Source organism: Curcuma longa, chromosome 20 (assembly GCF_044706935.1).
Source record: "Curcuma longa cultivar G26 ecotype Majalengka, Jawa Barat chromosome 20, ITB_CL_G26_1.1, whole genome shotgun sequence".
Classification (NCBI taxonomy): domain Eukaryota; kingdom Viridiplantae; phylum Streptophyta; class Magnoliopsida; order Zingiberales; family Zingiberaceae; genus Curcuma; species Curcuma longa.
In genome coordinates, this window is record NC_133880.1 from 220,358 (window position 1) to 282,896 (window position 62,539).

At 35.6% G+C, this 62,539-nt stretch overlaps 1 protein-coding gene and 1 pseudogene across 1 annotated transcript; one reads left to right on the forward strand and one right to left on the reverse strand.

Moving 5' to 3' along the window:
• Positions 1–19,496: 19,496 nt before the first annotated feature.
• LOC141813668 (alpha/beta hydrolase domain-containing protein WAV2-like) lies at positions 19,497–55,523 on the reverse strand. The gene is made up of 8 exons (XM_074701636.1): positions 55,190–55,523; positions 41,423–41,458; positions 41,261–41,339; positions 41,073–41,127; positions 40,869–40,985; positions 39,873–40,037; positions 20,164–20,417; positions 19,497–19,954 (listed from the first exon to the last, which is right to left on the reverse strand). The coding sequence occupies exons 1-7, from the start codon at positions 55,425–55,427 to the stop codon at positions 20,178–20,180; spliced, it is 930 nt and encodes a 309-aa protein (XP_074557737.1). The 5' UTR covers positions 55,428–55,523; the 3' UTR covers positions 19,497–19,954; positions 20,164–20,177.
• LOC141813151 (uncharacterized) lies at positions 30,166–34,131 on the forward strand (annotated as a pseudogene).
• Positions 55,524–62,539: the final 7,016 nt, after the last annotated feature.

Here is a 62,539-nt window from a genome sequence, read left to right on the forward strand (position 1 = left end):
TTTGGCGTCGTCTGTGAAAAAATTGAGCTAAGATGTTGAGATGTGCAAGGAAGCCAAGGAGCACAAGGATCCACCTCGAGGGAAAGAGTTCAAGCCACCCTACCTAAATGAAGAATCCCTACCTTAAGAGTAGAAAACTAAAGTCAGATAGTAACGGCTACGATGCAAGAAATTTTGTGGAAGTAGTCTATGTGAACCCTCCTCCCGTATAAACACTTGAGAGAATATCAATTCCACAAGAAGAACAATCTCGGGAGTCAATAACTTAATAACTTAGAAACCTTTTTAAAAAGACTCTAGGGGCGGTAAGATCATTATCATGAGAGAGAAAAAGTCAACTCAGCAAACTACCCCATTCTCGCAAGAGATCTTGGTCGAGGTGTTACCGAGTTATTTTTGGCCACTACAAGTAGGTGAATATACCGAATTCTCGGATCTAGATGATCATTTGTGTCAATTCGAGAATACATCCCTTTTGCACCAATATACTAACAGAGTAAAATGCAAAGTTTTTTTGACAACTCTAACGGGGCTAGAACAACGATGGTTTAGCCTACTACAGTTGAATTCTATCGATCAACTAAAGAGTTCAGCACCATGTTCCTGTACCATTTTGCTTTGTAAGTGCTACCATAAGACTTCTCTCAGTCTTTTCGCAATAAAACAATAAAATTGAGAAATCCTACGGGAATACTATTGGTGCGGGGAGCACCAAATGATCGAATTTTGATTTTGATGATGACACAAAGTTCAAGTTCAGTGTGTGTTGTGGACTAACAAGTTGATTTAGTGTACAGGGAGCACAAGAAAGTCCTAGTTGATGTTAGGCAAAGCAAAATCCTAGTTGCAGCTAGGCAAAGACAAGTCCTGATTTGGAGGATCAGGCAGAAGACTTGGCAAGGTCAAGAATACCATGTGCAAGTCCAGACAGTATCAGGAGGACCAGGAAGCATGACAAAAATCCAAGTAGGTCAGGAGGACCAAGGCTTGGTGGAAGTCTAGGCGGTCAGGAGGATCAGGAGCCTAGCAGCAAACGCTGAGAGTCGAGGACCATGGCTAAGCGGGAAGTCCAACTAGTCTAGAGGACTTGTTGGTAAGTCAAGTAAATTCTCCCGAGTGGAGTGTGTAAGGACGTGTTCCCGGAGTGAAACTGTAGACGTCAGTCTAACTCAAGATTTTATTAGAAATCTGAAGTTAAGAACAATTAACAGTTTGAAGAATTGTTAATCCAATTTGTTTCTTTGTATTTTGGACTAACTTGTAATGTAGATTAGAGAGGCGAGGATTTTGACTCTGGGCGACTTTATCCGGAATCCAATCGACCGGATAGTCCAGGCACCTGGAAGGTGGAATCCAGGTGACTCAGATTCGGATAATCACATTGGAAGTCAAATTCTTCTAGATCCTCCACGTTAGCACGGAGTCGGCTGGAAGGGGAATCCAATCGATTGGAAGCGCCAAGTTAGCCGTGAAGATGACGGATCGGTGGTTTGCATGGAGTCGCCTGGAATGGGAATCCAGGCGACTGGAAATCCTTATATAAGCACATCGAAGAGAGGCTTCGACACAACAATTCAATTCATTCAAGAGTAAGCTGATGGCACCCTGAGCGAGAAGGAACACTCTAGCAGCCGTCATAACGCCGGAGTTGCACCGCAAAGAGCTTCATCTTCATCTCCCGATTGGTAACGGTTTAAATTCTTGTATGGTTTAACTTACGATAAACGTTTTTATCATGATATTGATTTGTAATCATTACAACTCTTTTCTGTAAGGAAAAGAGCTACATAGTGGATTGCCCATATGTAAACGATCAAAGATCATGGGCATTGGAGTAGCAGCTAGTGGTTGTGAACCAAGTAAAAATAAACGTGTTCATTTTGTGTGCTTGTTTTTTTTATCATCTTAATTACTTCCGTTACAAACAACTTTGATTTACGAATGAGCACAATTGATGAGTTTCAAAAATCGAAGAAAACCACTAAAAGATACTATTCACCCCTCTAGCGGTTCTACGATCTAATAATTGATATCAGAGTAGGGTTCTTGAATCCAGTGCAACCACTGATCGAGAAGGTTTTTCCATATTAGTTTTCAAATTTTTTAAAGTTTTTTAATTTTTTTAAATTTATATTTTTCTCTCACACTACTAATCCAAGACCAAGTCTTGGAACATTATTTTTTCAGTCTTTTTGTGTGCTAGATAAATGGCTTACCAGGAAGGCTTTAGCATTGCAAGGCCACCTCTGTTCTCAGGGGATGACTTCACCTATTGGAAAGGTAGGATGGAGTACCATCTTAAGACACAAGTGGATAGTCATCCAGACGGAATTCATAATCCCGACTGACAATGACGGTCTACCACAAACTTGCGATAAGTGGGATGCAGCCACGAGAAGAAAGATCGAGACAGACGCAAAAGCAACCCAAACCCTACAATGCGGACTGACCAAGGAGGAACTGAACCAAGTCGGGCCCTTCATCAGTGCAAAAGACTTGTGGAACAAGTTAATCGAACTGCACGAAAGTACCTCGGACACAAAGACCAATAAAAGAGATCTTCTGGTGAATAAGCTCCATAATATCCGAATGATGGACGGGGAGTCGGCAAGCGCGCTGCACACCAGAAGTCAAGATATCCTCAACGGTCTACACACAATTGACCAACCGGTGGAGAACTGGGATATATTATAAGGTACGCATTAAAAGCGTTCCCAAGGAACACTTTGTGGGCATCTATAGTGGATGCATACAAGGTCTCCAGGGACTTTTCAAAAATTATGTTAGATGAAATATTTTCTGAATTCGAATTACATGAATAGACTAATACCGAAGTGGAAGAGAAAGGTATTGCTCTTCTTGCAGGTACAACAAAAGAAAAGAAGTCGAAGAAGGTGATCGAAGAACCGGATTCATTAGACTCTGAAAGAATCGACGAAGTCACAACGGAGCTAGTGAATCTGGTCCACAAAATGGTCTGGAGAAAGCGTGGAATCAAGAAGTCAAAAGTGAAGAAGTTGGTACACAAGACGAACAACAACCCATTTTCAACCGATAAAGCAGAACTCAAATGTTACGGGTGCAACAAAAAAGGCCACTTCAAGGCCGAGTGCCCGAATCAAAAGACAAATTGGAAATCCAAGAAGAATGCGCTGCATGCTACTTGGGATGAATCTTCTTCAGAGGACTCGGACGAAGAACCAACAACAAGGTTCCTCACGCTTCCAGCAAGGGACGAACCAACAAAAATCGACAACGAATCGAACACTAACACGAGTACAAGCCACGGATCCATATCCATTTTCGAAGGTTCTCACACCGCTGTAAGTAATGAAAGACTTTATTCTATTATTATTAGTTTATCAAAAAAATTAGCAAAGTCAAATGCCTTAGTTGAATCGCTCCAGGAGGAGATAGTTCTTCCCAAGAAGAAAGTCAACTTTGGGTTGTCAACCAAAATCATGAAAATTGAGGATTCGACTCAAGTCCAACTTGAGAAGAAAAATTCTCAATTAAAGCTTCAAGTTGACGACCTAAGGTGGTCACTTAAAAAATTCACCTCTGGATCTACGTATCTTGACATGATACTTAGAACCCAATAGGGCATTCACGATATTATTGCACAGACCACACAAACCAAAGAAACCTAGAGTCCAAGCATGAGTTTCCAAGTCCAAACTAATAAATCCAATTGGAATGAACCAATTCTGGGTCTCCAAGAATCAAGTACATTTAATCAGACCCAATAAGGGTCATGATCCAAGGGGATCCAAAACCTTTAATTGATTATTTGTATTTCTTTTATTTTTTATTTTTTTCTGCATTAGAATAACCTAGGCTAGATAAGGATGAATGTTTGATTAATTCTTGCTCAATATAGTACCAGAGTGGGGCGAGATGATAGTATGTTAGGGAGACCTAGTTTAAGTAGTCAAGTCGGGTAAGGAGTACTTTACTTGGTCTGCTTAGCTAGCTCGGACTAGTCGAAGCTACCTCGCCACATCATAGACTAGTTAGATCAAAGTTTCTCTCTAGACTAGCTAAGCTTATAATTTCTTAAATCAGCTTTATCTTAGAAAGTGGTCATTGTTCCGATACCCAAGAAGACCCCTGTGCCTTGCCACTGCCGGAAAGTTGATCCTTGAAATGTATGCTTACAAAGTCAAACAGTTAAACTTAAATCTAACTCAAGGTTAATCAAACAATAGATACCTAAAAATCTAATTAATAAGATAAAATTGAAATTATCATCTCACAAAATCTATAGGATTAATTGTGTGATAATCGAGATATGGTTGAGATGAATTAGGTAACATCTTTTGAATTACTTAGAAATCAACTTAATTATTTGTACCCTAAATTAATTTTTACTTAAATTAATTTTAACTTAAATTAATTTTACCTAAATTAATTTTAACTTAATCAATTTTTCCTAAATTAATTTTAACCTAATTAATTTTACCCTAAATTAATTTTTAATTTTAACTTAAATTAATATTACATTAATTAAAATAATTTTATCTTTACCTTAATCTTAACTTAAATTAACTTAGTCAATTTTAATTAAACCAATTTTTCTTAACTAATCTTAACTAAATTATCAAAATTTTCTTAACTCAATTAACCAAATTAAAACTTTACCTTAAATTTACATTAACAAAAATAAATCAAAACCTAAGTTAAAGTTTAATCAATTAAACCCAACCAAATTAACCCGAAACAGACCCAAAAAGTCCGACCCAATCAAATTTAGTCGACTAGATACCAACCTTCAGTTGCCTCGACCGAGAAACCAAAAATCGACCGTGATTTTCGCCCGAGTACACTGATTTCTGACTCCAGTCGACTGGATCGAAGATCCAGTTGCCTCGCACCGCTGCTTTCTAGTTGATCGTGTAGGGATGTATACTATAAAAGTCTTATTTTTTGTATAAACATCCATTTTGCAATAATATTATTTTGAGAATTTATCCCGGTCAGAATGTTTGCATTTCTTATGTAATGTAGTTGTCCACTTAATTTACATTGTAGATGACATGGTGGGTTGTGTCACACAGAAGATCATGTCATCAAGTTTCTTGTAAATTATAAACAGGAGCTCACGACCAAGATGGATTGGACAAACCATTGGAGTGGTTGTAGTGTAATTAGTATTAGTCTATCTTGACTATTCACTAGTCGACTGCGTTGTTTTCTTCGCCTGCACCACCATACTCACCTCAGTCGACTAAGATTATATGACAGTCGACTGAAACTTCACCTCAGTCGAGTGATATTATTCTTAGTCGACTGACAGCGACCAGTAGCAATTCAAACTCGACTGAAGATCGAGTTTAGTCGACTACTAAGATTCAGTCGACTGGGATAATCATTTTCAGTCGACTAAGGGAAAAATCTCATGTTTTTTAAAATCGAATCGCGGGCGAACCTAATCGTAGTCGACTAGGGTTTTGGTTTTCTCTCCGATTTCCTCCTCTTCAGCGATTCCTTTCCCTCCGGCGTTCCTCTCCGCCGTTTTCCCTTTTTTTTCGGCGTTCCTCTCCGGTGATTCCTTTCCCTCTGGCGTTCCTCGGCTGTGCTCGTCGCCCTGTGCCCTAGTCTCAGCTCCTGCTCGCCTTCGTCGCCGCAGCCAGACGAAGAAATCCATCGCTAGACACTGCCCTGTGCTCTTACCCTAAACCCAAACACGCGAGTTAAGGTTTTCCTAAACCCTAGTCCATCATCTGTTGATGCCAATGCTTTCAACTGCTTCCCTAGATTTAGGCAAGTTTTTCTGTTGCTGCAATTAAATCACATTCCTGCGAAGATTAAAGACTTCTGATCAAGGTGTGGTTTTTTCTACTCTTGATTACTTGGAGCTTCGAAGATTAAAGACTTCTGATCAAGATGTGGTTTTTTCTACTCTTGATTACTTGGAGCTTCGAAGATTAAAGACTTCTGATCAAGATGTGGTTTTTTCTACTCTTAAAATTACTTGGAGCTTCGAAGATTAAAGACTTCTGATCAAGATGTGGTTTTTTCTACTCTTGATTACTTGGAGCTTAAAGTTACAAACCAGAAAATTAACATAAGATGTCTGATGCTCCAACAAATTTGCAAGATGGAATAGAAATTTTACAACTCTGCTATCAGAAAAAGGTTTAATCAAGTAAAATTAAGTTGTGGCGAATCTTTCCATAAATGTTTACATATGAAAGACCTAGTCTTTTCAGTATACTTCCTAACAATTAAAATCTTCTAGAGTCCACTTATATTCCTCGTTAAATAATCTAAAATTAATCTTTGCCCTAGTAGTAGTCAATAGATCTTCCTCCATATCAAGTACAATGAAGTCAGTTGGGATGATAAATCCTCCAACTTCTACCGGCACATCCTCAACTATTCTCATACAATATCTACATGAATGATCTGCTAGTTGAATGGTCATTGTGGTAAGCTTTAGATTCGTGTCTCCATATTTTTCACTTGTTGAGTAGGGGATGATATTGACGCTAGCTCATAGATCACAAAATGCTCTACCAATTGAAATCGTACCTATCTTGCATGGGATGGTAAAGCTCCCTAGATCCTTGAGTTTTGGTGGAAGTTTATTGTTTAGAATTATTGCGCTGACGTCCTCTATTAGCGCCACAGTAATCTTGGCCTGAGTTATATTCTTAGTGGACATGAGCCCCTTAATGAACTTAGCAAACTTAAGCATCTCGACAAGAGCATCGAGAAGGGGAATGTCCAATATGATGTCCTTGACTTTGTTGCATAGTTTCTCAAACTCATCATCTTTTTGCTTGTATAGGAGCCTTTGAGGGAAAGGTATATTATGCACTAATGTTTTCTTTGGCGGTTCTTCAATGGGCGTAGCGATCTCAACTTCCTCCAATTCATCTTCAATAATCAATGTAGAGGAAGGAGGTTGCTCAGCGGTTGGCATGCATGTAATACCCTCCAAAGGAGCAGTCACTTGAGGTTCCTTACCCTTCAAGGTCGTTGGACTCTCTCCAAGGTCAATGTGGATAGAGATGAAGTTGAGTGCATGCATATGATGTATGCGTGTTAATGTGTTAACAACTCAATGTTAAACATTCAAGTAGTTGATAGTATAATGTGATAGTTAGGTATACATGATACATAATCGGTATATGATACCTACCACTATAGCTGAGAATGGCTTGTTAGACTCTCTCCAAAGTTGTTCTTATTTATAGTGGATATCAACCCATTTGGAGAGAACCTACAATCTCCCAAATTCAAAGTAAGGGATTAATAAACTAATGTATGTAAATACATTGTAAATCATCTCTTTTATATGCTCGATTGTATTGCTAGATTTAATTGATTACGCATATTATCTTTTATTGCGCATAATTTAGGATACCAATAAGTTGACTGACCCTAACCTTTTAGACTGGTATAAGAATTTGAGAATTGTTCTCAAATATGAAATTGCAAGTTTTATCTTGAGTTTGTTATGAGAGAGTTGTTATGAGAGAGTAGGCATGTGATGGCTCATTCGCTTGATGTATTTTCGTAAATGAATGTCATACTATTTCCTCGTCCACTCGGGTATTGGATACTGAGTGTGGCTCTTATATATGTGATAACATATAGAGCCTAAGGAACAGTAAAAGACTCATCTTAGAGTTGGAAAATATTACTATATTTTTGTTTTGATAAAGAATACTGTTTCTATTTCTTGTTCAAATAGAAAAGGATTTCATTTGATTTTAGTAACAATTACTGTTACCTAATTTTGAATGGAGTTCTTTATGGGACCAGAACAATTACTGTTATGAAATTTTGAATGGATTTCATTTGTTCAACAGACATGATGCATCAGCAAATAGATTTATCCAAGGACATAGAAAATACAAATACTTCAGTTGTTAGAAGAACATGAGCAGATACAAACAGATGTTTCAATTAATGAAACCAAAGAAATAGCAGATGATTATAATTTGAATGAAGGCATTCTTGTGGACGAAGGAAAATAAGGGAAGCCAGTTAGCTCTTCAATAATATCCCCCTCTTTAGTACATATGCCTTGCTAATCTTTTTTCTCAACTCCATGTCAATTAATTTGTCAACTTCAATTACTGTAGCTGCTCTAATTTCTTTTTTGACATCCTGTGGAAGGATCTTGGAAGATGGAGATCCAAGCCTCGATCATTGTGTTACTTGGGAGGTGGGTAACGGCTTGTCGGATCCGCTAGGCCCAGCTCTAATAATCATAGGGAAGGTGGCAGTGACAAAGACGGTGGTGAACGCTATCACTGCATGCATGGTGGTGGTGCTCGTTGTGCGCCACCATATACGGAGTTTGAGCTTGTGATAGCAGGTCATTGCAGTGATCAAGGGGCTAGAGAAGCAGGCTGTTTTGGCAATTTGGAAATTGCGACAAGTAGCAGATGTGATGACAGTGGAGATGACGGTGGATTTTATCGAATTAATGTCAGAGGATCTTCCTCTTGGACGACCACCTTATATTATTCTAAACTCGAAGATGAGTTCTTTCAACCTGGAGCAACTGATGCAGGAGGATCTAAAAATTTTTATTAATAATTTTAATAATTTTTATTTTTAATAATTTTTGAAGTTTTTGGTATTTAGAGTAGTTTTAAAAATTTCTATTAGTTTTAAAATTTTCTATTTTTTTATTTTAGAATTTTTAAATCCATTTAGGATTTTTAGGATTTCGAGTCTGTTAAGAAATTTTTCTTTCTATTAGGATTTTATCTTTCTTTTGCAAGTTAGGGTTTTGGATCTATATAAACATCTTATGAGTTAATATTTAGGGAGAATAAGTTTTTGGTTCAATAATATTTTTCGACAGTGTCATTTATTTTTCTATCTCTTGATATTTTTTTGAATCAACAAGTTTTAGATGATTGATTTTTAGAGTTTGTATTCGAACAACGGAATCAATATTGCCCGTAGGATAATTGTTATCCTGTCCGATGTCAAAATTTTGAAATTGTTACATAGGACTTTTGAAAATTATCTCTAGTTTCACCACTAAGTGCTTTCAAAATCTCAAAAATTTAATGAATTTTTTAAATTCCTTTCCAAAACTTACTTGTAAAATTATGTTTAACTGAAAATATTGGTGTTAAAAGTGCTTTTAACCTTTTTTTTTTAAATTAATTTTTTCATAGTGATTAAGAAATATGTGTTTCAAAATAAAACAATCTTGATAACTTTCTAAGTGATTTAAAAGTCTTTTGAAAACTCTATCTCTCAAATTTCAAATTAAAAAACCTTTTTAAAAATTTACCTTGTTAAAGTTTTGTTAAAAACTCACCTTAAAAATCTAGTTTCTAAAAATTAAAATAGTCTTGGAAATGCTTTTGAAAACTCAGTTTTGAAACTTCAAAAACTTGCAAAACATATCTTTTGAAAAATATTTTTGAGTACTTAGAAAGTTCCCTTTGAAAACTAATTATTGAAAACTTATAAAAATTTAAAAATTGGAATATTTTTTCAATAGAAATCCTATTTTTAATATTTGTCAAATGAGGAGCAAGTAAAGTCAAAGTAAAAGGGGGAAAATGAATTTATTTAGGGGGAGAAATGAATCAAGGCAAAAAATTTTTATGGTTTACTTTCTAAACTTAATATTTTTCTCTCACCTTCATTTTATGTCATTTTTTTCTTAACTTTAATCATATTGTCAATTATCAAAAAGGAGAGATTGTTGGTGCAAGTAGTATCGTACGATCAAACCTAGATTTTGATATTGGCAAAGGGTCAAAGTTAAGGTTACTTGTGATCTAATGTGTTGATCAAGTTTGTAGGAAAGCCCTAGTTGAGCTTAAGTAAAGAAGTCCTGGTTGGAGAAACTAGGCAAGGAAGTCCTAGTCGAAAGGACTAGACAAGGAAGACCTGGTTGAAGGGACTAGGCAGAAGTCTCAACAGATCGAGGGCATCAACAAGGAAGCCTTGAGGGTTGAGAACACCAAGTGAAATTCTAGACAGGTTGAGGACCAAAGGTCTAGCAAAAAGTCCCAAGGGTCAAGATCAAGTTGAGCAAAAGTCCAAACAAGTCGAGTGGACCAAGGTTTGGCACCAGATAAATTATTTCAAGTGGAGTAGTAAGGATGTGCTCTAAGAAAGAGAGCAATGCGTAAGTCCAACTTGAGGTTTCATGAGAGATTGAAAGTTGAGATCAGACAACTAGAAAACTATCAATCATATTCTTTATGTTGTTATACTAACTCTGTTATGTAGGGACTTAATATTGGAAATTAGTCTAGAATAGATCTAGGCACCTAGAAAGGATCCAAGCACCTGGAATGGTTCCAGACGCCTGGAAGGGCAAAACTCAACACAACGAGATGAGGTGGCAGACTCCGGTTGGTCGGTGCACGTCAGCATCTAGGCAGTCTAGAAAAGGATAAGTCGCAGCCAAAGTGAAGTGTAATTCAATAGTCACCACATCAGCATTCTAGATACTCGAAAGGAATTCAAGTGCCTAGAGGTGGATAACTCACCAACGAATCGAATCGAATAGACCATGCTAGAGGTGCTCAGAAAGGATCCAAGAGCCCGAAATGCTCAATAAAAATACCATCGACCAGCAACTTCAAGAAAACTTTTCTATGCCCCAAACTCACGGTCGATGCTAAGATGCTCAAACTTCAATGACACAACAACGACATGATGCCACTACGAGCTCAAACGAGCTTAGCATTTGGTAATGCATAGATTGTTGTGTATTCATTTGTTTGTTTATTTTTGTGTTGTATTATTCTAAGGGACAATAAGATTGCTACCAATCCCTATATTTATAAAAGAAATGAACTTTCTTCTCTTCCGAGAATAAGGCTAATGGTGATTGTCCAATGAAAATGGTCAAACTGACTGCGGGCCTTGGAGTAGTAGTCATGCGGCCAAACCAAGTAAATCCATCATGTCTCTTTTCATTTCTATTGTATAACTTTCTGCTGCATGACTCTAATATTCGAATGATTTTCTAATGCGTATAAAGCGCACTATTCACCCCCCCCCCCCCCCCCTCTAGCGCTTTCTCGATCCAATAGGTACCTCCTAGTGTGTGAAAAATTACACCCTCAAGGTATGACATGCTTGCTTGGACTTTTATCCACAAAGTATCTGGTCACTCTTAATCTACTTAGACTTCTCCAACTGTCAAGTATCCAACCACCCTTGATTTGCTTGAAACTTCTCTAACCACCAAATATTTGGTCATACTTGACCTGCTAGGACTTTTCATCTACCAACATTTATTAGATTTTTCCCCCTTTATCAACACACCAATTGATAACTATTTAATCAACCTTGATCTACTTGACAAACTATATCAACTTAACTTAATCCTTTTGCTTGAATATTAAAACTACTTAGTTGACCTTTGACTACTTGGTATGGTTGCACTAGTAATCTCCATAACATCATTTGGTCAACATCAACTACTTATGGCACAATTGCACTCATACATCAAAAAGAACAAAAGGGTACCAATCATGAAACCAATTAAATCTAGGTGGGATCTACATATAGATACCAAAATTTATCCTTGAATTTTCTCCCCTTCTCTAAGTCATGAAATTCCATTTTCTCCCTATTTTGATCATTTTTAATTCTTCCCTTTTCTAGATCATCTAGGGTAAATTGAGTGTTCTACCTATCACATGTAAGTACCAAATATTGATGAAGAACAAGAATCTAGATTGGAATCATGATACCGAATGTTTTCACCAAACTTGATACCAAATGGTATATAGCAATTGTAAATATACAAAATTCAAAACTTGAATTTTTCTTGATACCAAATATAATTGGATTATCTCTCCCCTTGTTTTATGCTTCTACCTAAACTAACTTTTTGTTGTATTGAACAGAGAGGCTAGAGGAGGGGGGTGAATAGACTCAAGTTGATATCGCAAGATTTAATTCACAACCAAGGTTGGTAATGCAGTGAGAATACGAAAACATTGGTAGGTTAAGTGGTTAGATGGCTAGAGGAGGATGAATAACTTTTGCTCTACAATAAAGACTTATGCACTTGTTAATAGATTAGTAAGGTCAATTAAACAATTAATGTAGTAGAAATAAATAAGACATGAAAATAATTGCTAACAATTTCGATGTAATGTGGTTCAAAAATTTTGTTCCTACTCAACAATCTATGGATCTTCAACGAGTCATTCCCTAAAATCTACTAGCTTTTCTCCTTATCAAACTTCTTTTAGAGGTGGAGAAACTCAACTTTATTTACAAAATGAGTACAAGTGAAAGTTAGAAGATTAAAACTATGAGTACACAAGAGAGCTCAAGAGATTGAAATGATAATCAATAATTCCATTCTTTGAATGCTCCCATTGGTTCTCCTCTTATATAGCCTTTAATCATCTTTAGCTTTACTTACTATTTTGTTGTTTTGTTGTCGATCAATCGACTAGATTCACCATCAGTTAAATGTCTATCTAATCCCTTCAAATTTGAATCTACCAATGACTACCTCTATCAATTGGCTTCCACCATAAGTTGATTGCAATACTATGGCCCCTAGGTGATCTACTATTATAGTCTAGCTTTGTTTTAAAAAAAAATTGTTTGATATCTTCCCCTTGAGACATTAGTCAACTAGATCCTTCTACCAATCGACTAAATTCAATCAAGAGGATTGTTTATTTACCTCATCCATGAACAAAAATATTTATTTGTTGTCTCTTCAGCTTGAGTTGATTGCCTAATTAACTCAACCACCAATCAACTAAAGATTACCTTTAGTCAAGTAGACTATAGACTATGATCATCCAAAATGGTCAAGTCTTTGCTTATGTTGAGAATTTATTCTCTTCCAGATACTATAGAAATCTTTTATGAAAAATAATAAATAAATATAACAGAATAAAATCGATCCCTCCAAAGATCCATGCGAATGTAGTATACATGTTTGATCGAGTTGTCACCTTTGTTGCATGAACGGAACAATTTCGGCAGCAACTTGATTTGGTAAATCTCAGTATGATCAAAATGGTTGTGCCTCTTCGGTATCCACATGAACACGTCCTTCATTTGTCACACGAACTTAGCCTTCGAAGAAGAACTGCCTTCGTTGTGCTAGCAACTTAGATGGTTTTGCTAAGAGTAGAAGAAAAGGAGACTAGATGTGACTATCCATCAAATGCATAAAATTGACCTTTTGTACTCATCCAATGAATACAAAAGGTCATCCAATGAATACAAAGTGTCATCCAATGAATACTAATGAATACAAAGAGTTATCCAATGAATACAAAAGATTTTTTTTCTTTTGCTCTCCTTTTCATCAATACTCCATTAATCTCTATTAATGAACATTAATCCTCTTTATTGGTTGAGTCTAATTCAGATTAGACTCAATCCAATAATCCAATAGTTAGATTCATTTGAGTCTAACTCGGATCAAACTTAATCCTATAATCTTAGGGTCCATCATATTTTAGTCAAACTAAAATATACCTATCTCCAAATTAACATGTTCTTTGTGTGTACCCAATAGATTCTCATAATATTGGCAATGTATCTAAAATAATATTTTAGATACATAAGTAATGAGTGACATCTAGCAATGTATCATTGCTACCCAAGTGATGAGAATGTCGAGATCTGACATAACCTTTCTGTGTCAATTATCTTGTATAACTTGGTCCTTCTATCCTAGATATTTAGATTGATTCATGAGATATAGACCATGTCATCCCCATATCAATCTTTGTGTTTCTTGATCTCTAAGTAGATTCACTTAACCAAATGAGTTCAATATCTCATATTGACTTATTTGAGTATGTTCATGCATTTTAGTACTCCTACTTAATCAAGGAGCCCACATATATCACTTCCATCATATGGAAGGGATAGATTCCATCTACATCATGCACAAACCTTCACATAATTTATTACAAACCCAGTGATCAACTTTATAGTCCACTTTATTACAGATGACGTTTATGGATACTAAAGTACACAACTCCTTATGTAAAAACTATAGTGACTTCAGGTCTAAGGATTATTTATACTAATAGTCACTATAAGAATGTTTATGACACTCATATAATAATCCATGAAACATTCTCATAACTGATCAATTCAGTACATATTCTCTAATATATATTCATGTGTCAACTTGATATCTTATATCCATGACTTGTGAGATTAAGTCATCAGTTGACCTACATGCTAGTTTCAACGCATTAATATTACCCTTGTATATTAAAGCTTGACTATGAATAGTTAAGAGTAGTTTTCTATATATATGTGTATACCCTTCCACTATCAATTCAACTAATTGATACGTTGTAAACTATAACCTACTACCTTAGGATATTATTATACTTATTCATCTAGTACAGATCTGAAGTAAATATAATAACCATAAACTGTATCTTTTATTAATGAAATATGATACAAAAGTTTCCTTGTCAATTATCTCATAATTGGTTCTAGGGCTAACACTAACAGATACAAGTCTCTCAACTCACTTAAAAATTTACCTTGCAGTTCATCTTTGCCTGTGAGGCCATCTCCTGTCAAGTTACTCACTCGTTAAATGCACCAATCTCTCGGCTAATTCCATGTGTCATCCTTCATACTTCACCTACATAGTTCACCTCCCCCACCTCAACTGCACTTAAATGCTCTTCTCCTATAGTCCCTTGAATGTTCCGTGATATCCTCCTCTAATCTATAACAAACCTAGAGTCATCAAATCATCTTCAACCTTGATCATACTAAGTCTTCATGTGTATTTTAATTCAGCCCCTATATGAATCCATACATATATCAAATACAAATATGTTCTTGACATGAACTCTTTTTCTAAACATCAAAAATCTTAATCAAGCTTGATAACTTATGACATGATTGCACTAATAATCTCTTCCTTTTATATGTTCAACAATATGATTAAGTTAGTAAAATTATAAAATAAATGATACCTAAATAGGCTCCCTCTATATTTAAGCTCTCTCTAGAGTTAGAAATTTTAAAATGTCTATTAGAAGAGAATAAAATTTCTAACTTTAAATTTCTTTTTCTCCCTCTTTAAGCTACATCAAAAAATACACTAAACACAATCCAAACACATAAAATTGATCATTAAATCATATTCTTAATCCCCATATGGATTTGTATATGGAATACATAAGACACCATGATTAAAATAGGCTAAAAGTTTTATGTCTTAACTTTATGACTGCTCTAGTCCCCAGAGAGACTAGTCTGAACTCAAAGTCAAGTTAATTAACATAGTCAATTAAGCTCCCAATTGCACTATTGTGCCAAATTTGAAAAATGAATTAGAAGATACACAAACCTCTAAAAAAATAATAAAATTTTGTAGAGAGATTTGTCTTGTATATTTTTACCATAAAAAATAAACTTTCATGAAAATCCATTTAAATTGTAAATTTGATACAAACTTGAAAACTAGCCAAAAGTTTCAATATATACTAGCTTTCATGCCTTTGTTTTAAAATCTAAATTCTAAAATAGCAACCCTAAATTTTAAAAACAAGAAATGTATTTTTAAAATATAATTTTCAACTATAATTTTTAAACCAAATGTACACCATCAATACATTAACCTTCCTATAGTTGATCGATGATTACTATTAAAACACTTATGTTTTAACTTAATGCATCATAATAAGTTGGAACTCTCATCCCCTCTAAGGTTAGGCAATTAAGTGGTTTAATGAGTTGGGCAAAAGATTTAAGTTAGGCTTATAGTTATATCTAATGTGTGTTAAGTTGTGCAAGATCTATCATGTATATTACTGAAGTTAAAGATGAGCAATTAAAGAACAAAAGGGGGCTTCGCTCTTGGTTAGGTGTGTTAAATTATGCACGCACCTATATTCCTAATTTAAGCTCTAAATTAGGACCTCTATATGAGAAAACATCTCCACATGGGGACAAAAGGATGAAAAGTTCAGACTGGGAGTTGGTAAAACAGATAAAGGCCCAAGTTCAGAGTCTACCAGACTTAGAGATACCTCCAGAAAAGGCGTATATTATTCTGGAAACTGATGGATCTATGCTAGGTTGGGGTGGAGTTTACAAATGGAGGCCCAGTAAGTATGATCCAAGAAGCATGGAAAAAGTCTGCGCATATGCTCATGGAAAAATAGGTTAACTTGATATGGCCAAGCTGATTGTTTGTTCGATGATTCAAGGTCTATAGAGATAAGAGAAGGATGAAGAAGGTATATGAGGGATTATCGGATGAGGACCAACGTAAAGTCAAGGAGGCGAACTTTATAAGCAAAGGCATGAAGAATTGCATAAGGAGGAGTTGAGGGCTCAAAACATCCGAAAGATGTAACTTGATGAGAGAAGACTTCATGCTTAGAGAAACTCCACGAGAAATGTAAGTGGAGTAACCTATATGCAAGGGAAGAGGGTAGATGACAACTTAGGTGAACTCAATCTTAGATGTGCTCGAAGTCGGGGGAATCAGTCGAATGATGTGGATCTAAGGTTCAAGGTTTAGAGGTTTTACCAGATGACTATGATTATTGATTATGTATCAGTCAGATAGTGGCCAAAAGAGTCAATACCCCTAAATATGTTGGGGTTTATGATTTGACTAGTCAACTAGATAATGTGCACCAATCGACTAATCTTCTAATATCCCAAATTGAATATATTTGGGGTATTCTAGTATGGAGCAATCAACTAATTGGTAAGGATTAATCGATTAATCAAACCTTTGGCAGATAATAGAAGACTTGTCAATCAACTAGCTAGTTGGCTAAGGTTCATTTAGCCAAGAATAAAATATTTTTTGGTTGACTGGTATAATCAACTCAATATTGAATAGTCGATTGATGGTAGATCCACTCAACTGATGCTACAATGACCAATTGAAATATAGCCGAAGATGAAAGGTTCAATGACAAATTTTGGATAAGATATTGTTGATAGTCAATTGATGGTTGCTACATTAGCATAACTATATATAGGATTCAAGAAGAAAACTATAAAAGAAACTAAAAGGATTGCAAGAAGGGGTATCAATCAAGTGCAAATTATGTTGAAACTGCCTTCATAAAAGCTTTATTATAAATAGTTTCCTCTTTATTTCATCTTATATATTTGTTGATTTGTCAATACTTAACTAAAGAGGAAAAAATATTGAGTCATCCACCAAAGGTTGGATAGATCATGGATGTGGTAGTTCTGGAAAATCATTTCTTCAGCAAAAGATGGAATCTGCCATCCCAGCGATCCCATACGGTCGATCCCATGACCATTTGTGAAAAGGTAAATTGAGAAGCTGCAGCTGGTCACTGTGGGGGAGGACATTATCTCAACTTCATCGAGATTCGACTCTTGCCTACTTTAATAAGTCTATCTCATAGTAACCAACTCATCCATGCCCCGGGGACGATAGTTCTGAAAAATCATGAACCATATTAAATTAATGTGCCCCTAGTTTGATTTTTAATTTTGTGTTCTCTATTTTATTTTTTATTTCATTTTTGCAGGATATATTTTTTATAGGGCACACTTCATATAAAAAATGGTATTCACCACCCTTTACCACATTCATCACATCTCACTTGATATCTATGTTCCTTAATGCAAAATATGAAATTCACCCATATTGTTTGAGTGAGATGTAAAACGCCCCCAAGGCATAGCTGAGTTGGTTACGACGGAGCAGACTTGCAAAAAAGGACAAGGGTTCGATTCTCGACGAAGTCGAGCAACACCCTCCTCCGTCGTGACCAACTGTAGTTTCTCAATTTACCTCCTCACAGATGGTCGTGGGGTCGACCGTGTAGGGCCGCTGGGGTAGCAGATTCTACCTTTTTTGTAGAAGAGTGAGATGTAAAACGAGATATTCTTATCTTTACTATGTGATCATGCAACTTCAATCAAAGCAAAGTATCAAGTCAAACATACTAAATGGATATTGAATTAAATTCAACATAAATTTTACTTCTACAAAATTCACTAATGAGTGGTGAAAGACTTGGGCCACCAATATATGTTTGGCCCAACCAAATTCACCAACCATTCCTTATAAATCCATCTTCTACTAATAGTCTTAGTTTTGGATTGTCCCTTGCAATAAGACAATGATAAGTTTTTTCTTTGGCATTTGACTGAAACACATAAGCAAGTTTTGATGTTATCCAAATCACGTACCTTTTATAATTAGGTACTTTTATAATACTCAAATCATGTACCATATTCTTGAAATACCTCTTCTCATTCTCTATAGGTCCATCAGTCAGTTTCATTCGAAATTGAATGATGGACCTAAAGAACTTTGAATCACTTCAAATTAAAATCAATGTACTCTTGAAACCCTCCTTAATTTATTTATGCACTCAGATCTAAATTTGATAATCTAAATTGAAAGCAATGAATTAAATTGAGAACACATCTCTAAATTTTTACTCTATTAATTCAAAAATTCATTGCTCTCAATTTACACTATCGATTTCATATTTGAGAGAATAAATATATTAAAGAGATTTTTAAGAGTACATTGACTGATTGACCTACAACAAAAATTCAAAAATTTAATATTTTTCGAACAAGGAGAGTCCTAAGATGTGTTGGTTGGTAAGTATCATTGTCCTAAGCCATATAATGAACTTGTGATAAATTTTATCGAGTCTTTAGTTTAAAATTTTACTACTCTTAATTTATGCTATCAAATTCAGATGTGAGAGCATAGATATATTAAAAGATTTTCAGAAGTACATTAATTTTGATTTAAAGTGATTCAAAGTTTCTTAACTCCATTAGTTAATTTCAAATGAAACTGACTGATTGACTTACACAATTCAAAATTTCAAAAATTTGATATTTTTCTAAACAAAGAGTTCCAAGAACTCATCAGTGGTATTAATTAATGAGAATCATTATCCTAAATCTTATAATGAGCTTGTGATAAATTTTATCAAATCTTTATAAGTGTAAAATTTTACTGCTCTCCATTTATACCATCAAATTTAGATCCGAAGATATAAATACATTAAAGAGATTTTCAAGAATAGATATTTTGATTTGAAAATGATTGATGAACGTAGAGAGAAAAGAATATTTCAGAAATATTAATACATGATTTGAACATTATGAAAGTTGAATACGTGATTTGGATAATACCAAAACTTGATTACGCAGCTCAATAAAATATCATTTTTTTTTCTTTCTTAGTTGCCTCCTAGTTTAGCCATTATTGCTAAAATTTACTTTTTGGATCCCAATAATCATGTTCACGATATTTGAGCAAATTTTTTCTAAAGCTAACTTCAAGAAATCTACTTGATTCCTCAAAGTATCTTTTCTCTACATTAAGTTCCTTAATCCTACTTTCATGAACTTCATTGAAATGTGTAAGTAAACTAAGTTTGGTCTTCGAGCTAAAATCTCTTCTTTAATCCCTTGTTCTTAATCTTACAACTTTGAGGATCTATAACTAACTTAGGCTGTTGGCTCGCAAACACCATATTGAGTTACACATTAGACAAATAGTGTAACTATCCAAATGGCAGTAAATATTAAATTTAAAACTTCTGGTGCAGTCAGACCCATGAGCACATTTGCACTTGATAACTAGGGAAGAGATCTGGTAAGATAACTTACCACTGTTATCTACTTTGCATCCACATTAGGTACTTTGATCTCCAAAACATTATAATGACAAAAATTACAGGTATGATGCTTGTCTCAGTTAAACTCTCAAACTTATTCCATGCAAACAAATCTGTTAGTATTAAGTTATGGGAAGTCGAAGCAGATGATTCATAGCCACACCTTCCACATTTTCTGGGTGTGCTCAAAAAAACTTTGCTAAACTGCCTGGATGAACAGCGCAACTGGATGGCTGGTTGGTTGCGTTTAAATATAGAATTGCTGCAGCATCTTTGGCGTTTGGTTTGCATACTACACAAAGAGCTGGTCTAAAGTATTGAAGATCACCCTGCTGCCTCATCTACAAGGACATGCAAATGTCAAGAAGTAGCAAATGCATACAATTGCCAAAATTTCACTGCTTGCTACAATTCAACAATCCCCACATAGAGATAGACATTAGATGAATAGTGCAACTATCCAAAAAGTAGTAAATTCAATCTATCAACTTTTGGTGCAGGCAGATTTATAAGCAAATTTCATTTCACAGTGAGGGAAGATCTGACTTACCCCCTTGTGGTCACCTACTTTGCATTAGTATTAAACTCTTTGATCTCTGCAACATACTGGTCCAAGAACAACTGGATTGTTCGCCAATACCGATCACCACCAGAGTACCATGTATCCATGTGCATGCCATTTGGAAAATCCACAAATCTGCAATCCGGGTTATTTTCTATAGCTTTAGAGTGCAGCATCTGCATGTGCAAAGGGGGAACTAACTCATCTTGCAACCCAGATAGAAACAAAATAGGCTGTTCAATCTGCATGACAAAGCAAACCTGTAAAACATCTCCATCCACAGCTATTTGCTTAACAAGCATATAGATTAAAAATATGGAAGCAGAATTTTAAAAAGTAAATATCAAGAATGGCATTCCAAAGTAGGGAGTGAACTATCCTAATAATCCCATGGTTTGACGACGATGAAGTTTTAACATCAAAAGTAAACATTTATAGAAAATGATGGTTTGTCAATGTGGAGACTTTTAGATCAGTATCAGATTCCCTGTTAGATTAGATGGTTCATGGCAGAGGTTTCTAAATATTATTTCTATATGCATAGTATTGCAGTCTGGTATTTAGTCTGGAGTTTAGGCCTTTGGAATGGATATCATTATCTTGACTATTAACTTTTTGTTGATGGCCAAGAGCTACAGCAATGCAGAGAGATGGCTCTGCAGATTTTAATAAGGGTACATTACTATTCCTAAAACACAAATCAGTGGGAACAAAACTTTGAAAAGTATATGCAGACAACATCATAATAAATAAAAATAATGTAACTCTATCACGAATAACAAAAGGAAAATGCAAGCAGAATAAATATTCCAACAGTTGTAATAGACAACTTGTACTGGTTATGCAAACAACTCCAGAATTTAATCTGTTAATCTTGCTAAGGAAGTTCAATCATAGTTGACTTCCTCCTAATCATCTCGCTCCTCTCTCTTCATTTGTGTCATGTAGTCATTCATTTATTTATATCACTTGATATAAATGAATTTGAAACTCCATCTTGGTTGAGCTCATTAAACCTAGCTATTAAATCTAGCATCAAGCATAACTGGTGTAATCTCTTTTCTTTACCATAAAGAAATCTTTCCTTGACAACATCAAATCTTATTAGGTCACATAATTTTTCTCCTTTCATGTTTTTTCTTCTTATTTTTTTTTATTATATAGCTATTTTAAATTAAGCATAATGTTAGAATATTTAGGGATCATTCTCATGACCATTCTCAGTGCCCATCAGATTAAGGATTCTATGTCAACTTATCTGAGTTCGGTGTCTAGCCTTCTTTGTGACTTCAATGAACTGCTTCCACCTGCGGCCACTCCTGTTGCAGAGCTTGAAAATTGGAATAAATTTTTTATGTCTCTGGTTTTATATGGTTTGCCCACAGATTATTCTCATGTTCGTGATCAGATCTTGGGTAGCCCCACAGAGGCTACCATGGACAGTACCTAGGCAACTCTCCTTCGTGTCTCTGCCAAAGTCTTGGCATTGCCTTCTTCCAATCATGTTGACTCATCAACTTTGGTCTCTCGAAACAACAGACCTCTACCTCGTAAGGGTGGCAAAGGATGCCCTTGGTGTGATCATTGCTACCGACCAGTATAGCCGTCAATTTGGGTTAGGGCCGCTAGGTTGGCCCGCCCCGCCAAGTAATTTAAGCAGATTGGGTTGAAATTTTATTAACCCATTTTAAGATGGGTTCAGATGGGTTGGCCCACCTAAGCCCGCGACCTGCGTGAGTTGGCCCGCGGGTTGAGAAAGTTTATTTATTTATTTTAAATTTTAAAATTAAAGTAGAAAACTCAATAAATTAGTGGGTTTGATCCATTCAAATTACAATTCAAGTTTAAAAATTATAATTCAAACTTAAAAATTTCAAGTTAATCAATTTAAATTATAATTTAAACTTAAAATTTTTAATATTTTTTTTATTTTTTAACAGGCCCGCGGGTTGGCCCGCCTAACCCGCGACCCGCCTTGAATTGGGTTGGGTTGGAGATTTCCCAACCCGCCAAGTTGGTGGGTTAGCCCGTCCCGCCCCGCCATATGATGGGCCTGCCGTGGGTTGGCCCGCCCCGTCATGGGTTGACCCCTACCGACCAGGACACACGATTGATAAATGTTAGAGTCTACATGGTCGACCTCCCCGTGCTGCGTAGATCTTCTAGAGTTCTGTCACTCCTTCAATTTCCACTTCACAGTTGCCACCAAATCTGACCCCACCGCCTTCCTATGACGACTTTCTGAAATGGTATAAGGATCAGGCTTCTGATTCACCTGCTGTCATTGCACTCACTGGTAATTCCTTTGCTGGCATATCTCACTCTTCGAGTCCATCGATTCTCGATTCCGAGGCCACCGATCATATCATTAGTAATAGATCTCTTTTTTCTTCTCTCTCTACTTTTGGTTATTTACCCTTTGTCACCATGGCAAATGGTTCTCAAACTCAGTCCTAGGGTGTTGGTATTGTTCATCATTCTCCGTCTTTTTCTATTCATAATGTTCTTTATGTTCCCGGTGCTCCCTTTAATTTATTATCCATTAGTCAACTTACTCGGTCTCTTGATTGTGTCATCTCGTTTACTAAATCTTCTGTTTCCTTACAGGACCGGAGTACAGGGAGGATGATTGGCTTCGGATGTGAGTCTCATGGCCTATATCGACTTCAACAATCCTCTCTTGTTGGTTCGGTGGCGGCATCTCCACTTCTTATTCATGCTCAGTTGGGACATCCTGGTCTTGATAAGTTGAAACAATTACATCCTGGTCTTTCTCACTTAGAGTCTTTATCTTGTAAGTCATGTCAATTAGGAAAGCATGTTCGTAGTTCTTTTTCTTCTCGCACTGTGAGTCGAACTACGTCCCCCTTTGCTTTGGTTCATTCCGATGTTTGGGGTCCGAGTCGTGTTTCTTCTACATTGGGGTCACGATATTTTGTTACCTTTATAGACGATTTTTCCTATTGTACTTGGTTATATCTGATGAAGGATCGTTCGGAGTTATTCTCTCTTTTTCAATCTTTTTTCGATGAAATTAAAACTCAATTTGGTATTCTCTTCGAACTTTGCAGAGTGATAATGCACGTGAGTATCTATCTACTCCGTTTCAGACCTTCTTGGCGTATCATGGTGTGTTGCATCGGACGTCTTGTCCTCATACCCCTCAACAGAATGGAGTTGCTAAACGCAAAAATCGTCATCTTCTTGAGACCACCCGAACTCTTCTTCTCCATTCTCATGTTCCTCATCGGTTTTGGGGTGACGCTGTACTTACTGCGTGCTATCTCATCAATCGCATGCCTTCCTCTACTCTACATGGTCAAATACCTCATCATATTCTTTATCCTCATCAGTCTCTTCATCCTTTACCACCTAAGGTCTTTGGTTCTATATGTTTTACTCATACTCTCGATCCTGGCATTGACAAACTCTCTCCTCGGTCTCATAAATGTGTCTTTTTCTTTTTTTCCTTGGATACTCACGGTCTCAAAAAGGGTACAAATGTTATTCCCCTACTCTCCGTCGATACTTCATCTCTACTGATGTCACGTTCTTTGATTCGGTTCCATTTTTTGGATCTAATGGATCTCCGTTCGAGTTTTCTCCTTCTATGCCTGCGCCAATGACTATCTTTTATCCTCCGAAGATGTCTCTGTCACCTCCTTCCCCATCTCCTCCATTGCCAAACGCCCCATCTCCTCCATTACAGGTTTATCAGCGTCGTCCTCGTCCTGCTTTGCCACTGCCCACCACTGACGCTGCCATGGACACATCTTTGGAGCCAAGTCTTTCGCCTCTTCCTCCGATCCCATCTCCTGAGTCTGATATTCCCATTGCACTTCGGAAAAGTATGCGTTCCACTTGTAATCCTTCTCATTATGTTTCTTTGAGTTATCATCGTATTTTTCCTTTCTATTATTCTTGTCTTTCCTCTTTGTCGTCTGTTTCTCTTCCGAAGACTGCAGGTGATGCCTTTGCCCATCCAGGATGGAAACAGGCTATGCTCGATGAAATGTGTCTTACAAAGCAGTGGGGCTTGGGATCTCGTTCCTCTACCACCAGGGAAGTCAGTTGTCGGTTGTCGATGGGTATATACGGTGAAAATTGGTCCAGATGGAAAGGTTGCCCGGCTTAAGGCTCGCCTCGTTGCTAAGGGCTATATTCAGATCTTCGGATTGTATTATAGGGACATTTTTTCTCTTGTTGCCAAGATGTCCTCTGTGCGTCTATTCCTGTCCATTGCTGCGATTCGACATTGGCCTCTTTATCAATTGGACATCAAAAATGCTTTCTTACACGGTGACCTGCTCGAGGAAGTCTACATAGAGCAACCTCTGTGTTTTGTTGCTCAGGGGGAGTCTTCTGGTCTTGTATGTCGCCTGCAGAAATCTTTATATGGCCTCAAGCAGTCTCCCAGAGCATGGTTCGGTAGATTTAGTACTGTAATTCAACAGTTTGACATGACCCGGAGTGAGGCTGACCATTGTCTTTTATCGCCACTCATCTACTGGTTGCATCTACTTAGTAGTTTATGTTGATGATATTGTTATCACAGGTAGTGATCATCTCGGGATTTCACAGGTAAAACAGCATCTTTTTAAACATTTCCAGACAAAAGATCTCGACAAACTCAAATATTTTTTGAGAATAGAAGTAGCACAGTACAAAGATGGGATTATCATATCTCAAAGGAAGTATGCAATGGAAATTCTAGAAGAAACAGGCATGTTAAACTCAAAGACAGTTGACAACCCCATGGATCCTAATATCAAACTCCTGCCAAATCAGGGGGAGTCTCTTTCAAATCCTGAACGATACACACGATTAGTAGGGAGACTAAGCTACCTTACTGTTACTCGTCCGGATATCTCATTTGCAGTAAGTATAGTAAGTCAATTTCTCAACTCTCTATGCAAGGAACATTGGGATGCTGTGACTTGCATTATCCGATATATCAGAGGCGCTCCAGGAAAGTGTTTTTTGTACGGAGACAAAGGGCATACTCGAGTTGTAGGGTATTCTGATGCCGATTGGGCAGGATCTCCCATTGATAGGAAATCTACTTCTGGGTTTTGTATATTTGTCGGAGATAATCTTGTTTCTTGGAAAAGCAAAAAAGCAGAATGTTGTAGCAAGATCCAGTGCAGAGGCAAAATATTAAACTATGGTCATAGCCAGTCAAGAGCTTATATGGCTCAAACAGTTGCTTCAAGAACTATGATTTGAAGAGGTTACACAAATGTCACTTATATGTGACAACCAAGCCGCCATGCATATCGCCTCGAATCCAGTTTTTCATGAGAGGACAAAGCATATTGAAATCGACTGTCACTTTGTCAGAGAGAAAGTCATATCTGGTGAAATATCTACTAGTTTTGTTAACTCACATGATCAACTAGCAGATATATTCACTAAGTCACTGAAAGGTCTTCGAATCGACTACATATGTAACAAGCTGGGTGCATATGATTTATATTCTCCAGCTTATAGGGAATGTTAGAATATTTAGGGATATTAGCCTATAAAAATATATATTTTCCTAGAATAGGTCTCCTAGAATAGGTCCCTAAAATCTGTATATAAATAGGGCCTATTTCTTGTAATGAAATAAGATTTCATGTATTATTTTACACATAACTAGGATATGTGATCACGTATGCTTATGTGAACCCTGCACCTGTGTTTGCTGGTGCATATGCAGCCACATGAAAATATCTTTAGAACAATTATGGGAACTTGTACACATGAAGGTCGACTAAGCAAGACCCTACTTCAACTGGAGAGGTAAATGGACTTATAATTCAGATAATATTAAGGTGGCCCAGCTCATTTGTATGAAATATGAACAGGAGTAGAGTGAAATTCATTTATATTTTGGAGATGAGTTGTGAAGGAAACTAAAAGTTCGTGGAGTATTTTTATTTGTTCTCTACCTAACTGACTGTTTTTAAACACTAAAAACTAGCTTGGTAACTGTCCTAGTCCAGGTTTAAAATATCATGAGTTTTGGTCCCCGGTCAAAACAGTCCAAGCCGGTACCATATTGTTCTCACATTCAACACACTTAAACATGCTTCAAAGCATTTTGAAATGAATTCAAATGAATTTTAATCCAATAATCCCCTTTTGACTCAGTTTGTTCAACTCTATATATAAGCCTCTACCAATCATAAAGTCAATTGAATCAGCAAAAAGTTACAAAATACAAGAATAATTTGACTAATGATTACCTTATTACTAAAATGAATGCCGTGCATTTAATAGGAGAATTGAATCATGTGGAATCCTATTGAAATTAATATCATAATTTTTCAAGTTCTATATTAAATAATCCTCATAATATCTGATACTAGAAATATTTATAAGATACGTATCTCAGCTAATCACTAGCAGATGGAGTTAGCCTGACACAATTGAAGTTAGATAAGGTATAGTACAAAATATGGATACATTTCAATTTCCCCAGCTTTTCTATCACTCTTCATTGCTAATGTTGGTGCTCCAATGCATCTCCTCTTCCCCTCCACCTCCCAAATGTTCTAGCTCCTCCCCATAACCAGTAGATGAAATCAAACAATGATTAATAGGAAAAGAAACTTCCTATCTCAATCAGTACCAACCATTGGTGTGTTTCCTCTTCCCCTCCACCTCCCAAGTGTTCTAGCTCCTTCCCATAACGAGTAGATGAAATCAAACAAAGATTAATAGGAAGAGAGCCTTCCTATCTTGACCAGTACCAACCATTAGTGCATATCCTCTTCCCCTCCCTCTTTATAGTGTTTCATCTCATTGTAATAGGCAGAGATGGGTAAGGGAAGTGAATTTTCGAACTTGATTAATTCTGGATGGTAATGGCCAAGACAAGCCCTATCTTGCTTGGTAACACCAAAACCATATCAACACAAGAAACACACTAACATTTACTACTTGAGATACAATATCAATATCAATATCAATTAACGATTGGAATGCTAGATTTTAACCATGCCAGCCGATACTAATTAACACTTGAAACCATGGTCCTACTTACAGAAGCTCATTCCATGAAACAATCAATAACCAAGACCATACCAGCCTTACTAATATTTGCAATTAACAGAAAAAAACCAATCCCACTGACAAACTCTCAAATTAGTATTAGTGCATAATGCATATTGGCCAAAGGTAAACCATGACACCCAAAAAAGATAAGTAGTCTCTAGCCTAGAATCACCAAATAATCATCCAACAACTTATTAGAATAAATAAATGGGAACAACTTCCAGGCCTTTAGCAACTTTGTTGCCAGTACCTTCAATACCATAAAACACTTGAATCACATAATTTTAAAAATGTGCCAATCTTACTGCATATATAAACTTGGTTTTTTGAGACACAGTCAATGAAGGTGTAAAGCATAGGAAAAGATTTTGTTCTCACAAAAGTAGAATCATAAATTTGCTCGTTCCTGGAACCTGCATTGGAAACCTCATGCACCAGGCATAGAACTCATTCTATTGAAGTAGGAAATGAACCTGAAGATTGGATTAAACGGATCATCAACAAGTCATATTTGATTGCTTCTACTACTTGGTTATTGTCATCATCCAGGATCTTGCACTTATTAGACATGGCAATGTCACTGATTTGTTTCTCAAGATGTTTTGATTAAACATTAACAAGTTAAAATTACAACCATGCCAGAGTAACCTTACTAACATTTAATTGGACAGGAAAATCCAAAATAGGTAAGCAAATATTCGTTGGAATTATAGCCTGCTTATTATTAACATCTTAACGTCCAAACCATTAGATTGAGGCCAACTAGACCTAGAACATTTAAGATAATGCATTGATGGTTCTACACATAATCATCTCTACGAAAGTTCAAGACTAAGTTAAAAGGTGTAGAACAAAATTTTGCAATCGACATCGAACTAAGTTATCCATATGCTCTCAACACCTTAGATCTTGAAGTTGAAAATGGATGAAAACCATTAAAATAACTGAAGATTGATTTTGGTCATACCAACAATATCTAATTTTCATGCCAATTTCTTTTATTAGCAAATAAACAATCAGTAGACTATGATTCCATATCAACTCATGACGAGATGAGTCAACCTACCAGAAATCCGTCATATGGCGGGGTGGGAGCGGCCCAACCCACCAACTTAGTGGACTGGAAAATCTCCAACCCAACCCAACCCAACCCAAAGCAGGTTGCGGGTTAGGCAGGCCAACTCACGGGTCTGTCAAAAAATAAAAAAGTATATAAAATATTAAAATTTTTACGTTCAAATTATAGTTTAAATGGGTCAAGTTGAAATTTTTAAGTTTAGATTGTGATTTACACGAGTCAAGCCCACTAATCCGTTGAGTTTTCTACTTTTATTTTAAATTTCAAAAAAAAAAAAAAGCTTTCTCAACCCGCGGACTAACCCAAGCCCCCCACGGGCCAGACCCACGTAGGTTGCGGACCTAGCGGGTCAGCCCACCTGAACCCACCTTAAAATGGATTGATAAAATTTCAACTCAATCCGCTTAAATTATTTGACGGGGCAAGCCAACCCGACGGACCCAACCCAAATTGACAGCTCTATTTTAAAGTGTACTTAAATAACTCAAGGCTTGGGTATTATTTGGACAATTTAAGTAATTTAACTACATTGACCCACTTCTAGTCAAAATGCCAAGTTGAATTAATGTATAGATGGCCTTTGCAAGTTGTACGGTGCAAAATTTACATTAATCACATATGTTTGTCCAAGTTCAAATTCTTTTTCTAGTGAATTTTCTTTCCAGTTTTGGGATGCAAATAATATTGAGAGAAGTCATCCATTTTGGATACATTTTTGATATGCAACATGAAAACAACAACAATTTTGCTTGTATATGGTTCAAAATCTCTTTAAAACCGCCATGCTAGTGCCGAATCTGGATGAAAAAGGTTGAGGGTTACGTTAGGTTGTCAATCAACATCAAACACAAGCAAATGTTCTATGAATAGATCCATCAAACTATTATGTTAATGCTAGGTTGTTCCCCTGAAGAAACGCATTATAGAGTCCGACTGCAATGTCTTAGCAAGTTTATGAGAACTTGGATGTAGTTTTAAATATGTAAGAGTTCTCACACCATAGGTTGGATGGTTCGAAATCTCAAGTTGTGCTAGAGTTTCGATGTTTGACTGAAACAATGTTGTTTTAGTATCATGCTGATGATATGATATCTGATGTCGATGGTGAATTAGAAGGAAAGAAGAAAGAAATGAAAAAGAAAAAGATAAACAAATGTTTGCTTTAAGAGTTACAAAAACCTCACACCATGGGTTGGATGGTTCGAAATCTCAAATTGTGCTAGAGTTTCGATGTTTGACTGAAACAATTTTCAGCATTATCTTGTATGAAAAGATAAACAAATGTTTGCTTTGAGGCCAAACAATTTTAGCATTACAATGGAAACAAAACCAAAAAAAAAGATTAATAATGTTTTCATAATTTTAGCATGCCAAGAAGTGTTGAATGTTACATGAAATGGTACTCATCAATACAACAATGCAAGAAATATTATCTCAGTGTTGAGTATTATCAGTGTTGAGTATTATAGTTTTGGTAATTTATTTAGAATGATACATTTTGACCATTTCGCTTGACACAGTACCAAGGCTTGTATAGTGTAGGGGTTGAGTTCCAACTAAGGATTGAAATACTGTGTTGTGCCACTCGAAACGGATGACTTTTACTGTTCCGACACGGAACTGACATCGATATAACACGCGCGACAATTTCACGTGCGCCATCGCGTGAGTCACGCATGCGCGACAGAAGAAATTGATTATGCATAATAGAAGGAATCGATTAACACGACAGAAGGCGCAATCGATTCCTTCTGTTGATCACAAGTGTGATTAATCAAAAAAAATGTTATATAAACAGATGAAGACTTACCTGAAGCATCAGCGAAGGCAATTGATGAAACGAGACGATCGACGATAGATCAATAGCGGCGATGAGGCAACGGCGAGGTTGCGGCAAGGTGGAGGCCACTCTTCAAAAAAGTATGATTTCAACTTGAGAGAGTAGAGATGTCGCTAGGCGAAAAAATCACGTGAAAGGGAAGGAGGCGACAAAATCACGAGGAGAGAAAAGGCGAAAGTCGAAATCGCAGAATCGCGAGGATAGGGTTTTATTAAAATTTAATATAACGGTTTTAATTAAAATCATTAATCGTAAAATAAAATAAAAATTTATAGTTATAATTAGTGTTATATCTATTATATCAGTATTATATAAGTCTCTTATAAAATGCAATATTTAAATTATTTATATATAATTTCTAATTAATAATTAATTACTATATAAATTATAACTATATATTATATAAATTAGTAATTAAATAAATAAATTGTTAATTAACTAATATAATTATAATATAGAATTTTATATTTTTATTAAAAATATAAAAAAATAAAGTAAACAAATAAAAATATTCTAATTAACAATTTTTACTTAGCTTTCTACTTTAGGATTCTTGTGATCTTTATGCCTAGGAAATACTTTAGATTATCTGCCTCTTATTTTGGAATTCTGAGAAAGGTATGCTGTCAAATTATGATTCCTAATAAAACACTTATAATCTTGTGCACTTCTTATCATTCTAAATTGAGAAAGTTGAATTTATATTCCTATGAGATTGTTTCAACTTTATAAAAATGTGTTATATAGGAGGTTGTTCTTTGTATACTTAATTTGTAAGTTTACAATGATAAAGACATTCTTCACGTTACCTAAAAACTTTTATACCAATAAATATATAAGCTGTAATTTTTTATATATAGTATATAAAATATATAAATTGTAATTTTTGATATATATTATATAAAATATATAAACGGTGATTATGTAAATCTATATTATATAAATTAATAAATAATTAATTAAATTGATAATTAATAATATAATTATAATATTTATTAATTTAATTTAATTTTATTAATCTCTTTATTTAAATGAATTTTTAAATTTTTATTTTAAAGTAAAATTTCTATTGTACTTTAATAATTATTTTAAAATTTAAATAATATTTATATATGAAAATATTTATTTTATTTATTTATTATTTTCATTAAAATTAGATATTCTTCTTATAATTTTTTATCAAATAATTTTCTTATATTAATTTTGTTAATGTTATAGTTACGAATATTATTGTAAACTATTTGATCTTTTTATTATTCTTTTTTTTTATAATACATAGGTAATAGACCAAAGCAACAATCTTATAATATAACTTAGAGACATACACGTCGATTAGAGAATCAATTTCATTGGCAATATTTGCATTGCGATATAATTGGACACAACAGTAGGGTCATACGCTTAAAACAACATCTTGCTGATGGATATCCGGATGTTTCTAAATGTCCAAAAGTTTCTCAAGAAATTCGTCATGCAATGAAAGAGAAACATGATGGCAAAAAAGCATTAAAGTATAAACAACAACGTAAACTTTTTGATAGTCAAAACTCTAAAGAACCAACCTATGATGAATTTGAAGGTCGTATTGAAGTTCCAAATGATGAACAATTTTTAGTAGTTTTTAGTGCCTCTCAAACTCAATATAAATATGAGCAATATATGCGATAGTGATACTATAGTTGGCGCTAGTGGAAGTGACTCAGTTAGTGCAGTGGAAATGGCTTAACTACTGCAGCAATATTAGAAAGGAGTACAAGTGTTCGTATTTCTTCAACACAAGGTGGTATTGATCATTTTTTTCCTTCTAGAGGATGAAAACATTCAATTAATATTGTTGATATTGATCCACTAGCATTCTCAAACCAAACTAGCAAATAAACTAGGATTGATGATGCCTATAGAAGAGAGAAGAAGAAATCAATCGGTCAAAGTATTACTAAATGTTTTCATTTTAATAGTATTCTTAATGCAGCAAACAATACCTCCTACCGTAGCATGGTGTCAAACATCAAAAAATATGATCTTGGTATTCAACCTCCAACTGCATATGAAATTGTTGATCCATATTTAGATGAACAAGTGGAAGATCAAGACTTTGATCCTATCATGCAAAAAGCAATGGAGCTTATATAAGGTTACGTTAATGTGTGATAACTGGACAAGACCTACACGGATGAGTATTATCAACTTTCTACTATACTGCAATAGAAAGATGATATTTCATAAATCTATTGATGCAACTACATACTATCATTATGCACCTTATATATATCATTTAGTGGATAATATAGTTCAAAAGATAGGCGCAGAACATATAGTGTAGGTGATTATAGATAATGGTATCAACTTTAAAAGGATTGGAGAGTTATTAGAGCAAAAATATCAAACATCATTTTGGACACCATACATAGCACACTATCGATTTAATGATAGCAGATATCGATAAACTCGATATAGTGAAGAAGATAGTAAAAAAAAGTCAACCATTAACAAAATTCCTCTATAATCATCATTGGATTCATAGATTAATGAGGAAATTTATTGATGAAGAGATTCTACGATCAGGAGCGACTACGTTTGTCACTCACTTTCTCCTACTAAAATTGTTATTTTAGGAAAAAAAACAGATTGAAGACCATGTTCACTTCTGAGGATTAAAAAATCTCTCGATATTCTAACACGACCGAAGGTAAAAAGGTGCAAAACATTATTATATCTGTTAAATTTTGAGACTATATTGCAGATATTCTTATAGCAGTAGAACTCTCATACATTGTTCTACGTAAAATTGATATATACAAGAAGCCACAAATGGACAACGTTTACCGCCTAATTCATGAAGCAAAAGACAAAATTAAGAGACATCTATAATCACCAAGTATCAATATTATATTGATATAATCACTACAAGATAAAACAACGAAATGAGAAAATATATTCATTTGGCAGTACGTATTTTTTAATGATAAATTTTTTTAATATTTGCTATTAATAATTATATATGTTTAATTATTTTAGATAATTATCTCGGTTTGGCATATCAATACTGTTATAATCTTGACACAAATAAAGCACTATTAATAGCTCTAGCTCTTAGAAATATAATATCAAGATTATGAATAAATAGAAAATTAGCAGGCAATGAAAGTCGATTATTTCGAGAAACATATGGTTCTTTTAGCAATCCTTTTGCAGTGTCATGCAGATATAAAATGGATACAAGTAAATATAGTAAAAATTATTATTAATTATTGTCAACAAATATAAATATTATTTTAATTTTATTCTTATTTATCTTATAGCTGAGTGGTGATTATAATATGAAGGATCAACTCCAAATTTAAAAAAGATTGTAGTACGAATTCTCTCACAGACAACGTCTTCAAGTGGCTGTGAAAGAAATTGGATGGCTTTCTCCCTCATTCATACAAAAGTACAAAATCGTCTTTCTTATCGTTGCTTGGAGAAGATAGTCTACGTTTATTATAATATGTATCTTTAACTAAGAGCAATAACAGAAGAGAAAGAAGAACGAGAGTCTGATGATATAAACCCATTTAATATTGGATTTGTCCAAACTGAGAATATCCAATGATGGATTAGTGGAACATTGTTGAGGCTGAGAATTCATTACATAATGAAGTAGGAAATCCACCAGGACCATCTCAATTTCTTACTCAGCAAATTGAAAAAATATAAGCTAGAGGAAATATCAATAAGGAAGAATATGATGATGAATCTTTTGATCAAGAATTTCGATTTTCCAAATCTTGGCCCAAACGTTCTCAAACATCCCAACCCTAAACTAGACCAAAGTTTATAAAAAAAGACAAATGCAAAGCTCCTGCAACTTTTACTAAGAGAAAAGAAAAGTCAGAACTCCTACTTTTAAAGAAAGAGGTAATTGAGAATTAGTAAAAATCCACTCGATGCAATTGATGAGCAAAAATATGATGACAATGATAAAACATCATCACCTTCCAACATTGTAGTTTAACGAGAAGTTCGAAATAATGATAGTGATGTCGCTAACAGTGCAAGTACTCAAGGAAGTGATGACAGTGGTAATGCATCTGATGGTTGTAGAACTTATGTTCCCCCTACTCCAGCACCGGAGCCTTTAACATGCGAGAAAGATTACACACATGTAACCCAAGATAATGAGCATAGAGCTAGAACTATTAAGACTCAGTATCAACATCAATCCAAGATTGACAAATAAAAGAAAGCTCATAATTATCAAGATATGAGGAAGAGTTTAGCTGAGATTGATTTTGATTGAAGTTCATCATACTCTCAGCCTTCTTATTATAGCTCTAATGCATCATATGGTGATCCATTATATCAGAGCTCGAGGACATATGTTTATCCTTATCCTATGCCTGTACCCATTTTGATTTCAATGGTGTCAATTCAAGTCTAACTTTCAGTTGTGAATCGAGACATGTTGATGGACATATGGAGAAATCAATATTAATATTGCATGTCATAGGATGATTATTTAATCTAGGTGTTAGAGAACTATGGAGTTGATCTAACCAGAATGTTACAAGAACTAATGTTTCCATATGATTTATGCCACTCCTTTGGTATTAGTAAAGTAACATATTATAATGTATCAACTATCAATTTTAATTGAAGTTATTAATATTAATTTTCTTTAAAGAAAAATATATTTACTTGTTTTTGTCTAACAATATTAAGTTGTTCAATAATTGAGAACTTATATAAAATCAATATACAACTTATTTTTAAATTATACACAATAGACATATTTATCTAATAATTATTATATATATAAATAAAAAGTATCGAAACCGTATTGACACAGCACGATATGGTACCGAAACTATATCGTTTCGGTCTAGGACTGAAACCTTAACACAGGTAGAGATTTTAAACCTTGGTCCTAACAAGCATCAAACTAAGGAGTTTGTATCCTGGTCCCCTAAACTAAAATCCAATTGGACTTGCAAAGATTTCCCCACACTACCTCACACCCGATCAAGAAAACCCTCTAGCTCCAAGCACCCTACCAACATCATGGTGATGCCCAAAAAAGCATTATTAATTAATTAACACAAAGAAGTTCATGCATTCAAATATTGAGATGGGACATTATGGGTCTCAATTATTTGGTTCAAACCAAAAAAACTAAAGTGAACAAACAAAAGTTCAATTTGGATTTTTGTTTAGCTAAATTGATCCAGTTCTATTCAAATCAATCAAAATATAACAATTTTGGTTGGATACTTGTATATCAACCAAACCGAATTAAATGAATTTAGTTTTTTTAATTTATATATTATAAAATTCATGTTGTGATCTATAATTTGGCATTTCAATTGAACATATTGCCAATATATTTTCTTAAACAAAACTTCTATCTAGGAAAAGTTTTGATTCAACAAACCCAAACTAAATAAAATAAAACTGATGATTTAAGTTTACTTTTAGCTTGATTTGTAAGATAAGTTTATTGAAATTGGTTCCGGAAAACAATTATTGAAATATAGCATCCAATTAGTTCAAACTAAATGGACACCCTTATAGGATTAAGGTAGCAGTTAGAGGGGGTGAATAGCCACAAATTTTTAGACAAAAATTATTCAAGTGCAAAGCTTAAATAAAAAAGTTCATATGCAGCGGAAAAACAAAAGCAAAGTAACCCAATACTGACAAAAACTATTTAACATGGTTCGAACCTCCAAGTCTTACTCCACGGCCTACCGACTAGTAAAGTCTTTGAAAATCCCACAAGTCGAAAATATGGTAGAAAGCATATTTCTCTGAGATGTATTATGAAGATTGATCTTCAGAGAGCTTTTAAATCAGTGCACTGGGCTTTCCTTCATGAAGCACTCAGTGGGATGAATTTTCCGAAGCAGTTTATCACATGGATTATGGAGTGTGTGACCACTACTTTCTCATTGGTAATTAATGGCGAGACTTTTGGTCTTTTTCGAGGAGCCCGAGGACTACGATAGGGGATCCTCTATCACTATACTAGTTCGGGATCGATTCGGCCAGGATTTAGCTTCAATCAACAGTGTGGGCACCTCAGATTGGCTCATTTAGCTTATGCAGATAATCTCCTTTTCAGTCAGGGTGATACAATTTCAGTGGGCACATTGATCACATGTTTCCAGGACTTTGGCTCTACTGCTGGACTTTAAGTTAATTGCCTAAAGTCTAATATTTACCTCGTTAGAGTTGATGATATGACACGGAGTAGGTTTCTATCCATCACATATTTCCAGGAAGGCACTATGCCCTTCAAGTACCTCGGGATTCGACTAGCTGCACAACGCCTACGTATATCTGATTATAGCCCACTAACTGATTCTCTGATCCGCCTACATATATCAATGTCTAGCCATGGAGGACATTATCTTATGTAGGTAAGGCGCAGCTTATCACTTCAGTTCTTCAAGGCGTCGAGTGCTTCTCGCTTTCTATTACGCCGTTACTTTAAGGTATCATCAACCATGTCTATAACATCTGTCGGTCTTTCGTGTGGATGTCCAAGCACCCTCCAGTGTCTTGGGCGGATATGGGTAGACCGAAAGACTAGGGCAGCATGGGATTCAAAGACTTATGGGCATGGAATCTAGCACTCCTGGCTAAGGTTCTCTAGAGGATTCAAGAGATAGAAAATGCACTATGGATCAAGTGGGTACATCATCCCTACTTGAGTCAAGTTGATTTATAGACCTGCTTGGCAAGCAGTTCATTCAGATTCCCCATTGATCAAGCGTTTACTACACATACGGGATCTCATCCTTGAGGTTGTTGGGTCACCTGAGGTTGCTAGATAGAGACTGGCAGAGCGATTTATAGATGATGGTGGAGTCGTTCAAGCTTATGATTTTTTCAAACATCCTAGTCCCAAGGTATCATGGGCCCGAACAATATGATAGTCTTACGTTCAACCAAATCATACAATCAATTTATGAATGCTGGCATAACAGAGGATCCCCACCAGAGACCAACAGGAGTATCAGAAGGATCAACAGTGCACTTTTTGCAGACAGGTAATGGAGACACAGGAGTATCTATTCTTACAGTGCCCCCTATTGCAGACCTATAGCGGAGGATTCGAGATTGACTTCATATGCGTCAGAGATGTCCACCTATTGGAGGATGATATGTGTCTTCGGACGGCATTACAAAGGGAGTAAGGTGGTGATAAAGGCTTGTTACTTGACTTTGTCATCGCTGATATATTATGTATGGAGGATCTGAAATCATAATTTTTTTTTGTGAGAGTCAGTTAGATGTTAAGAGGATATTCAAGAGCATGCAGATAATTGTATATAAGTCTTCAGGTGTCTTCAAATCTGATACTACATCAGACATAAATAGACCCTAAAACCTCATTTTGTACATTTTGGATACATGATATACCATTTTTACTTATCCAAAAAAAATTGAAAACCCCACAAGTCTATTCTCCTAAAGGCGGAGAAACTTATCTCTTACAAATAACTTTTTTTTTACAATAAAGATAAATCAACTAAAAGCGAAAGAAAACACAAGTATCAAAAAAACCTTAAGCCTTAAAAATAAAAGACTATTAAAGTACAATAAAAGACAAAATAAATCAATGTGAATGTTGTAGAATGATAGCTTGATTGTTGCTTGATGATTGTTGGTCGAACTCCTCTTTCCCCTCTATTTATAGCCTTCAAATTGAGCTTAAATATCATTCACACAGTTGTTTAATTCAATTAACTCAAATCCTTGACAACCAACCGAAACATTGATCATGAAAGCCTTATGTGCCAACTATTGTCTTCAATCAACTCAGTTGGATAAGATCACAAGTTTATCTTTTGGTTGACTATGATTCCAATCAACTCAAATAATATTAAATCGACTCAAATTGAATATAGTCATCTCACACCTGCTAGTCGACATAGAATGACTATTGTTGCGACCTTATCCTCCAACAATTACTTTTGTCAGTTGCCTCGAAACCCTTTGATTGACTCAATTCAAACAAAGAGCAGGTTGTTTTTGGCAATCAACTGTACAGTTAACTCAAGTTCCTTCAACCATGTCAATCAAGCAATTCAAGTTGAAATAGATCTTTTTTATTCATACTTGGAATGTCTACAAGCAACAATGGAGTTTACTTGACTCCTCAATGAGTAGTTGAGCTTAACTTTCAGTTGACTGAATTTGCTCGTCAAGGCTTCAATCATCAATTACAACAAAAAACACCCTATTTTTTGGTCGAGTACATGTCTAGGTAAAAGTCTACTAAAAACCAAGATTACAAGTGTTTTATAATCTCTCACATCTCACATGCCAAGAGTTCTCACCTCGATGCTTCTTCCATCTACTAAGAGACGTTACCTCTAGACCTCTTTCACTTGCCAAGAGGCCTCACCTCTGAGTATTCCTTTCGCAAGAGGCCTTGGCTTCGAGTATTCCTCTACTTGCCAAAAGGTCGTGTCTCTAGATCTTCTTTGACTTCACCTCCACTCTAAGCCTTCTTCATTAACACCTACGCCACTTGAGCATCTTGTCAACTCCTATTGATCTTCTCGATCTACAAAGGACTTCTTAGACTTTTCCATCAACCAACTTGTGTTAGACTTCTTCATCCTCCGTATCTAGTCAACCTTGGCCTCATTGAATTTTTATATTTGCCAATTCCTGTTAGATTCCTTATTTGTCAAAATTTGTTATACTTCTTATCTGTCAAGTACTCGATCAACCCTAACTTACTTAGACTTTTCCAACTACTCACCTATAGTTATTTGCAAAGATTTTTACGCCTACACAATTGACAAACTCATAGTCACAGTATTAACCTAACTTAAACTCTGTCAAACACATCAAAGTAACCTAGTTAAATTCGATTACCTAAGGCATGATTTCACTAACCCATAGGACCTTAGGTCGATTCCTCATCGTCACATGCCAAACGAATAGACACCCCTTAAAACATTAGATCATTAGGATCACATGAGCACCACATTAAATTTTGTCAAGGGGCATTGAAATGTGACAACTAACCCTACGATAAAGGTGCATTTTGCAAGTAATCATGCATTCATTTGAAGTATTAAACCTAATTCCTTATTTTATATAGTATCAACACAATAATTATAGCTCTAATTGACCCATTTAGATGATCATCATATGATGAGTATCAAACCAAAAGGTGGAGGCAAGCCATTGATGGTGTAATTGTGTCCAAAGCAGTCATGTTCAACCAGGATTTTATTTGTGTTTGGTAAATTGTTTAAGTTAGGCTTGTCTGTGTTACCAAGTTATGTGCATTGAATTTACAAAGACTTAGTAGATTGCACATGGGATGTTACTAGATGATGGTATAGGACATCTAATAGTAAAAGGTTTAAGTTAGATTTGTTGGTATGATTTGTGCATTGAGTTAAAAAGAAGTGGATGCACACAAAATTCATAGAGCCGGACTTAGCACAGTAAAAAATTTGTGACACCTTGATTGCCAACACTTATTTTGAGTTTAACAACACTTTGAAAAGCATTGGTATTTCTATTGTCAATACTTTAAAGCATCTGCAATCATCCTTTTTGGTGTAGTGAATCAATTTGAGCCAATATAAGATACCAAGTACCAACTATTCTAGGACATTAAATTTCTGAATTTGTCGCATGCTACAAACTTTCAAAATGAAGTTTAAATTATGAAAAATAAGACAATGAACTATCTATGCAGCAAATTCCAGGGATATGTATACTGACCTTATCAATGATATCTATAGTGCTCCATGGTGAGCGAACAAAATAATTAAGAATCTTTGGGCCTTTAGGCCCATTGCTACCAATGAACCATCTTAGGAAAGGAAACATCATAGCTGCCATATCAAGGATGGAAGTGAACGTGTTCTCCAATATGATAGCAGAAACCTGGAAAAACACATGATAATTATGATTCAAGAACTTCAGATAATCTTCAGGAGTTGAAAATCTGCAAAAGATGAATATAAATTCCAGATCTAATCCAGAACTTGAGCTTAAAAAAAACATGTTAATCCAGTATTGACTTAGGAACTATGGATAATAAAAAAACCACACTGAATGTTGAATCGAAATTACAAGTCTTAAGTCAGATATACTGAACAAAAACTAGGATAAATTCCAAATAGTGGCTTCAATCTTCCAGATTACAAGTAGAAAGTAGCTAGATAATGGAATAGAAAAGGCAAGGTTCAAAATCTCAAACGGTATCATGCCGATATTTCGATGTATAGTGTCTATAACGGATTGGAGTTGAAGAAGGAAGGAGAAGAAACATAGGAAGGAGATATTGTATGTACCGAGCATGGTTTTAAATTACCGAAACATAACATTCTGATCCATGCGTATCTTTCCAGTCAAAGATCGAAACTAACACAGATAATGTCTCCTTCCCTTGTTTCATCCCATTCCTCCTTCAACCTCTAATCTATCACCGGCACCATGCATATCTTTCCAATCAAAGACCAAAACTACGGTACAGTTCAAGATGTCGAATTTTGGTGGTTTGTCGAAGCAATACATTTCAACTGTTTCGTCCGGCATTGTACGAGATTTTAAACCATAAGAGAAAGAACATTTTGACTATACCTACTAAGAGAAGTAACATAACAAATTAAAAGGTAATTGTCGAACAGTAAATAAGAAAGAGGTTTCGTTCAAAAAAAAAAGAGAATAAATAATTAGGATTGGATCGACATAATATCTGCAAAGGGCAACAACCTTATTAGGATTATTCCTCGCGAGTATAGCTCCAACTGCACCACCTAAAGATCTCCCAAAGACCACTATTCTTGATGGGTCAATATCAATTCTCTGACTAAGATGATCTAAAGCTGCCTGATTATGATAGTAAAGTCTTGTTAGTCATAATTAATAGTCCCATAACAGAAATCACAAAAGAAGGGGCAAATAAAAAGAACAAACCTGGGCATCCTTTATAATGCCATCTTGTGATGGGTAGCCATCACTTTCCCCGTACCTGTTCAATCATGCATACATATAGGCATGACTATATTAGACAAGATTAGGTAATGATTGGTTTTAGTTCCATGTCAGAACAAATTTAATAAACCAAACTAAAATAAAATAAAAGATGTATCTGAAAAGAATACCCTCTATAAGAAAGCATGAACACATTGCAATGAAGCCTCTGCATCATTATCCGTACAAATTCAAGACGGTGAGCAATATCTAAGCAGCTAAGTCAAGGCATCTAAGAAATAGATATATATCTGTAATTACAAGATATAGACAGTTTGAGATGTTTAGGATACTGCCAGCATTTTCTTGGAAGAAAAGAATTGTTGGACCTGTTGAACAATTGAAGCGGCATAAATAATTTGTAGGTAAAAACCTAATCATCCTTATTTAATTGAAAGTTAAGTAATTAAGAAAAACAAAAGAAGTAAGACTAGCAAAAGATTAACCAGTGAAAGATATATAAAGCACCACATCTAACAATTAAATGAATAACAACTTTATTTCTATGAAACACATCAACATGAACCTACAGCAATAAATAATTTTACATAAAGATATACTTTATCTTTTAGGTCTAAATACCTTTTTATGAGTTTATTATAATGGCTCATTTTTATGGAGGGAGGAGGGGAAGGAAAGGGTATTCTCAGCCTCACCAGGAGTGGGCTTCACTGAACTGAAGCCACACAAGTCAAGCTTCAGATTAGACCAAAGCATGGCTTGCACTTTACTGAATCTATTATTAGTCTTCCCAGAAGTTGCCTTGAGGAGTTGGATTTATCTAGAAAATTCTAAAAACGTCATCAAGTAGACACTAGTTGTCAACACTAGAGATGCTTGATCTTTGGGTGTCATCAATTCTCTCCAAATCTGGTTGCTATCAGTGTATATGGCATTAATTGCATGTAGTTAATGTCCATTGCTTCAACTTTGAGACTTAGGCCAACCATGTCATGCCACACAGTTGGCTCTTAGATGTTGTATTATAGCTGACATGGGTCATGGTAGACTAACTGTCAACTTATCCCTATAAATGGAAAGGACCACGCTATGAACACTTAACCTGGGAGTTTTGAAGCTTTCCACCATGCTCGGATCTCCAACTACTTAGACTCCCTTCTTCAACCTTCGCCCTTGTTGAGTCTTGTCTCATATCAACCTCATTCCTTATTACCAACTTAATAAGGCCTCAACCCCCACCCAGGCAAAGACCACGACTAAGGGAGTAGGAGTGAATAAAAAATCATGAAAAATTTTCATCCCATGCTCAAATTCCTCTAACGAATCCTCCCCTAAAAGATTCTCTACTTCAAGTCCCGAACTTTGTCTACCTTGCTAATGAACTAACAGAGACTCAAAGGGAATAATTGTATCATAATCCATGGCTCAGCTAAAGGAGTTGTACCTTCCATTTGTAGGGAACTACTTTATAAATGACACTTTCATCCCTTTTATTCCCCCTTCTCACACTTGTAACTACCATAGTTGCATTTCATCCATAAGTGTGTACGCTTAAAGTGGCTTCAAACTCTCTACTTGCCCCTTTTCACCAATGTACAATAGAGACTCTAGCTCATTTTGTCCTGCATAACACCTAAGGATTAGAGACTCTTGGTTGGTTTGGTAGCGTTCTGAAGTGACTTGAGGTCAGAGCTCTTATTCTTTCTTTGTTTAAAGGACTACAACTCTAGTGCTAAGCTTTTACATCTTTTTTCCCAAGGTTTTAAGTTTCATATGTAAAGCTCTATTAAAGATTAAAGACTCTTATAGCTTAGAGAAGAATAGGGGTTCCTAGTTGATTGGTATCTTTTGAAGCTCTCTGAGGGCATCCCTTCCGGTGAAGATCTGAGAAGGAGATATTGGGCAGGCTGAAGGAGAACCATCAATGTTGTCTGATAAATGTCAATGAGGGATGTTTGGTCAAAGTCAGGATCATCCATGCCCCTCTAGGTCACTAGGTAGGGGTTGATTGAGTCTTCTCTTCCCTTGCTTTCTACAGCAGGTTCTGATGATTATGTCTCTTGCTTTTCCAGACATAAGGATGCGGTTTCATTATCCAACAACCGATGACCATCACCTTCTTAAACATCTCATGTTCCCTTAAGGGACTAGCTTTCATCTCACAATGCTCCCTGGGCCCTCAAACACATGAACTCAAAGCAAAGCATAAGGAAGCAGGTTGCCTCATGGTCCAGCGAAAGTGAATCCAGAGAATGCCATTGCATGAAGCCGCAATCACTCTCTCTTTTGGATGTTGATCACATTCCTTGCCAGCTTGCATCTTCACTGCTATTGAAAAGTAACACTACTCTCCTAGAGGCCATAAGTTGGACCTAAGAACACACAGACACAGATACCTTAGCCTCAGGCTCTATAGCTCCATCCACCCTTTCCCCTCCTCCTAGGAAGGACTTGCTCAATCTTGAAGTTGCTCAATCTCTGCTTCTTGACCCCAACACTATTGTTCATTTAAGGTGGGGATTCTAACAAGCAGGATCAAACCCTTGGTTGGCCCGAGAGATCACTCTAAAGTGGGGTCTGAGAGCTTCCCTCCATCTCTCAAACATTATCTCCTCCTACTTCAACCGTCACTGGTTTATAGTAAGTGTCATCTCAGCCTCCCTATGTCAATCAGATCTTTTGGTTGCCCACTTTATCACCACCCTCTTCGATTAGACCCATGATGAAAGTATCATGATGGGCCAAAACTATGCCGCTTGTAAACTCTAGGATGAAATATCCATTCAACACCGTCAATGAAATAATTTCCCTAAGGATGAGATGAATAATGCTTGGCAAACTAGTAATGCCTTCCAAGAGGAGGTGACAAAGTTACAAGAAGAGCTAAATTGGTGTTATCATGCTCTAAGTGATCATGTTCGACGAGCATGTTTTGATGTGTTTGATAAAAGAAAAAAAAAAAGTTGTCCTGAGTTAGTAATGTGTGCATGAAATTTACAAGGACTTAATAGAATGCACATGAAACTTGCAAAGCTTGTGACTCAACGAGGTAAGGTTGTGTTGGTTGACTTAGTGCGGACAAGTTGGTTTGGCTCAAAGGTTTGCAAGAGATTGGCAAAGGATGGTATGGGACATTCAAAGAACTCTTCAACGAAAAGCATGGGGCTCATTGACAACAGTCACAAGAGGTGGAATTGATAGGTGACCTAGTAAAGCATGGCATATGGAACAAATTGAGGACTTGGTGCATCCGAAGGATCGAAGACCTAACGAGACATATACTCTTGGACTATAAATGTAAGAGGTGGACTTCGTCGGTGACCTAGTGAAGTATGACATGTGAAGCAAACTGAGAGTTTGGTGCATCTAAGGGACTGAGAACCTAACAAAAGGTGAACTCTTGGACAACGTAAAGTTGGGACAACTTGAAGATGGTGAGTTGTAAGAGATTGTGTATCTTGTAATTTCTAGGTTCGAGTTAGATATATTTGGCTGAGAATCTTCGATAGAGGAATATGAGTTCTTAGTTACAATTTAGGACTGAGCTTGATCTTGGAGGTTTATCAGGGCTTATTAAGTGTAAGTCGAACAAATCAAAGATTGAGTATGTTGATGTTTGTCCTAGTCGACTAGGATGCTTAGGTGGCAACTAACCAACTAAAATTTTGTGGTCGAGCAAAATCTTGCTCTTTATTTGGTTTAAGTTGATTGGAATGTCAATTGAGTCAATTCATAAGACCATTGGAAAGTGAAACTCATTAAAGCGGCTAGTTAAGTCAACTAAAATGGGATATTGAACAAGGTATGCATCAACTGAAGTTAAAGCCATTAGCGAATAAGCTTATAATGTTATCAGTTTAGTTGAATAAATGTAGTTGAGTCAATTAGAAAAGATTTAAGTCGAGAGTCAGCAGGAAGATCTTGCTTTAGAATATGGATATAAAGTTCCCAAAAGACAAAACAGAGGAGAATTCTTGCGAAAAGCAAGCAGACAAATGAACAAACTGAGCTTTACGAAGGTAACCAAAAAGTTGATATTATTCTTTCTGTTTCACCTAATCTTATTTTGAGTGAGGTTGGAGACTATAAAATTGTGAATCTTTTAGGAAAATATAACTCTTCTTTATGAAAATCCAATGCAAGAACCAAAAGTTCAAAAGTATGGAGAGATTAAAGACAAAGTAGACATTATTGTAGAATCCAAAACTACACAAAAAGAACTTGAGCACAAAGATCAAGGTTTAATCTATAAGACAAAAAAATGAAGATGTGTAATTCTCTTCAATAAGAGATCCAAGTAACAAGGTATCAACTTTGTCAAGAGATGAGAATCCATCAAAGTCAACAAAGATAGAAATTTTAGAAGTTGTCTCAAATCTTCGAATTTTACAATCTAAAGCAACACAAAAGACCACATTATTTGTTGTGGAAGCAATGAAAGGGATACTATAAGAATAAGTGTACACATGCAAAAAAGGAAAGTTGAATAAAAAAGGAAGAAACGAAAAGCATTATTTGATGTGCAATGAGGGGCATTACCATAAGAAAGATCCATGCCAAGGAAAAGTGAAAAGAACAAAAAAAAACCAAGGCTAATATCAATGGGGAGTGCAAAATGTAAATGTACGTAACGTTTTGTTCACCGACTCATAATTTTCATAAAAAATAATTGATTAAAAATAGATGAATCTAAGAAATAAATGGCTAATTTTGAAATAAATGGATTGTGATATAAATCAATATTAAAAAATTGTATCATAGAGTTGCATTTAATTATGGTTTTAGTTATGGGTCTAGATATATTAACACCCAAATAAAACCTTTCTAAAAAGGTATCCAAGAAAGTTCTCTAGTAAACACCTCATAAACCCAATTGGAACCAATAGGTTTTGGATACTAAAGAATAAGATCTCATCATATTAAATGAATTTAGGGTATGTGAGTAGGATTGAATGATGAATTCAATCCGAGTTAATTGGCACACTAGGATTAGTTTCATGCATAGATGTTAGGATTGATAAAGTTGATATCCCATATAGCTAAAGGGGGTGAATAAGTCTTGGCCTAAATTTAAAAGCTTTTACTAGTACTAATACTTAGCAAGGTCAATCAAACAAGTTAATACGGAGGATAATAATTCACAAAAGCGAGTGCTATCACACGGAATTTATATGGTTTAAAACCTAATTCATACAACCTATGAGTCTAAAAGCAAGCCACTCTTAAATCTCATTATCTTTTGCTTTCTCAGATGTGGAGAGACCTTTATAATAATCTTCTCACAAGAATGAGAATACAAGGTAAGCTTGGAAGACAACTACAATGTTAGGTTAGAAATTAGATCGCCACTAAGAGCGTAAGGATGTTGGAGTTAAGCACAATTCCACCAACCCTTGCAAGCTCTCCATGGTTGTCGATTTATAGCCTCCAACTTGTCTTTAAATAAGCTTCACTTTTCTAGTTTGTAGCCCAATCAAGTCAACCATTTTCAGTCAATTGTTTTCACAATCACTTTAATTTTATGTCAGCAAAATATCTTAGTCAACTCACCTTGATTTCAGTTAACTGCTTTGCCTAGCAACAACTTTATCAATCGAAACACTCTAATTCCAATCAACTAAGCCATTTTATCACGTAAGTCATTTGACGATTGTAATTTTCCCTGAATCAACTCTCCAGTTGACTCAACACCCTAGTAGACTAGGAATGGGATCGACCTCCAATTGATTAAATGTCGACTATGATCAATCTAATAATCGAGTCATCACCTAAGTCAAGTACTACCTGAATTCCAAAATACACGCATTTCACCATTTCACTCTCTGTCATAAATCATTTAAGAGTTTACTTGTTGAATCTTTACCTCACTTCCTATCATATCGTCAGCCCCTTAGATGCATCAAGCAATCGGCTTGTCCAACATATTATCCTTCACCCACTCACCTATATAGTCCATCTTTTTCTACTTCGTCAAAGCTCTTACAGCTTCACTTTTCCCAAGTGGTCACATCTCCCATCAAGTCTTCGTCCCTCATATGCACCAAGTCCTCAATTCTATTGTCGTATCATCCTTCACTCGTTCACATATAGTCCACTTTTTGTGGTTGTCGTCAAAGTTGCCACCTCGATGCTACTCATCTTGCGGTCCCTTCGATGTCCTATAGCCATCAAGCCACATCAACTTGGTTATGCCAAATCATCAACCACGACTTAACCTTACAAGCTCCATGAATATTGTGTGCATCTTGCCAAGGGCCTGCACGATTAAATACATCTTATCTATCATTCAGGCAAACATAACATAAACCATTTACCCAAGACACAAAACACGTTGGTCAAATATGACCACTTAGGGCACAATTACACTAACAATAAAAACATTTCACAATTGCATAATTATTTTACTTGTTATAGTTGTTGTTTGCAAAAAAAATTAAAATAACATTTTTAAATTTCAAACTATTAAAATTTAATTACTTCATCAAATATGCCATGATATTCGTCTACTGTTTGATTTTAATTATTGTTATTTATAGCTTAAATGCCCATAATCGATGTAGAAGAATGTATGCTTGTTGTTGTTTGTAACAATAACAATAAGTCTTTATCCCACTATGAGATTGGCTTTAGGGATCCTCCTACGTCATTGGACTCAATCCCCTGCTATATCATCATCCATATTTAAATTAATTTTATCCTATTTATTATTTCTAACCAACTCTTCTATGATCTCTCTCTACCTCGATTAATGTGCATATTTGTTATGACCTCACATCCTCTAACTAAAGCATCTATTAATCATTTAAGTACATGTTTATATCATTTTAAATGTATCTCTCAGAGTTTTCCTTCAATAAGCATAACCCTAACTTTCTCTCTAATATTCTCATTTTTATTCTGTCCATCCTCGTATATCCACACATCCACCTTAACATCCTTATCTTTATATTTTCAATTTTTTGCTTGTTTGTTTAATTCATAGCCTAACATTCAAATTCATATAATATTGCAGGTCTAACTGTCACTTTATAAAACCTTTCCGTCAAGATTCGAGCTCAATATTTACTCTTTCACATTAACACTTTCAAAATTGACACTATTAAAGTATTTAGCATATTTTTAACATTGTGCCAAATTGACAAATTATGTTGATTTTTTATGAAAATAATTTTTTCCTATTAAAACTATGTAAAACAATCATATTGGTTAAATTTCAAAAATTTAGAATTTTTTATGATTTTTAAAAATTCTTCAAAAATTAAAGTACCGATAGTTTCGATAATTGGTGACTGTAATATTCTTTAGTTGACCATAACCAAACTATTATGCTAATTTTTAAAAAAAATAATTCTAAATGAGTATGCTAGCCAAAACAATATTATTTATCATATTTTGGACTTAAATAAATATATCTTCTTTTTACTATATTTATTTTATAGTTTAAGATTAATAACAACAACAACAACCAAAGTCTCATCCCACTAGATGGAGTCAGCTAGTTTAAGATCAATAACATGGGCATAAATTTAAATTATCATTTTGAAATGTGTCGAAAGGGACGAAAGAAATTTTTTAGTAAACATTATCTCTCTTGGTAAAATCCTAGCTTAGGTGAAATCAATAATAGGATTGTCAAATATTAAGAAGATAGAGATTATTACTACAATCATCTCTTAAGTGGTCGTGTTTGATCAAGATGTCTTGGTCTATTAGGCAAAGCGCTTTTAAGTTAGGTTTTTCTATATTACTAATGGGTGCATGAAGTTTGCAAGGACTCGATAGAATGCACACAAAGCTCATGGAGATTCTGACTCAACAAAGTTAAATTGTGTTGGCTAACTTGACACAGCTAAGTTATTTGACTCAGCAACTCAAAAGTCCATTAAAGATCAACAAAGGATGGTATAAGACCACAAGACAATGAGCATGGAGTTGGGTTTAACAATTTTTATGGAGTTACAAGAGGTGGACTTTGTAGGTGACCTAGTGAAGGATAACATATGGAGCCAACTGAGAGTTTGGTGCATTGGAGAGACCAAGGACCAAATAGAAAGTGAGCTCTTAGACAACAATCGCAAGAGGACTTCGTAGGTGACCTAGCAAAGGATATCATAACGAGCAAGAAAAGGGTTGCAACTGAGGGATTGAGGACTTAACAGAAGGTGGATTCTTTGACAACGTAAGCCTATGACAACGTGAAGATAGTGAACTATAAGAGATTGTGTCTTGTAATCTTACGATTCACGTATTAAGGTTAGACAAACTTGATTGAGAGCCTTCTGTAGAGGAACATGAGTTCCTGGTTATAGTCTAGAGCTAAGCTTTATCTTAGAAGTCCTTAAGATGTGTATGTCCAACAAAAATAGAAATAATTCAACTGATGTTTATCCCAGTCAACTCGATGCTTAGTTGGCATCCTAGTTGATTAGAATCCTATGTTCGAGCAAAGCCTTTTTGTTTAGTTTGAGCCGATTGGAGTGTTAGTTAAGTTGAGTCATAGGTCATCAAAAGATAACCACACCAACGTCAACTGAACAAGGTTTGATGGTCAATTGGATCCTCGTAAAGTCAACTGAAGTTTAAAATTGTTAACAGATAAGCTTGTAATCTTATCCAAGTTAGTCGACTAGATGCAGTTGAGTGAAAAAAAATTATGGCAATTAAATCCCTATAGAATCGACTCGGTATCACTCGTTGGTCGATAAGTTATCATTATCAGGATTTTGATTGAGTAATCTTACCTAGAAGCTATTCGAGGAGCAATTTTATGCTCTATTTGAAATTACCCTTACTACTAAAAATAGCGGGAAAAGGTACTTGAATATACAACTTATACACAAGAAGTGTCTATTAAACGCTCATTCTAAGACTTCTACGGCTCATACTGGTAATATCTTCTTTGTTCTTTATTTTTTATATTATATAAGAAATAATTGTACAAGGTTTCTACAACTGTGACAAAGGGGATTTATTCTATAGTGGGGATTTTAGGCTTGATCCACCAAACGGATCATTAGGCAGTAGTGAAGTAGGACATGCGGTCAAAACCATGTTAAATACTTAAGTTAGCAAATTGCTTTTTTGCTTATATTTACTATGATTATTCCATTATGCATACTCTTCCTTACAAATATTCATAAGCACAATCGAAGAAAAGTTAATGTGTGTTTCAAGGTTTAAAATATCGAGTCGTGCCGAGGTTTCGGTCCTGGACCGAAACGAAACAGTTTCGGTACCGTATTAATATAGTTTCGGTATTTTTAAAATATAAGATATATTAACTAAAATAAAAAATTTAATCTAAATATTTAAAAATAAAAAATAAAATATTTTTTAAAAATAATAAGATCATTTTATAGATTTTAATAAAGCCTACTTAAATTATCCCCAACTATAGCAAGGAATTAATTATTAAAACCTCAATTAAATCCTAAGTTAAAAAATCTAAAACCCCAAAAACCACGACTGCTTCACTCCCGATCAAGCGCGGCCCGCGCGTGGAGGCATCATTGGGCCCACATGGCGCCTCCGGTGGCGTCTTCGTGCCCGGGCGGCGCCTCCGATGACTTCGCCGGGCCCGGGCGACACCTCCGAAGGCGTCACCAAGGCCACATGACGCCTCCGGCCTTCGCAACACCTCCAAAGGCGTCGCCGCACCCAGGCAACACCTCCGAAGGCGTCTCCCAGCCGGAACCGCTGTGCTAGTGCCGGTCTATCGCCGGAACGAAAAATTTCTCCCGTATCGCGTGATACAGCTCGAAATTTCAATCCCCAGTGTGTTTTAACCTTGTTCTAAACTACACAGGAGAAACAGTTTTAATTTACAGGTCAAGGTGTTATTCACCCTTTATAGTTATACGATCATTAATCAATGGCCCGACACAAGAGGCTACTAAAGATGCCTATGACCTAACATGTCGATCAATGGGTCATTGCAAAGGAGAGGAATGCTCAAGAGTTGTAAGAGCCCAAGGTCAACAACCACATAGTCGAGCTAAAGAAAAAGATCCATAAGAAGGGAGAAGCTAACATCAAGGAGGTATAGCACCAAGTAACCACTTGATATTGGAGTCAATTATGCTTCAAGGTGGGCTACAATAGAATTGTACTCGTAATTGTGAGGATCAATTTCACAAACGCCTTACACCAAGCCAAATAGGTGTACCCCATACTTGACCATCTATAAGGATCTACCAAATTAGCTAGTCTTCAATAACGGCATTCAAAGCTTCCAAGGTGGTCATCTTTGGAGGTTGTTACCTACAGTAAGTGGTCCTTCTAATGTCAATCAAGAGAAGCCTAGGGAGGCCAAAGTAAGGCCGATATTCCTTGGGAATAAAAGTAAAAACCTATAGGGGGAGCTAATGAAAATGTCAATATACCAAGGAGACTAGTTTGAAATACCCCACAAATAACAAGAAGTTATGGTTATGGACTAGTCCAAATAACAACTAACCTAATCCTACTTTTGTCCTTTTGGATGTCTTAACTCATATTTATGTTTGTTCCAAGTCGGCATATTTTGTATTTATTTATCCAAGTTGATCTTTAATTGTCATACTAATCAAGGGGTATAATTTAATTTCCATTTTAAGTAACAAAAACTATTTTTCTATACACATTTCTTACTATTGGCTTGGCTTGGCATGGCAACATCTATTCTTCCTCTAATCACCTCTCAGTTGGAGTCAAAAGGGCCACAGTTGATCCTTAGGCAAGATTTGTGTTTTGAGCACATATAATATACAATGAAACTCTCGTAATCGAGAAAGGGGATTTCAAGAGGTTGGTCTTCTACATTCGCCCGAGCAACTTATAACCCTATTTTACCATGCATTGAGATCTTAGAGCTTAGCCACGCCTTAGTGAGGACATAAGCAATAAGCTTTCTCTAAACCTAGCTTTCCCACCTCCCGTAAGGGCTCTAGGTTCATTAATGTGAGCATAGTTTTAGTTGCAACACCAAATGATCTATCCCCTTAGAAATGAGCTATTTAAGCGGCATGGTGTGGATGATAAGAAGTTGCCTTGTTCCAAGTGTAATCCAATTTGCTCTTGCCACTTGCCCTTTTTCCTAACTTGCCCTTTTACCTAAGATGCATTCAATGATAAAAGCAAAGCTTCATACTATAAACAGCAAAGGGTTATCAACAAAAATAGAGCAATAGGAGCTCAAATTTAGGCTCCTTTCAGCCTAGCTCCTTATGTCTTTCCTTCGACAAACATAGCAACTACCACATCCCTCAGCTAAGGATAAGGTCAGTTGAGCTATTGACTTATGGAACTAAGGAAGCTTCACCATCGCATAAAGTGTTTCATGTGGTTGTCTCACAATGCACTAGCTTTCCTTTCAATCTTCGTGGATGCTTCATGTAGTTTACTAATATTCCTTTGGCCTTTGCAAGAGAGGCATTTACTCTTTTCTTATTCTAAAAATCTATGAGGTTGAGTTCTGAGAACATATAATGTTTTACTAATGTTCTCGTGGCCTTTAACATGGTCTGCAATTAGTTTACGAAAACAAAAAGTTAGGTCTGTCTAAGCCAAGCCTTTTTCACTTTTAGAGTATATTTGTCACTTCCACAATTAGGGGTGAGTATTCGGTTAAAACCGAACCGAACCGAATTAATAGAAACCGAACCGAACCGAATTTTTTTGAACTAATCGAATCGATCAAATTTTCAAATAAAAACCGAACAAACCAAATCGATAAAATATCGATTAATTCAGTCGAAAATCAAATTAAATGAAATAATCAAATTTTTTAAGTATTATGGGAGATTTACAAATTAGTTTGGGATTTATAAGTTCACTTACTTAGGAATTTATAAATTATTTTTTTATTTTAATTAATTCGGTTTATTTGGTTTAACCGAATAAGAAATTTAAAACCGAACCAAATTAACTGATCTTTTTAAAAAAAAAACTCGGAATTCCAAAATAACCGAACCGAATTTTTAAATTCAATCAATTTATTCGACTTAACCGAACTTTTGCTCACCGCTATCCTCAATTAGACATCGATTTGTTCCCTTCAAGGCAACTGAGAGATGTCTCACGAGGTGCCCTACTATTTGAAGACTCCTCTTATGACATCTCTCAGGTGACCTTATCTTTTGGCTAAAACTCAAATTCATCTTCAAGTTAATACCTTCTTTAATCATCAAGCCTACGTACTCAAATGTCTAATCATATATTCTATTTTGTTGCTTTTGTAATTGTTGGTTTCCTCATGGTTAGAGCCAACTTACTATTATCTGACCAAGCTTGGAGTTGCAAAGTTATTGAATTAATAAAATAGCTTTTCTTTCTTCCACGCTTATGTTTTTCCATCTCTTTGGCCCAACGAACAATCTATTAATCTCATTCACACTTAAATCTTGAGCTAAGCATGTGGACAACTCATTGCACTTCAATAGAGTCTTTTAAATCCAATCCCACATTGAGCAAGTAAATGTTTTAATGTATCAATGGTTGTTAGACTGGGGGTTAAATATAGTTTTACCCTCAAATGAGGGGATGTTTCGACATATTTCCTATGCTTAGATGAGGATTCTCAAAATCATCCTTATGATTAGATAGGTAAACATTTTGACATACCACCCTTGCTCAGATGAAGATTGTTCAAATTTGACCTCACACTTGAATGAGCAAACCTTTCGAAATATTGCCAATACTAAAATGGGAATTCTTCAAGTCCAACCTCACACTCAAATGACTAGACATTTGATGTACATTCATACTCAAACAATGGTTCTCAAATTTTGACCTTGTATTTAGGTGGGTGAATGTTTGAGGTATCAACATACAGAGTGTGATTCACACACTAAGTAGATAGACATCTTATCAGCACCTTGATTAAGGGTTTTTTGAATTTGACCTCACTCTAGGATAAGAAGATCTTTCGTTGAATTGTTTCGCCCCTTTAATTCCTTGTGTTCAGCCTCGTGCTTATTAATGCTAAGACAAGCTTCTCTAAGACTACCATGGGCTCAAAGGGGTGGACATTTTGGCATATTGCCCATGCTCAAATGGGATTCTCTAAGCTCAAATGGATATATAGACATATTGTGTATGCTTAGATGATATGACCTCTGTGTTGCCTCTTCAGATAGCTGACATGGTTTAGGGCATCATATGGGTAGCAACCCAATTCAATCAGACCCACCCCAAGTCATGCCCGAGTCTAGAACCGCGATATAAGACTTCTTCGTGTGTCAGTTTCTTCCAATCAAACATCTCTTCTAAATTGAAGAGACAAGAAACACTGTAATTGAGAGAGCATTTTCCTCTGCAATGCATTCAATTTTATAAAACACATGACAAGAGGTACGCAACACTGCATGTTTATGCTTTTGCACACATTTTTTCAAATCAGCTGACTTCAGCAAGATAATTCAAGCACAGGAAATCCAAAGAAATCAAGAAGCTCACTTGATCCATGAAGTATGATAAAGTTTGTCACTGAATTCTTATATGGAGGATGACACGTTTATCATGGAAATAATTAATAATATCTGATCCTAAATTGTAGAATTCAGAAGTAAAAAAGGTTGGTAGGAGGACTTAATACCCCAGGGTGGAAACATTGCATGTTGGTGCTATTCTAGCTGCACCTTTTCTCCTTTTTTTTTTTCAAATCAACTGATTTCATCAAGATAAACCGAGCAAGGGAATTCTAAAGAAACCAAGAGGCTCACTTTAACAGTTATGTTTGGCACAGTTTATCACTAGATTCTTAGATGAAAGATGGGACAAGTTTACCGTGAAAATAGTTAATAATAATGCCCGATCCTAAATTGTAGAATTGAGAAGTGGAAAAAAAGGACGATGGGAGGACTTAGTAATGCAGAGTCCATACACTGGTCGACTCAAAAAAAGTATACTTTCTTGTGTAAGGCGGCCAGCATATATAAGAACCCTAAATTAAACTCTAGATCTACCCAAATAGAATCACAAAACCTAACCTTTCCTCAAACGAAAAATGTCCTCCATTATTTAAGGGATCAGGAAATTTGAAGGAGATCGACATCTGTCCCGAGAAATAGAGAGAAAATCCCTAGAATGAACAATGGTGATCAAAAAGGTCGCATATCCACCTGGCTTCCAAGGAGACTGCTTGACGAACCAGGCGTGCAGGCGGACCCCATCCGAAGCGTGAAGGAAAACATCTTCGTAGTCGAGTCGAAGCCGCGCAGGCGTGATGGGATAGGCGCGGGCGAGCCCGGGGAGCACTGGAACGTAGACCAACCGTTCCTGCAACGCCACCAGCGCTGCCATCCCAACAACCACCACACCGCCCGCACCATACACTAGCGCCTTAAGGAACGATACCATCGCTGCCTCTGGGAACTCGGTCGAGCAGTTGGCCGGCGACAGGGGAGGAGCTCCCGCAACCAGGCCTCGACGGTCTTTGCCTCTAGGAAAAAGGAGAGGCCGCACGTGCCGAGGCGCTTCGCATAATCTCCAACCACGTCATCCGAACAATCATTTCATTATGATTGATTTCCAAAATGCTTCCAATATTTGTAAGTTTTTTAGAATGCTCATAAATTTTAAATCACAAGTTCTTTTAAATATTTTATTTAAATAGTTATTTCAATATTAAAATAAGAGATATTTGATATTAAAATATAATTTTTAAATAAATATTTTGACATTAATTAAATTTAATACGACAATTTATTAAACCACGATTGAAAAGTTTCGGATACTCAAATCACATACTTAAGTTTGGAAATGACAAAATCACAATCTTTTTTTCGTTTTACCACTCGATCTTTCCATGTACTCATCCAAATCAAAATCTAATCATTTTTACCTTTTTCCCTAAAAAATCCTACTCTCTCGGTCATTCTCCGTCGTCTCTGTCTCGATGAGTTTCCTCCATCGTCATCCGACCTAAATGAAATGACACAAATGACTAACAATGATCGACCTAACATGAATGCAATGAGACTAACTGGGATTATCATTTTTTACATATCGACCACTACAATTTTATTGGATCCCTCGCCTGAGCGTCTCCTCTGTATTTTCTTCTTCTTTAACGCCACCTACCAAAAGATCATCAATGCCTAGCTTCAGCTCTAGGTTCCTACGGCCGCCTCCTCCCTCTCATGCCCCTATGGCGACTTGAATCTCTTCTCCATCTCCAACCAGAAATCTTGATTCCTTGGCTTGCCCTGCCTCCAACGATGGACGGCGATGGTGGAGAGGCGTACGACTTTCACACTACTGAGGATATCTTCCGAGACTTCAAGGCTTGGAGATTTGGCATGATCAAGGCGCTCACTACTAGTATTTCATAAATCCATTATCTTCTTTTCCATCAGATTGTTTGGTTCATTATTGTGTTTTTTATTTTCTTTTCTTTACTTGGAAGTTATTATTCTTCTACTTCCTCTTCATGATGCAAGTGTCGAGATGTCGAGAAGTTTTATCAACAGGGTGATCCTGGTACTAACTTTCCACCTTCTTTATTTTGAGTAATGAATTCTTTGAATCGTTTTGATGTATAATAGGAAAATAGTTTTAATTTTGGACTTGTTTCAATTTGTTTGGTAACTAATCTTTCATGTGGTGATCAACCTTTTGATTAATAAAGATTATATTTTTCCTCGTGAGTAATATATAATTTAGAAAAATATTAGTACATGATATGCATACTTGACATAGTCAAAAGAAAATAATTGTATATTTAGTCATAACAACAATGTCTATATTTCAAGGATAAAATTATTAGAAAATTTTATTTCTCCATTTAAGTTGATCATTTTTTAAAATGCCCCTATTAATTTAAGTGTCCCTAGTCTCATTCAAGTTTTGGGATGTCATCGTTCTTATTATATGTTATCTTATAAAATGTATGTCCTTCTCTACTCTTTATGATCAAGTTCCTTTTACTACTTTTTTCACTTGATCATAGTTATTGTCCTTGCTTTTTCCATCTGTTATTTCTTGATAGACATAAATCAAGTGCTCCTCCTCAACTACTCTAGATTATAAAGGTTCAACCTACCCAGCATAGAGTCTATCAACATTATTTTGAGGAAGATATACTCTGTGTTGAAGAAGGACAGGTGGATCTGCCACTTGTAACAGATCAAAGCCATAGGACTCTGAGAGAGGCAGGTTTTCACCATTTGCATATGGGCCTCGTTATGATCAGAGTTTACACTTTACATAGGCGAGATGCTGGAACTATGACATTAGTTGTCCTACGAGACATAAGGTGGCGAGGAGATAGTGCAATAATAGCCACCATGGAGATGGATTTATCTCGGGGAAAGCAAATGACTTATGTTATCCCTGATTTAATGCTCCATATTGATGATTTTGGTAACCATATTGAACTTTCTATACAGACACACAGATATTCTGACTGGCAAGGCGGCACAAGCAATTTATTAATTACACGGATGATGATTGGTAGGCTCACAAATACGAGCTTTACTAATTTTTCTTATAATGTGTAACATGAGCCTTTTAAACTCAATCCTTGGTGCAACTTCTTCAATTGTTAAAATGGCTAAAATCTCTTGCTCAGGTGAGCAAATCTCTTCATCTTGACTGTTGACATGATGTGGCTGTTGTTCAGGAATTGCTGAATATCCTTCAAACTGGAGTGAAACACTTCCATCCATCAAAGTTCTTGAATTGACCCTTGTTGGCGCCACAGGGTTTCTTCTTGCAGTGGATGTCACAAGTCTCCTAAATATGATTTGTTTATCTACGTCAGTGCCATGTTCTTTGAGGCTTTATTATTCTTGGGCTTATCATCTACTTTATATATGCAACTAAGGTGCTTTGAATTCCTATGCCATTGTATCACCACCATTATCTTCTCTTGCAAGACTATCTGAAACTTTAATGCTTGCCCAACACCATCTCCTGTTAAATCCGACATCTAATTGGATTTTTCTATTGCTTTTTGGAAAGGTGGTTACATTTATTTTGCCTCATATTTCTTATGTTATGCTACCCTCATTTCTTCATTAGCTTTATATTCTTATTTATGTGATTGTTTCAAAGGTGCTCTCATCCAAAGGGGAGATAAGCTATATTGAAGGAGATAAAAAAAAAACACTTGCATTTTAATGTCACATGGTATATATGATATCTTTTCTTCCTAGCTAATCCATTTAGGTTGCAGTTGAGCAGTAAATTGATATTTATTTGTTGTTTTTATTTTTATATTTTAGTTTGAAAATTATTTTACCTTGTAGGGCATAGTCAGACTCAGCAACCTCACTATTGTCAATAGGTGTCATATTTGATAATACTGAAGCAGGTGATAGAATTCTCTCATTCATCGACTTATTTTCTTTACAAACCTATTTCACAACCAAATTAACATGTCTGTCATTGGAAATATATTTATGTTCTCTGCTTTTCATAGATTTTGTTGCGATTGGAGTCAGAATTTGCTCTCTCCTCAATTTTTGGGGGTTCACCATCTGCATTAAGTGGAGCAAGAAAGTATGAAAAAATTAACAATTATAATTACAAAGTATTTGTTGTTGTTGTTGAAATTTTATAATATGACAGGCACTAGTTTGTTCCCAGGGTTTCAATGTTTGACAATATACCTAGATCTGATCAGTTTGACTAAGGGTTGATCTAAACAGAACCTAATATTTGGATATGAGTGAAGTCTAGTTAGGTTAGTTTGACCAGATGACTAGCAAAGAAGTCCTAGTTGAGATTAGGCAAAGGAGAACTTCTAGTTGAGGCTAGGCAGGAAAAGTCCTAGTTGGAGGCTAGGCAGGAGAAGTCCTAGTTGGAGGCTAGGCAAGGAAAGTCCTGGTTGGAGGTTGGGCAAGGAAGACCTAGTAAGTGAAGTTGAGTAGGAAGTCCTGGTGAGTGAAGTTGGGTAAGAAAGTCCTAACTGGAGGTTAGGTGAGGGAAAGTCTAAACAGGTCAAGGGTGATCAAATGTTTAGCAGGTGGAAAGTCTACCTATAGAAGTGGCTAGTCCTAATTGGAGGTTGGGCAAGGGAAAGTCCAAACAGATCAAGGGTGATCGGATGTTTAGCAAGTGGAAAGTCTACATACGGAAGTGACTAATCCTAACTGGAAATTAGGTACGGGTAAGCCTAGTAAGTTAGACCTTCAGGGTAAGACTTAGGTAAGCCTAGTAGATCAGACAAATTACAAGCAGGCTTAGGTTGCTTATTTGTTTGTATGCTAATCTTGCAAGAACCAGGAGCTGGAAGCAAGGTTAAAGAAGCATAAGAGGAGCAAACCGAAGCAACTGAACCAAGTTTGGAGTCAACTCGGGGCAAACCCGAGTCGACTGGATCCAGACCTTTGGATGTTACTCTAAACGCCTAGACGGTCCAGGCGCCTGGATCAGGAAGAATCAGCCCTGATAGATCGATGGAACCGGATCAAGATAGGATCGGTTCCAAGCACCCGGATAAGAATCTAACCACCCGGAAGAGTCTATACAAGGGTCTCAACATGCACCACAAGGAATAACTCTAATTCTCCATACTCTTCATCCTATGGTGCTGGTGAACGTCGAATGGATCCTGCTCGTGTGATCAAGGAAGCTCCAGGAAGGGTGCGCTATGCTCAGGACTTCCGGATCGACCAACACGAACATTTGGTTATTTCATTTTAGTTTTATATTTTGTACTTCCATTTATATATTTTAGACTATAAGATAGGTTTTTCCACCTCTGAAAAAGTTTCAAAAAGGAGACTATTAGTGGATGGGCACCTTCCCATGCATAGGCCTTGGATGTACTAACCCTAGGGGGTTAGAAACCAAGTAAATCTGCGAGTCCCCTATACTTGTGATTCTAATATCCGTTGTGAGTTTTTAATAGAACAAACAAACAACAAAAGCATTATTCACTCCTCTCTAGCACATCCATCGGTCCTACAGACAAGAGTTGACTCCGGACATGATTCAGCTGCTTCTATTTGCTTTTCTTATGCTTCCTTAGTTTTGTTTCTAGCTCTTGGTTTCTGCAAGATTAACATACAACAAACAAGCAAGCAACCTAAGCCTAACTGTAGTCTGTCTGATCTACTAGGCTTACCTAAGCCTTACCCTGTAGGTCTAACGTACTAGGCTTACTCTTACCAAATCTCTAGTTATAACTAGTCACTCGGTAGACATTTCATCTGCCAAACATCCAATCACCCTTGACCTACTTGGACTTTTTTTCTTAACCTCCAGTTAGGACTTCTCCTTGCCCAATCTCACAGACTAAGACTTCTTCTTAGCCTGCAACTATGACTTCTCTTTGCTCAATCCCACTAACTAGGACTTCTGCCTAGCCTCCAACTAGGACTTCTCCTTGCCCAATCTTACTAACAAAGACTTTTGCCCAATCTCACTAATCAGAACTTCTTGTCCGATCCAACTGACTAGGACTTCTTGTCCGATCCAATTGATTAGGACTTCTTGCTTGATCCAACTGACTAGGACTTATTGCTAGTCATTTGGTCAACTTTGACCTGGCTAGACTTCACTCACATCTAAATATTAGGTCCTGTTTAGATCAACCCTTGGTCAAATTAATCAAACCTAGGTATATTGTCAAACATCAAAATCCTGGAGGCAGACTGCACCAACATACTCCCTCTTTTTGATGTTTGATAATTTCTTAAGTTAAATTGTAGGTAAGGGTTTTAACAATCTAGGAGAATACTAGATTATTTAACTTAAGTTTCTCTTCTCTCCCTTGTCAATTATCAAAACAATATTGCCTCAATAATTTAAGATTTTTCTATGATCAAAATTTTGTCTAGTTATTTCTTGAAAGATTGTAGTAGATTTTAAAATTTTATAAAATAATTTTCAATAAATATTTTCAAAAGATTTTTAAAATAAGTTTTAAAATTATTTTTTAGATATTTTAAAGTAAATATTTTTAAAAAATTATTTATTATCCTTTCAATCAGGATCTCCTCCTTTGCTTGACACATCCTTAGAGTTCTTTGTTAATAACAAAGCAACCTTTCTATGTGTCTTAGAGCTTGACCCAAATAAAAAGAATAATTTTAACATTATCTTACATGATTTTAAAATGCATTTTCAAAGATTTTTCAAATTTTTTTAAAGATTTATAAAAATTAATTTTTAAAATAGGGTTACTCTTTTAATTTGGGCATCCCCTTAATCTGATACTTCCTCAGGGCTCTTTGTTAACCATAAGACAAACTCTCTATGCGTCTTTGAGGTTGATCTAAGTCAAAAGAATAATTAACTTATAATTTTTAAAATATTTTTCAACCCATGAATTTTAATTGATCTTTTAATTTAAACCTCCCCCTTGATCTGACACTTCCTTAGAACTTCTTGATAACTATAAGACAATCTCTCTATGTGTCTTAAGGGTTGATCCACATCAAAACAATAATTTACAAAATATTTTTCAACACATGAGTTTAATTTCAAAAAAGGTTTCCATGTAATTTTTCAAGGGACCTTTTGAAGTTGACTTTTAAAAGGTCTTTTAAAAGTAAAATCTTTCAAGAAGGACATTCCCCTTAACTAAACACTCCCTGAGGACCTCCTTGTTGACTACAAGGAATTTCTGCCTATGTGTCTTAGGGTTCTAGAAGTAGTATTAACCTAGAAGTTTTATATCTAAGTGTTAGTCAGTTAATTTTCAAATATATAGATTTTTAAAAACTTTATAGTATAATTACACCCAACAAGCATGAATTTCAAGTAAATATCAAAATTTTAAAAATAATTTTATATTTTTTAAAACTTTATAATTTTATGGTCCTTATCATCTCATCTATTCTAAATGTCTTAGTACGTAACATATAAGGGTTGTCTTATGAGTTTTATGAGATATTTTATCAATTTTATCTTTATTGATTTAATTTAAGTTCTAATGAATATTTGACCTTATGTTAAATTCAAATTAATTATCAATTAGTTAAGTGCACATTTCAAAAACCAACTTCTAGGTTATGGTGAGGCAGGAGCCTTCTTAATTATCAGAACAACGATCACTTCCTTAGATAATATATTTTTAAGAAATTATGTACTTAACCTATTTTTTGAGAAACTCTAGTCTAACTAGTCTAGGATGTAGCAAGGTAGTTTTAGTTTGTTCTACTTAGCTAAGCAGATCAAGTAAGATATTCCTTACCCTACTTGACTACCTAAACCAAGCTTCTCTTAGATTTAGGTTTAATTATCAATTAGTTAAGTGCATATTTCAAAAATTGACTTCCAATTCATGACGAGACAGGAGTCTTCTTGATTATCGAAACAATGACCACTCTTTAAATAAAGATTTTTTAAAGAAATTATGTACGTAATCTACTTCTTAAAAAACCCTGGTCTAACTACTTTAGGATGTAGCGAGGTAGTTTTAGTTTGTTCTACTTAGCTAAGCAGATCAAATAAGGTACTCCTTACCCCACTTAACTACCTAGACCAAGCTTTCCTTAGATTTAGGTTTAACTGTCAAT

Excerpts from the sequence above, each read along its gene's own strand:
- LOC141813668 (XM_074701636.1), bottom strand. The coding sequence starts at position 55,427 with ATGGTATCGTTCCTTAAGGCGCTAGTGTATGGTGCGGGCGGTGTGGTG. Across the intron at positions 41,459-55,189 it reads GCAGTCTCCTTGGAAGCCAG|GTCCAACAATTCTTTTCTTC; the intron begins GTGGATATGCGA and ends ATTGTTCAACAG. Across the intron at positions 40,038-40,868 it reads CGAGGAATAATCCTAATAAG|GTTTCTGCTATCATATTGGA; the intron begins GTTGTTGCCCTT and ends GTGTTTTTCCAG.